General features: G+C 35.0%; 5 protein-coding genes across 15 annotated transcripts; 2 read left to right on the top strand and 3 right to left on the bottom strand.

Annotated features, from left to right (window-relative positions):
* Window positions 1–4,935: 4,935 nt before the first annotated feature.
* LOC127258580 (actin-related protein 2) lies at window positions 4,936–9,486 on the bottom strand. The gene is made up of 15 exons (XM_051285478.1): window positions 9,267–9,486; window positions 8,762–8,872; window positions 8,263–8,397; window positions 8,061–8,132; window positions 7,886–7,964; window positions 7,636–7,685; window positions 7,346–7,449; window positions 7,192–7,260; window positions 7,049–7,112; window positions 6,895–6,963; window positions 6,447–6,530; window positions 6,311–6,369; window positions 6,099–6,165; window positions 5,793–5,876; window positions 4,936–5,418 (listed from the first exon to the last, which is right to left on the bottom strand). The coding sequence occupies exons 1-15, from the start codon at window positions 9,306–9,308 to the stop codon at window positions 5,338–5,340; spliced, it is 1,170 nt and encodes a 389-aa protein (XP_051141435.1). The 5' UTR covers window positions 9,309–9,486; the 3' UTR covers window positions 4,936–5,337.
* Window positions 9,487–9,571: 85 nt separating this feature from the next.
* LOC127258480 (60S ribosomal protein L7a-2-like) lies at window positions 9,572–11,863 on the top strand. The gene is made up of 6 exons (XM_051285329.1): window positions 9,572–9,738; window positions 9,817–10,069; window positions 10,823–10,992; window positions 11,097–11,225; window positions 11,304–11,396; window positions 11,502–11,863. Exons 1-6 carry the CDS (start codon window positions 9,736–9,738, stop codon window positions 11,631–11,633), a joined length of 780 nt encoding a protein of 259 aa, XP_051141286.1. The 5' UTR covers window positions 9,572–9,735; the 3' UTR covers window positions 11,634–11,863.
* Window positions 11,864–24,232: 12,369 nt separating this feature from the next.
* Window positions 24,233–26,496, bottom strand: LOC127258508 (transcription factor TCP20). Of its 2 annotated transcripts, XR_007840316.1 has the most exons (2): window positions 25,020–26,496; window positions 24,233–24,723 (listed from the first exon to the last, which is right to left on the bottom strand). XR_007840316.1 is itself a non-coding variant. In XM_051285370.1 (1 exon), exon 1 carries the CDS (start codon window positions 26,124–26,126, stop codon window positions 25,101–25,103), a length of 1,026 nt encoding a protein of 341 aa, XP_051141327.1. In that variant the 5' UTR covers window positions 26,127–26,495; the 3' UTR covers window positions 24,751–25,100. The 2 variants fall into 2 exon arrangements, 1 of the variants encoding a protein (XP_051141327.1); XM_051285370.1 differs by lacking the exon at window positions 24,233–24,723 and having other exon boundaries at window positions 24,751–26,495.
* An 11,940-nt stretch (window positions 26,497–38,436) lies between these two features.
* Window positions 38,437–51,787, bottom strand: LOC127257963 (ABC transporter I family member 11, chloroplastic). 9 transcript variants are annotated; one of them, XR_007840198.1, is made up of 12 exons: window positions 51,639–51,787; window positions 51,448–51,508; window positions 50,582–50,661; window positions 50,119–50,170; window positions 49,876–50,009; window positions 49,176–49,290; window positions 48,963–49,049; window positions 48,743–48,791; window positions 42,686–42,770; window positions 41,896–42,021; window positions 39,447–39,969; window positions 38,437–38,798 (listed from the first exon to the last, which is right to left on the bottom strand). XR_007840198.1 is itself a non-coding variant. In XM_051284569.1 (11 exons), the coding sequence occupies exons 1-10, from the start codon at window positions 51,731–51,733 to the stop codon at window positions 41,943–41,945; spliced, it is 837 nt and encodes a 278-aa protein (XP_051140526.1). In that variant the 5' UTR covers window positions 51,734–51,787; the 3' UTR covers window positions 38,437–38,798; window positions 41,896–41,942. The 9 variants fall into 9 exon arrangements, 3 of the variants coding, with proteins under 3 accessions (XP_051140526.1, XP_051140527.1, XP_051140525.1); XR_007840197.1 differs by lacking the exons at window positions 38,437–38,798; window positions 39,447–39,969; window positions 41,896–42,021; window positions 42,686–42,770 and adding exons at window positions 42,785–45,647; window positions 45,724–46,869; window positions 47,107–47,260; window positions 47,341–47,679; XM_051284569.1 differs by lacking the exon at window positions 39,447–39,969.
* Window positions 39,233–41,434, top strand: LOC127257962 (protein LAZY 1-like). Of its 2 annotated transcripts, XM_051284567.1 has the most exons (5): window positions 39,233–39,277; window positions 39,363–39,429; window positions 39,771–40,456; window positions 40,964–41,219; window positions 41,326–41,434. In XM_051284567.1, exons 1-5 carry the CDS (start codon window positions 39,272–39,274, stop codon window positions 41,343–41,345), a joined length of 1,035 nt encoding a protein of 344 aa, XP_051140524.1. In that variant the 5' UTR covers window positions 39,233–39,271; the 3' UTR covers window positions 41,346–41,434. The 2 variants fall into 2 exon arrangements, with proteins under 2 accessions (XP_051140524.1, XP_051140523.1); XM_051284566.1 differs by having other exon boundaries at window positions 39,273–39,429.
* Window positions 51,788–72,089: the final 20,302 nt, after the last annotated feature.

Raw genomic sequence — 72,089 nt, 5'->3', positions numbered from 1 at the left:
TATATTTTATTTGTTAATATAATAATATTATTTATTTTTATTTGCATCATATTTTCTATATTTTTTCATTTTATAAAACAATTTTTTTATTTATTTTGTATTATTTTGACATATTTGATATATAAATATTTATAGGATTAAATTTGCTATGGCCGAAAGTGAAGCATCAACGATAGATCTATCCAAAGATCCTAAAAGAAAAGCTAAGTCAAATTATCCGGGTTGGAAATATGCTTTTTGGCCAGACTTGGGAAATAGAGATTTGGTAAAATGTTCCCTTTGCCATAAGCAAGTACGATCGAAAATAGAGCGATTGAAACAACACTTGCTTGGAAATTCTGGAGATATAGAGAAGTGTTCAAAGACTACCGAAGAAATCTGGAATGAGATGCGGGGGTTCCTAAAGAAAAAGACAGTAGGAAAGCAGCCCAGTCGTAGTCGTGTTGAATTAGATGACGACTACAACATTGACGACGATGTTGATGTGAATGTTCAAGGAGCAAGGCAAGGGGTATCGCACGACTCAGTTTCTTATCCTAGCTCGGGTACTTTGAGCAAGAGGAAGCGTTCGCAATCTGTTCTAAATTTTTCATCGATGCCGTCACAAGGTGGAAAAGAAAGCAAGTCGGTTGCCTCAATGCTTAGAAAAACCTCGGAGGAAATCACTGAGGAAAGACATAGCAAAACGAGTAGTGGAAGTCAAGAATATTGGAAGCGTGTACAAGGAGCAAAGAGAAGATCGAAAGATTTCATGGACATATTGCCGATTTTTTTTACGAAAATGGCATACCATTCAATGTGGCAAAGTCTCGAAGTTTCGAGATAATGATTGAGTTAGCAGGGCAAATGGGACCGAGTGTAAAAGGTCCAAGTTATCATGAATTACGAGTTCCTTTTTTGGAGAAGACGGTAAAAAAGACGCAAACATTGAAGGAAAAATATATTATTGCTTGGAAGCAATACGATTGTTCACTTATGGCTGACGGGTGGACAGATAAAAGAGGGCGGCATTTGATTAATTTCCTCGTCAATAGCCCAGAAGGTACATTTTTTTTTCAGTCGATTGATACATCAAGTCAAGTTCAAGTTGCATCACTATTGGCAGATTTACTTCAGGCGAAAATTGAAGAAATTGGAAAAGAATACGTGGTTCAGGTAGTAACGGACAATGGTGCTAATTTCAAGGCAGCGGGTAAAATATTGAAGCAGCATATACCCACTTTATATTGGACTCCTTGTGCAGCTCATTGCCTTGATCTTATGTTGGAAGATATTGAGAAATTGTCTGTTTTCCAGGCAAAGATTGACAATACAAGAAGAGTTACTACCTATATCTATATGCACGTAAGGCTCCTTAATGCGATCCGGGAGAAGATGGACGACAGTGATCTTTTGAGACGCGATCCGGGAGAAGATGGACGACAGTGATCTTTTGAGACCTGGGTCTACCTAGTTTGCTACTTCATTTTTTACTTTGCAAAGCTTATATAAGCATAGGGATGTTTTGAAGAGCTTATTTATGAGCGAAGATTGGACTGCATCGAAATTGGCTAATACAAATGCCGGAAGATTAGTAGCAAACACGGTATTGTCTTCTTCTTTTTGGACTGGTGTGAAGTATTGTATGAAAGCATCGCATCCACTTCTAATATTTTTTGAGGATCGTTGACGAGGATGAGAAGCCAGCGATGCCGGAGCTTGCAGTAGCGATGAATGAAGCTAAAAGGAAAATCAAAGAAGATTTTGAGAAAAAACCAAATTTGTTGAAAGAAGTTATGCATATTATCGATTGTCGGTAGGAGGATCAAATGGAAGTCGAGTTGTATGGAGCTGCATTGTTTCTTAATCCTACAAGTACTTTGATCTCAAGGTAAATGATAATGCATATGCTCGTAAAGCACGAGCTATGTTTAATGATGTTCTTGAAAAAATTGTCACTGATGATAAATTGCAAACAAAGATTTGTGATCAAGTCAATGATTATGATAATATGTGGGGAAGCTTCGGAAAACAATTGGCTATTAAGCAACAAAAGGCAAAAAGTCCTCGTAAGTGCTTAATTTTTATAATTTCTATTTTATTTATTTATTTTTCCATATTTCTTTAAAGTTCGAACTACATATATTTTAATGTTTTACAATTTTAGTTGTTTAGTGAAATGCTTTTGGAAGTTTTCATTTCGAGCTTCAATCACTTGTCTTCCGTATAATTAGTCTTTGTTGTTCGTCCTCCGGGTGTGAATGCAATTGGAGCTCATTTGAATTTGTAAGTATTTAATTACTTATATAAATAATATATTAAACATTATTGCTATCGTAGTCATATACTAATATATTATAATTTATATTTTTTAGATTCACACAAAAAAACGAAATAGATTGGAGCATAAGAGATTGAACAATTTAGTTTTCGTTCAATACAATCGAAAAATTGCGAATAGATTTCAAAAGAGGCGCGAAGAAGGAAAAAACTTCAATCCCTTGGTGTTTGAGGAATTTGAATGGGATAATGAGTGGGTTCTCGACACCAATGATGTAGTTTATTCGGGAGAGGATCTTACATGGAGTCATGTTGATGAAGCTATGGGTGCATCGACCAATCTTGAACGCCGCAATATTCCTAGAAGAGGAAATATCGGAAATACATTGGTTTCATCAATACAATTATACTCTAGACGTCCTAAGAAAGCGTCAACTTCGGCATTGATGAAGCAAGAATTAGACGATGAAGATGTATCATTAGATGATGACATTGATGATGATGATTGGAAGATATTCCTAGTGGTAGTTGTGGACTTGAGCTCTTTGATTGTTGAAATTTGAGATGATAAAATTGGTGGTTTAGAGATTCGTGGATAGTATTATGTTTTGTTTTATGATTGAAAATATATTTTTTATGGTATTATATTTTTTTTTATGATTTAAGGCATACGAAGCTTCGAAGATTAATAGGAAGTTGATAATGTATGATTTTTACAGATTTATGATATTTATAATTATATATATCTATTTTATTTTATACATAGTACGCCGCGTTCGCCATTTTGTCGCCATGGCGATCCCCTAGCGCCGCGCCGCAAAAGCGCGCCGTGACAACCATGCCCATCGCAGCTAAATTTTTTGTGCTTCCACTGCCAGTCGAATGGCGGTTCTCTACCCCTCCACTAGTGTTTGAGGTAATATTGCTTTGAGCCCGCCCACCAAGGTTATTTCGTAGTGTCAAATAGGCTTTTCGCAATTAATATTCTGCCAAAGATCCATTTTTCAATTCCCATTTAATGTTTCTGCTAACACGGATTGCGGATTCGAGATTTAGGGGCTACACCACCTTTAGGGGCCTGCGCTTCCGTCAATGGTTGAGCCTGAGTAGCAAATTGAATGAATAAATTGGCATTCATACTGTTTGCCTTAACATCACCATCCTATGAGACGAATTACCAATGAATACATGTTAAACCTAGTAACCAATGCCTGGGAGAATTAAATGCAAGAGGCAGAAACATGCTTCATCATATGCCAACGGGACCAATGGAGCGTCACATCTTCCATCGTCACTGACGCAAGATTCACCTTAATCTCCTCAGGGACTGTGTAATATGAAGTGTTGTTACTTGTTCAGCCCTAGCAACCCATCCTAAGGGGTCGTGGCCATCAAAGCTAAAGTATTGCACATCCTTAAGCTTAAAATCGGTTGTCGGGGTATTCCAAGTTCCTCCAACATCCTTAACAAACGTTCTGCCCCGTTGATGCCGGCAGCCTTTGTCAACGAACCAGCTGCCTCACCTCCTCCTGCCATAGCTCCCTGAGCTGCTGTCAAGCCTTTGATAGGTGTGGCGGGCAACCCACGTGGAAACAACCTAAGAATCGTATCCCGCATAGTTGCTGAAAGTTTTGTCTTTAGAGTATCCATTTGTCATTCCACCTTCGATTCTAGTCACGGCACCCTGCTTGTTGCGTTTCCACGCCTTCAAAGTTCCTCCAAGGACTCCTTCAGGGCTTCAATACTCTACGTATTGGTTAACCTCATCCTTCTCCGCTGAGATCCGATAGGTCAAACCAATTTGATGGCACGAGAACTTAATAGAACCAAATGATTGAACTTTATTGATAACCAAGGAAAAACTACTCTTTTTGAAATATCTTCAAATAATTCTTAAATACTAGGTCAAAACTACTAAGGGCCTAGACATGACTAACCTAACAATTTATCAAAAATAATTAAATAAGAAAATAAAGAAATTAAGGTAATTTATAACAAACCTTTACCGCTTCAACCTATTGCCAAAATTAACCCAAAGCACATTTGCACCTTCCCTCGTCCTGAATAAACCTTTGGTTGCGCCCATTGTGTATCATATCAGAATGAAAATAGAAGTGGAAGTGGAATGCCAGTAGTATAGGATTGGTTTTACAAATGAAACCAATTTGGAGATTGTGGAGCAGCTGCAAAGTGAATGGGATGCGATGTTATTAGGAAGCCCCAGAAAAATAAAGTAGGCTCTAGCACGGGGAATGCAGTATGTGCTGAAGAGGGGATATACTTGAGAGATACTAGGTGTTGTGCTGTTGGAAGTGAAAACTAAGACAAAAGGAGGAGGTCACAGACTTGGGAGGGAGGAAATTGTGCTGTATAACACTAAATTTGCAGTAGGTGGGAGGAATTGCATGAGCCAACCCTGCCCTGCCTCACTGTCCTCTCCGCTTGCTGTCTGCATTTAACAGTAATGAACAATTCATGTATCAATATATCATATATAATATATACACATATATAACCACTTACCTCTGAGCTCATTTTGAATATCAGGGTTGCTTGGACGTGAGCAGAACACATTAGTTTTTCTGCTACATTAAAGACCAACACCGATTGCATACATAAAAGTACTCTACTGTGAGAAGTGAATATCATAATGTTATTCAATCTCAATTCTCCATATAAAATCAGCAGTGTCTGCTGTAGATTTATATTGGTAGTAGGTTTGTTTAATCTACTGCTCACGCTATTAAATATCTTATCCTATCTATGCATATATAATCTAATCTATATGAAGAGAGTTATTGTAAATGTAAATCCAGCTATCATCAATACATTACCCAATGAAAAACCTTGACAGAGCATTCATTAGAAGACTACTTTAGTTAAGATCACACACTTGACTTGGTTGGGCACTGAGAAGGGCAAGATGACACACATGATAGAAGAAATATGTAAATGAAATCTCTGATTGCCAAAAGAGATACAACACCAACTTGTACTTGAATACATGGATCCCTTGCATTCCTCTATTGTTTCATTTGAAAATTCATCTTCTTCAAACCTAAACATACAGGGGGGGCCTCATGCCTGCCCACACTTGCTTAAACAAGCAATTCCTTCTTCCAGATAGTCTTGTCTGTTGATCCAAAACTCCGGAGCATCCTGCAAAGAAATTGCATGATCTGAATAATTTTCCATTTCTTACAATATAAGATCTGTCGTAATTCAAGGTATTGGAGTGATAAATGGACACGTCCAGTCCGATTATTCAAATCAAGTAGAGTGTTCATTAAGGATATGGCAGCATGATGGATACCGATATAGCACACAATATGAGGCAACATACCATCAAGACCTAGAAACAAATGTGTTTTCATAAATAAAGCAACCAAGAATAGGCATTGATAACCGGAAAACTTAAACTGGTAATGACGCACAGTTCTTTAAGCGCTACTACTGATTTCATATATAAGAAGCAGATTCATTCATACAGAACCAGTGCACATGCTCTAAGCATGAACAGGAAATATAATCACCTTCATAATGCCTGCAAGAACTGCACCTCCAAGATAAACCATATGCTTCCTTCGTGGTGGATCCTCTATCCGCAGTCGTAGTTTCTATGCCAAAACACAAAGAAGAATAGAGTAGTGTTTGTAGAAGCAGAGTTGACAAAATACTGCAAAGATATGGTAATCCACATAGATATTGACTATTGATTAACTCCACTTTCTCCTCTGCCTAGTTGTTACATTTTTTGAGGGACAATGAGGCTGACTGGATCTTAGAAATTTGTGCCATGAATTGAAGCAAAGGTCATGTCATTGATCTGATATACTTACCTTCAATCCATCCTTATTTCCTTTCAAAACAACATCAAGATATCGGTCTGAAATTTCTTTCTCCAAGCTGGGGAAACAAAATAAAGATAAGCTAAAACTTTACTAAGAGAAGCAACAGCAAAAGCTCTTAAAAGAGCAAGCAAATAGAAAAAAAAAAAAAAAAAAATCAAACTGAACAAAGAACAAGCAGGGTAGTGTTTGAGATATCTTACCGACTGGGCAATCCAGGATACATAGTACTCCCTCCACTGAGGACAATATGTTGGTACAGCTGCAATAAGGGATTCTAGTTACATGAAAGGTACAGTACTTCACACATGATCTTGTAGATGATATAATGATTTTTACCGTCATTCTATTGTCAATATCCATCTCCTGAATGCAATGAAATACCATGTCAGCCATCCCATCTCCTTCAATATCTATTAGTTCCTGCATGTAATTATAACATCAGTTTCTTTTCTTTCTAGTCAGAGAAATCATAAAGTGAGATTATTGTTGCAGTATAAATCATTAGTTGGCAAAAAGAGGCAAACAAACAGATACTAGAAGACATACAGACTACAGAGAAGTTTTACGCATTGTAAAGTCTTTGACTTCAAAGGAAAGGGATATTATTGTGAACTAAGCGGAAAAAAAAAAGGTAAAAAGAAAGGATTGAAAAAGATAGAAGCAGCTAAGCAATATAGATGTAAAATGAAATATGCTGTACAAGTGGACAATATCGATTATGAAAATCCATTGAAGAATATAATATGATGCCTGAATTTGTAGCACCATACAGAAAGCTACTTACTGGAGTGAAGAGTGCCTCAGGTGCTTGGAACCGCTCGGTGCCAACTTTTATGACTCTTCCATCTGGAAGCTGATTAATCAAACTATATCAATAATTACATATCGTTGCACTTGATTGAGAAGAAATGATAAGAGCTTTCAAAAATTCAACTTACGGTATAATTTTTAACAAGGATGGTTGTTTCTAATCCCAATTGATATTCCCTTTTGTAGTCATAACTGTAGCATGCTAGAAAATTGTTGTAGCATACCCAAAGTGACAAATGATTGAAAATAAATAAATAAACTCTTATTTCACCTTATGTAACAGAGCTTCTCTTTAATATTCCTTACTGTCTCAAAGTCAGCAGTTTTGTTCATGGCATACCTAGGCATGCCAATTAATTTATAACATTGCATAGTCAGCAAACCAAACATATTGGATCAACTGATACGCGCCCAAGAAAACTTACCCCCTTCTCGTAAGTAAATCAACAAGATATGATGTTATATGACGCCCAGCTACATTCATGCGTTTTGTAAGATGAGGGAATGAGTATCCATCAACTACTGGAACCTGGGATACAAAATTCATGGATCACAATCAGAAAATATCATCTTTTTCCCCCAAAGACATAACTATGTTTTTGTAATGACTATTTATCAAGTAAAGACGCAAGTTTGATAAACCGGGCTAGGAAATAATATAAGCACATTGACATGCCAACAACACAAGAAAGAGATAGCATTATAGAAATCTTACCACATGAGTGACTCCATCACCAGAATCAATGACTAGTCCAGTAAGCAAACCTGAGTTTTCAAGAACATGTTCACATAAAATTATTGCTTGTCCAGAAGTATACTAGGGGTGTGAACATTATTCTTCAAAATGCAGATATTTTCTGCTCAAGTTCCACAGAAAGTGCATCCACTTAATTTCTCTAAACCTCTAGAAGTTTATAAAACTTGAAACTGCATCTGAATCATTAAAAATTCAGCTCAAACACCACCTTGAGCATACAAGGTTAAAACGGCCTGGATTTGGATGAAAACACCAGAGAAATTGTATTTTTCAAACATAACTTCAACCTGAAAATGGGCATAAATACAGAATCAAACAATTAAGTTATCAGTAATGAGCCTGAATGTCAAAAAGTTCAAAGACTAAAGAGAAGCTCATCCCACCATCTTTTCACGGTTTTTAGAAGGATTTAAAGGCGGATCTGTGAGCAAAATTTTACACTCTGCAGGATCTATCTTCAGAAAAGATAAAAAGGTAAAAGAAAAAAAATCTAGGTTAAATATCAAAACTGAGACTGCATACACTAACATTTCTTAGAAATGTGTATAATGATAAAATTTCTTATAAGAAATAGAAGAAATAAACCTTTAATTCACTAAAAAATGCATGATCCCATACATGCCCCATATCATCCCAATTTTGCACGATACCATTGTTGACTGGATAAGATACATCCAATTGATGCTGCCACTTTAAACAAGCATCTCCAACGAGAATATCCTGTAGAAAAACATTATGAGTAGGCAGCCGGAGTCGGAAAGCAAATTTGCTTTTGATCATATATAATTGTTTATAATCATGATTACGTTTGGGGATTGAGATCATGTAATTGGAATTGAAAAAAATCAATTGTGAATTAAGTATATCCGATTCAAATTGCAAGGTTTCAAGACCTCAAGACCAGCCCCAGTGTTTATTCCATGAAGAAACAGTGAAATACTTAAAATCTGAGCTATGCATTCTAATTCGTGTATGCATACACCCACACTGGTAAAATATTTTCTGTAAAACAAGATGAAGCAATCAAATTTTATTGTTCAAGGAACCACAAAAGTTGGTGATGCTCGTAAATAAATAAGCTGACCGAAATTTCTTGTTCCATTAAAGATTCTTCGTAGCGAAGCATTGGCCTACCAACCACACAAGGGAACACTGAAGTGGGGAAGTTCCCACCAGCAAAACCACACTTCACATACTGCATTCATAAAAAAGTTAAAAACTTCACGGTCAGCTAAATGACATGAACAAGCAGGATCATACAAAAAACAGCAAAGTAGTTCACACTAGATTACCACATTCATTATGGACAGATACTCATAATTTTGTTAACTAACCATAAATATATAGTAAACATATAAAATTGCATAATAAAGAAATTGGATCGTGCATTGGCCACCATTAAAATAAAAACTGATGCATTACCGACTCAACTCAAACACACATGATCAATTTTGTTTTTCAAGAAGATCAAGATACAATAGCCGAAATCTAGACACTATCCATCCAACAGAAGTTCAGAAGTTGCAAGCGAATCAAAATGCAACATCGAAATCAGATAATGGAGCGGTGGCAGGAAGCAAATAATTTACGCCGGTTCCGTTATCGCAGACGACGACGTTTCGACTGTCCATAAGGAGATAACAAGCACGCACGATCTCTCATACACCAGCACGCAGAGAAAGATTATCAACTTCGCTTTGAATCAGAGGAACTTCATAAATAAACCAACCCCTCTTCAGTTTTCACCGAAGGAGAGAGACAGCTTCCACCAGCCACTAAAACGACGCCGTCTCGCACCACCTTTTTTTTTTTTTGGGGATCGGATCTCGCACCACCCTTTTGTTCCTCTATTTGGAGTAGTTATTACGACGACTACAACACATGAAAATATTTTTTTGGGCCTAGGCCCAACGATAGAGGGAATAAAGCCCATGCACCTAGGGTTTCGGTCGACTGGAATATATAGCCTTTCATCATCTCTACTGGAGCTGTCTGTGAGGTTCTCGCAGCCGTTCCCCGATTTCACTTCGTTCCCTTACCAACACACATACGCACGCAATGGTAAGTTTCTCGTTGTCCTCACTATTCCATGCATTCGGATTGCGGTCGCTTAATATTTGCATTTCATGTTGTTTTTAGGCTCCAAAGAAGGGCGCAAAGCTACCTGCCGCCGCCAAGAAGAAGGCCCCGGAGAAAGCTGTGAATCCTCTCTTTGAGAAAAGGCCCAAGCAGTTTGGTATCGGAGGCGCTCTTCCGCCGAAGAAGGATCTTCACCGATTTGTGAAATGGCCACAGGTCGTAAGAATTCAGAGGAAAAAGATGATCTTGAAGCAGCGGCTGAAGGTTCCGCCTCAAATTAATCAATTCTCTAAAACCTTGGACAAAAATCTGGGTATGTAGTATATTTTTCTTGCTTTTTTTTAACAATTTATTCTATTTATTTCTTTATTGTGCACTGATTAGTTTCACTAGTTACATTGCAATTTTTATGATTCTGTCAATATAGCTCGGTGATGGCAGTCTCGTGCTTAAGTTCTTTTTTTTTATTTTTAAGGAATTATTCGTTTTCCCACGAAATACAGAGCAATTTACATCATGATCATACTAGCGGAGACGTGAGGCCTACTAGTAACTACAATACCTCTGTATTGAAAAGATTAACACAAAGATACATATCACCCGGAAAAAAAAAAAAAAAAACTATAAATGTAACCTAACCCTGCCTCCCCTCTAGCAAAAACCTCTATGCTAAGAATTAAAAGATGATATGCCCGTGTTTAACTTTACATGCTATTATGTTTGCTTATAATGTTTTGCGGACAAGTATGCTGTTGGGTTTTCTGTAATCTCTCGTTTGCTTACCTGTTATTATGAATGTGTATTTTGGATCTGGATTCTAGAATCTGAAGGTTAAATGATACTTCTGGATTTTTCGTGAGGTTGGACCTTTTATGTGTGACCCAATTTCACTTAAATGTTACTTATTGGTGCTAATCTTTTTGTTATTTGCATCCAGTATGTAATGGCTTGTTTAATTATGGTAGGTACTACTAAATATTTTAGGAACAAAATTTGTACCTTGTAATATTTTGTTGCGAATCTATTCTGTAATCTTTTTTGTAAATATTTCTTTCTCTTCATTCAGCTACAAATCTCTTCAAGATGCTTCTTAAATATCGACCTGAGGATAAAGCACAGAAGAAAGAGCGTCTTCAGAAGAGAGCTCAGGCAGAAGCTGAAGGTAAAACTCCTGAGATCAAGAAACCTATCGTGGTGAAGTATGGCCTCAACCATGTGACCTATCTGATTGAACAGGTTTCAGATTCCACCAATATGCTTTCAGTGTTTCTCTCTCCTTATTTTTTTCCTTTCTTTTCGTTGCTAGTAACTTGTCTTTCTTTATTTATCATCTTTTGCAGAACAAAGCACAATTGGTTGTAATTGCTCATGATGTTGACCCGATTGAGTTGGTCGTGTGGCTTCCTGCCTTGTGCAGGAAGATGGAGATCCCTTACTGCATTGTAAAGGGAAAAGCACGGTTGGGGACTGTAAGTTGCTCTTTCTCTCTGTTTCCCAAATTTGTATTATGTTTAACTATGTGATAATGATGTATTACTTTGTTACAGATTGTCCACAAGAAGACCGCCTCTGCTTTGTGCCTGACATCCGTAAAGAATGAAGACAAGCTCGAGTTCAGTAAGATACTCGAGGCTATCAAGGTGAGGGATGTCATATTGACTACAATCATAAAATCTACTTTTTATATTTCTTGTAATGTATTCTTGGGAGTGGTCATAGCTAACTCACCGTGCTTGTGATTTCAGGCCAATTTTAATGACAAATACGATGAGACAAGGAAGAAGTGGGGCGGCGGTGTAATGGGTTCCAAGTCTCAGGCAAGGACCAAAGCTAAAGAGAGAGTTCTTGCCAAGGAAGCTGCTCAGAGAATGACCTAATATGAGTTGTGGCTATATGTGCTAGTATCTGTGCTCTCTTGATTATTTCCTTGTTTCTACCGTTACCCCAGGTTCAGAGATTTGATGTGAATTTTGGTTACATGACTTGTTTGTTGGGGGTAGGCCCTCAATATGAATTGAGCTATCTCTATATCTATTTATCTTTGAAAGTTATAAATCTTGTTGGCGATGATACTATTTTGTTAGTAATACAAAATATTTTACTTCAATCCATGGGAGTGTTGAGATCTTTGCCTAGTGGTAGCTGTTCAATTCAAGTAAAGTAGAGGAAGGGTATATTATATATAATCTGCGTTGTGTATATCCATCTTGGTTTCTTGACCCCTTCACAGGCAGGCATGCCTTGGCTGGGGGGAGTCCCATATTTGCATGATCCTTACAACAGTAGAAGACCCTCCCTTTACAAGGACGAGAAGGCATGTGTTGTATGTACATCATCTAATCTGTCTCGTCTGTCATCCATTTAATTTAAGTTGTAATCCATTTAATTTAAGTTGTAACGGGAGGAGATCCTCGGCATCACTCTTTCCTGCCTATTTCCAGTATCATCACACACTCATGTATAGATACACAGATACATGAACGTGTATCCCCTCCAGTTGTAACTAACAGTCCAGTCCGTCTCTTCTCGTCAGAAGACACGGCATGTGGTCATTTAAAAATTATAGTGGACAGTTGTTTAATAATATTTGTCTTTTTTGGTGTAAAGTAATATTGTCTTTTTTATATAAACTAATAATGTAATGTAAAAAAAAATAAAATATTTAGTTTGTAATTGGATGGAGGGAGTACTGTTTATATTTTATTCATTCCCGTGACAAATGAAGTTATTTTGTATTTAGGGTGTGTTTGTTTGAAGGATTTTGGTGGATTTCCACTATTCATCCAATTTTTTCCCCCCAAAAACATCAAATCAAACACCTATTTTTCATTTTTTATATTATACTAAAAATCAATTTTACATTCAAAACATCACATCAAACCCTATTCATATCACATCATACAACTATTCAAATTCAAAATTTTTACTATTCAAATCTCAACTCAAAATCCAAACCCCCAAACAAACACACCCTTAGTATATTTTACTATTTTAATACATAACTTCATAATATATAGTATAATATATATAGTATCGAGCAGGATCATTTAAAATCTCTTTATTTTTACGGATAATTGGTCTGCACATCCTATATGTAATGTTTAGTTATAATTCAGTCCCTATTTTAAAATAATTGGTCTGCACTCTCTTCTTCACTTAGTTTAATATTAGTCCCTATTAATCCCTCCTTTAGATTTTCTCCGGTAAAAATTGAATGTACCTCTAGAATATCTTTAAATGCTTTCAAATTTATTTTATATACTTCCAACACATTCTGTTTAAATTTGTCTACGTAGTTCCAAATCTCCGATTTATCAGTTTTCGAACCTCTTGTTACGGCTTATATATTTGTCAAAGTGCGAACTGCTGGTTCAAACCGCCGGTTTACGGTTTCAACCGGCGGTTCGGCCATTATTTTTTTCTTTTTAAATTTGAACCTGCACGCCGGCTGCGATTGTGGATTATGGAATGTTATGGGCGGGCGGCAACAGTGAAGAACAAGCAAGAGGAAAGAAGAAAAAAAAAATGAAATAGAAGAAAATACAAAATAAAAAAAAAAACCGAAAAACGAATCCTTGCAACTGTCGCTACGGTGGAATGTGGAGAGTGGATGTTCAGAGCTAAAATCGTATATTATATACTTGTAATTCAAATTACTATATATAATTAAATTGTTATAAAAATAAAGATAATATTAATATTAATAAAAATAAATAATTATTAATTATATAATAATAATATACATTATTTGTGTATTTATATTTTAGATTTTGTATTTCTTATCATACAATTATATTTGATTTAAACTATCTTATTATCTAATTTTTTTTAATTTTAATTTAAAATTTAATTTGATTTAATTACTTAGTAAATTTATTGTTTTAATTACTTTTATATTGTAAAAATCTTAGCAATTATTATTTATATAATTTTACATAATAAATAAATAATAAATATATCATAATAAAATTAAAATCGAAAATAATATTTTTGAATAAATTTTAAATTTAGAAAAACTTAAAAAGGAAAAAGAAAAATATTAAAAATGAATGTACATAAATCGGCGGTTCAAACCGTAATCGTCAGTTTTTTAAACCGCAATCGAAACCGTCATTCAGAAGGTTTGGTTTCGGTTTGACATTTTGATAAACCGTAACCGACGGTTTGAACTGTTATGGTGTACCTGATATAACCAGGTTGGAGGTACTACATAGCTGCTCTAGAATACTCACCTGCTTAGCCGAGTTAGACCCTATGCTTAGATGCCCTTGACCAAAAGTTGTTGTGTGCGCTGCGGTGTGAATTAATATGTAATAGATCTAAAGATTTTCAATTTGTGATAGCAATCATATGCTCTAACAACCAATATAATTCAATTTAGTCACTTATGACTTTGTTAGACATCTACTAGTTGAGGTTGAACTATAATAGTACATATATCATACAACCTATCTAAGTCTTTTTTTGCTTGGTTAACCATTCATAATAAATATGTGTTGTTTACCTTTTCTGACAATATGGGGTGTCACAGGAAGACTGTGATAATAAACACATCCTTAGTTACCGCTAACAAGTGAATAGTTTGAACAAAAAACGATTGTTCTCCAACCACATGTTATTGGAGTATATATACTCTTTACTGAAGCATATGAGACTATTATTATAAGTAGTTAAGATCCGCCCTAGAGTATGTAGATATTTTATGTATGTACATAAGAATGTGATATGGGTACAAACATCTACATGCGAGGTATAAATAATGGTTTCTTAGGTATTATTTGTGTATTATCAGGTATCTTCAAGTGTAGTTAATTTCAGTCATTTTCATAGAGAGGGCCAATCCGCATACTTTGGTGAAAACACTTCCTCTCTCAGTCTTAGTGAATTAAATGTTGTTGTGTGTGTTACGGTGTGGATTACTACGCAATATATCTAAAAAATAATCAAGTTGTGAGAGTAATGATGCATGAGTAACAACCAACAAACTTAACAACGTCATTTCTTACTTGTTTGGCCAGTAAACATGTGTTCTTTTCTTTACTTACATGTCAGGGAGTCGTGAGAATATAATAATGATGAATTTATCTCTGGTTACTAAGAGTAATTGAATATGTTGAACCAAACACGATCTATTTTTTTAACCATATATAACCAGAGCATATATACGCGTTAGCGGAGCATATGACTTTATATTGTAGGTACATAATTACACTAGGGTATATCTTTAGTGCATATATGCAACAATATCTTCGGGGTACAAACACCGGTAGTCAATGTATAATTGGTGGTTAATTAAATATTATATATATAGCTGCAAGTATTTTAGAATGTAGTTGATATCAATCAATTTTCCAACGTAGAAGACTATTAAAGCACTCCGTAAGACCACTACCTCTATTAGTGGGGTATATGCATGAATGTTAAATTGGTATATGCATAAATATTAAAATGGTATATGCATAGATGTTTTAGGATGTGTATTTGAATAATTTATTTTTTATATATTTACTTTTTAGGTGTGTTGTTATAATTAGAATTGTTGAATAAGAAAAAAAAATGACTGTATTTACTTTTATTGGTTCTTTTAAAATGTTAATTTACCTTTTTAATAAAATTATATTTATATTTATTTTATTTTCACATTTTTAAATAAAAAATAAAAATATTAGTAAAGATTAAAAAAAATATACAAAATTGTGACCTGTATATTTAATATAAATGTTTGATAGGAAAAATTATTTAATTTTATTTTCTTGTAAATTTTATTTTCTATAGAATAAGGATTTGTTTGTTTTTTGAAAAAATTTCAACATATTTTCTACAAAAATTAATATATTTACGCACACTCATGATGGTTACGTCCCAAAACAATTGTCTTATTTTTTTATTTAGTAATCGTAGTCTCCACTTTATAACAAAATTATTTCTATTTTTTCAAACTACCCCTAATTATTACTCTAACCTACATTTTAAAATTCTTCAAAAAGTAAGGGTTTTTAAGTCTTTTATATACTACTTTATACCTCACTTTCAATTAAATACTATTATTCCTTAATTCCCATGTTAACACCCAATAAGACGTCTCTTTTGGGACGGAGGGAGTATTATATTAAATATAATTATGAATTTTGTACAAAAATAATATCAATTTTTTTCATTTTATAGGTGGAATTAAAAGAGTAAGTAAACTAATATTGATAAATGATATATATAATATCATAGTTGTATTTAAAATCTATATATCTAATTTTCTATTGCAATTTTTTTTTTAATATAAATTTGTAACTTATATTGATTGAATGAATATATATACACATATATATATACATATCATGATTTTATTTAAATTCTACGTACTAATTTTAGATTGTATTTCAATAAATTAGTCACATTGTAATTTTTACATTATGTATATTTTATTTTACAATTAGATTCCAATAATATAATAATATTAGTGCAAATTTAAAAATCTCAATGAATATGAATAAATTTGAGGGGAAATAAGAGCGATCAATTGCATGAAGGAGGAAAAATTTCAATATATTGTGGTACATGAACGAGAATAACGGGTATAGAATTTTCTTTGGGATATGAGAAGTATGTAGTTGTTTTTTTTGTTTCATCCCATAATAAAACGTAATTATAATTATTTATTATTATTATTATTATTATTTTAAAATACACATACAAAAGTATACAAAACGTAAATAAAGGTATATCAGTAGAACAATTAAGGTAGAACGAGACATAGTATAAGTAGAGCGGAATATGCTATAAGTATATAAAAAAATATTAAAAGTATTTAAATATATTTTAAGGGTACATCATATTTATACTATACTATTTAATGAAAAAATAAAAAAAATAGGGATTAAATTTAAATTAGGAGTGCAGATCAACTTTTTAATAATAGGGACTGAATATAAATCCTACACTATTGACAGGAAGTGCAGACCAAGTCTCCCTTATTTTTATCTTTTTTTTAATAAATAAATATTTAATTTTATTGTTTACGAAACGGATAATTGGGTTTAAATCCCTTCCAGCATAGTAATTCAGTCTCTATTTTAAATCCCTTACACTGCACTCCCTTCTTTATCGTATTATTTACTCTTTCCCCCCTCTCTCACCTAAATTACTGCAATCTCTCAAAATTCATCGTTTTCTTTGCACGATCAGAGAGGAAAAAAATTGACAACTGCAAAATCGAACTGGCCATTTGCTTGCCCACAATTTGCCGATCTTGAAGACCCACCCATTCTCCAATTGCAGATCTCTCTCTTCCCTTCGAAATTGATGTTGTCATCCAATCGGTTGCGCTATGTATCAGAATCGACACACCTTAGAGTTTTCTAAGGTTAGTAATATATCCGGAATGTGTTATGTTGACGCAGATATCTCAGTCCTATTGTTAACAGAGAAGCACGCTCAAATCTTGAAGAAGAAGAATATCGGTGGAAAAGAGTAAGCTATTAGATTTTGCGATAAAAATCATGTTCTATGTTAGAATACTGTCGGGATTTAAACAACGCAAAATTCGATCTTACAGATTGTAGCTCCCGCAGCGCCTCCAACAAGGTTTTTTCTACTATCTTTCTGTTTTCCTTTGTTTTTTATATAACTCCGTGGAGCTTCCATCGGGCTTTTGATGCAATTGGTTGAAGTCGATTGAAGGTACTCCATCATTTTGGATTGAATAGTTATATGTTGAATCGATGCAGACCAACTATCCCTAAAACAAAGCTCAATTTTATTCGAACTCATTACATGTAATAAAACTTTATTAACATATAATATGTATTTTTATGAATCTTAAATTTGTTCTAAAAGTGTTGGTGGCCACTTGTTTTGGTGCACGTGTTACACTAAATTCATTTTGATTTTGTTCTTTCTCTACGGATCACCATCACCAACGAGAGAAACCAAAATGCAACACAGAATCCACCATTCCTGAGTTCCAATCTCCATTGTTAAAGAAGAATCCAGTTCTACTTCCGGTCTTGCAGGCTTTGCTTATTTACTTTGTAGTTGAACTTCTTTGTTTCGATTAAGTAAGTTGTTATCTTCTGCTATGTGTCTGAAGTGGTTTCGGCTTGGATATTGAACTCTTGCGTTCGATTGTAACAAATGTGATTTGATCGATGTTTGCCAGATGTTTTGTCAATGTGTATTTAACCGTTGTTCTTCGTTTATTTAGCTTCTACTTATTGTTGTCGTGGTGGCGGTGGTTGTTTTAACTTGAAGTATGGAGGAGATGGCGCGCCGCCCACGCTCTTTCCTTCTATTTTTAGCCATAATTTTTAATAATTAGATTTGGAATTAAAGTGCAATATTCGTAACAAAATGCAGTTGTTCGCAGATAAAAGATCTTACTAGCTTGAGTTATTGGCTGAACTGGAGAGTGTTGTTCTGTGTAGTATAGGTCCTCACGCCTATGATTATAACAGTACTGCTTATTTGGAAATATGAACATTCAGAAGATGTACTAGGCATGTTATATGTTTTATACAATGTAAGAGATGTTGTTACTAAAAGACGACACAATTGGTGTAAGTTTTGATTGCACAAATAAATCCATGCATTTATTTTTGTTTTATACATAGACATTTGTTTTTTTCAATTGTTAGTTGATCATCATTGGCCAAGAAAGACCCTATTTTGCTATGAATATATGATTCGTAATTGTAACATTGTAGATAAGTTGTTATTGTAACATATATGATCATCTCGGTAACACTATCATGATGAATTCATGTATGGTTATTGACAACAAGTGAACATTTTGAATCGAAAATGGTCGATTTCCTAAGCACAGGTTACCAGGGCATATGTACACTTTATAGAAGCATATGACACTATTATTATAAGTTTGTAAGATCTGCGTTAAGGTATGTCGGTATTTGATGCAGGTATATAAGTAGGTGCTTTGGGTACAAACACCAACATTCAATGTATAAATGATTGTTGCTTAGGTATTATCTGTGTAGTAGCAGATATCCTTGAGTGTGGTCGATTTCAGTCAATCCCCTGATGTAGAAACCAATTGTCAGATTAGTGATGTTCTCTATTAGCCCCGCTGAAAATTGGTTAAAGCCAGACGCGATTGTTGTAGAGGTGTAATTTTATATTTTTATAGGATGTTCGTCAATCCTTTCATTATAATTATTTTTTATGTACTAGACATGATGTAATATTGTATGTAAATATACAACAATAAGAGTGTTGCATTGATGCTATTTTTTAAATTTGATGTAATGTGGTAGATGAATGAGAATTATGGGCATGTGATGATGATTTTTTATATATGACTCGTTGACGATAGATATTTCTTAAAATGTAACGCAGGTACACAAAATGTGGGTCAATATTTTGTTTATTTTGAAGAATATATAGTTGGTGTCACGAAACACATGAGTCTGTAGTGTATTATCCATTTAAAAATTATAGTAAATTTATGTTAATTAATTTTCTAAATGGCAAAAAGTAAGTAGTATATTGTGTTGCAATCGTTAGATCCATACTAAAAGGGTTATGAATTCTTGTTCTAATCGCAATCTATCGAGCTTACTTTATGTCATTGAGTACATTGAAACAAGCATTCATTTAAAGTATGCAGGTACACAATTACCCATATATGTCATAATGTTATATTTTTTATTTACATGAAAGCAGAGCTCGGGTACATAATTTGATAAGAATTAGTACATTAAAATCAATAGGGGGTACATCGGAGCCATGCTGAAGTACTTACTAGCTCAACCAAGCTATACTTCTTTGAAATATTTTTGGCTAATTGATATTGAGTTTATAAGTGTGCAGTAGTTTGGATTGTTATGTCATGGATCAAAATATTTTAGACAATATGTGTTTGTCTTATTACGCAAAAAACACTTGAAGTCCTAATAGTAGATTACAACTAGCGTTTTCACTTGAATGTTGTTGTGTGTGCTACAATGTAGATTACTATGTGAAAATTCTAAAGATTTTCAATTCGTGACATAAATCATTTATTCTAACAACTAATATAATTTAACTTAGTCATTTATAACTTGTTTAGCCATCTACAAGTGGAGGTTAGAGTATAATTCTACATATATCATCCAATATAATTAAGTCATTTTTTTACTTGTTTAGCCATCTATAGTAAATATGTTGTTTATCTCTTTATATAATTTAGAGTGTTATAGAAATACTATCACAATGAATTCATCCCTGATTACCGATAATAAGTGAATATTTTGAACCGAAAATGGTCGGTTACCTAAGCACAGGTTACCAGGGTATATATACCCGATATTGAAGCATGTGTTACCAACATTATCGGTACGTAAGATCTGTGCTAGAGCATATCGGTATTTGATGCAGGTATGTTAGTATGTGCTCCGGGTACAAACACCGACATTCAAGGTATAAATAATGATTGTTTAGGTATTATCTGTGTAGTAGCAAGTATTTGTGAATGTGCTTGATTGCAGTTGATCCTCTTATGCATCGGCCAATTCACGAACTCGGTGTGAGTACTTCTTCTCCCAGCCCCGATGGAAAATTTTGGGCATAGTACGTTTACATTCGACAACACATGCCCACACTTTTCAATGGCAAGACAATAAAGCATATACAAGTAACAACCAACATAGTTTAACTAAGTCCTTTATTACTTGTTCAGTCATCCACAATAAATATGTATTGTTTATCTTTACATAGAGTTCTGGGATTCACGGGAATACTATAATGATACATTCATCCCTGATTACCGACAATAATTGAATGTTTCAAACAAAGAACGGTCGGTTTTCGAAACACAAGTTACCAGGGCATAGATACTCTCGGTGGAAAGGTTTGGGCATTATACATTTACATTCAACAGCTTATGCTATGTTTTCCAATAGCGTGATTAAAAAGTATGTAACGTAATTCAATGAGTGTAATATAATTACTTTATGCGTCAATAGGATATAACCGGTTGGATCCGCTGGCATATTTTATTGTAGTAAGTGGTATGTAACTCTATTACACAAATACATAATGAAATAGTAGAGGTTTGTAAATATATTCTGCAAGTATATTACTAATGTACTGAAGTAGTTAATGATGCAACTCTGTAAAAACGAATGATAAATATAATATCTTGTTATTTTCACGGTATTTGAATTCTATTATTGGGTAATCATTTGAAATTTTAATAGTTGATTAAAACCCGTTGTTGTTGCCAAGTACAACTATTACCTATATAGCACAACTAAATACCAAATTTCCACATGTCACACAACTACATTGCTATTATGAAGTTATATACGTTAATATTAATGTATTCTGCAAGCATGTTGGTAATGGACTGAGCTATCTGGTGATGCTAACATGTTGGAACAAATGGTAAATATAATATCATGTTGTTTCCATAATGTCAGCTCTGGTGTTGAATAACGTGGGCTCCGGGCTAAAGTTATTAATCAAGCCAAGCAAGCGATGCCACTTCAACCTCATCTTTGGGCAGTCCAGAAAATGACTGAATTGAGTCATTTTGATGGCTCTAATATGTTCATCTAATATGCGTTTCTTCATTTTCTCCACATCGTTATGAAAACATGATACTGCAAATCGGATGATAACCTATTTGTATTCTTTCCCCGGTTTGTAAATAAATACCATCAGTTCACATTACCCGAACAATCAAACAAAAAAACTAAAATATGCAACTCCGGGTAACTAAACAAAATGTACATTTACAAAATTAACAAAAATTACAAATTAAATAAATAAAATAATCCAAAATCGGGGCCAAAATAAAACACCCAACTCGGTGTATCTGGGCAAATATACGAACAACTTCAAATCCGATTAACAAATAAAACTACACCGATCACTTAGGGCTTCTCACCACCAAACCAATGCATACAAACACAGGACCAAGACTTACGCCTCAAATAATCGAACAAACTACGGTATAATATCAAGGTCAACAAATCAAAACTTGAAAAAGGTCCAATCTGGCACTTATTTCTTCGAGCTTGTCTTGGGGGATGAGAGCGATCAGCTGTTTTCTTCACATTTTTGCACCGAATCGATTGGTACTTGATTGCCGGAGGTTCGAGAGCATCGGTTTGCTTAGAGATTGAAGAAAAAAAGGTTAAAATCGTTGTGAGGGGAGTTACGAGAGGTTTCCTACCTTTCTTCCGATTAAATCGTGAATTAATTTTTTTTTTAATTCACAAAAAGAAAATGTACGCAATTTCTAACTAGAAATATATAAAGTTACAATAGGGGTAGAGCGGGAAGTAATATAGGTATATATTACAATATTTGAAGTATTGATCAACCTATTTCGAGTACATATTGCGTACACAACGGTGATTGAGAGAAAAATACATGTTGGGGAGCTATAACAAACCTAATTCATAAAGTATGGACTGCTGACTAACTAATTTCTAATAGGGACTGAATTGCAAGTGTATTTGTCTGATAAAAATTTTAATCCAACTTTCCATTTACGAAATGATATTTATATTGCATATATATTTTAATCTTTTAATTATATATATTATTTCTTATTTTAAAATTACTAACTATATCTTTAAAAATAGAATAAAATAATATCATAACGTCCTGTTATTATCTAATAATATTATCGCCATTCAAAATCTTATCCCTAATCAGAAGTCTAATTAAATGTCATTGGCTTGAAAACCTTATTCCTAATCAAAACATTTTCTCTAATCAAAATATCATTTACAATGGGGGGAAGTAGAATGTAGTAGCTATTATTATTATTACAATTCATTGATGCCAGCCAGCAGTGCAGCATGCGCAATAATGAATTAATAGTTCGTTGGTAGCCTATGATGACGAGACTGGTTTGTGAAGTAGAGACGAGTAACCTGTTTGTTGTACCTGGAAAAGAAAAGAAGAGAAGAGACGTTCCAAAAGGATAATTGTGATTCATTGCATTGCATTGCATGTAGCAGCAGCCTTGTAATCGAAACCAACAAGCTGATGGAGATGATACTTCTTGATAACTGTGGAAGGATGGTGAACAGAACAATTAACTAGGTAGGCGAATTGTGTGTTTTTTCGTCAAATTTATCAATCAAAGGTAGTAGCATTTGGACAAGTTAAAAGCAAGCAGAACAGGAGAGGCAAACTGGAAGCAAAGCACTTGCTTTGCTTTGCCACACAGGACCCATCTGCAGCGAGAATGTATCGTGTATGTATGTATGTATGTATTCACCCACTCAAACTTTGATGACTTACTTGACTTGTTGGAGTTGGGGAAAGATACAGAAATCACTGTCTAACTCAATTAACAAATTTGACATCGACATCAACATCAACATCAATTACTACTTACGAGGTGCAAAAATATCCTCTATCCTCCCATCCCCGTCGTAGGAAGGAAGGAAGGAAGGAAGGAAGGATTTCAATCATTAAATCAAAGTTGGATTCCAAATTGATAAAAAGGGGTGGGTGGGTGGGTGACTGGGCTTAGGGTCGATAATGATGGACCAGCAAATCTGAACACATAAAAAATATCTCTTTGAAATCTATCAATTACTGCTATTAGTACAAGATTTGGAATTTGGTAAGAGGGATGGTTTGTGCGTGTCATTTGGCATTTGGGATCTCTCTGTTCTGTGCTGTTAGAACAAACACACTTGACTTGATTGATGATGATTAAGGAGGGTTGTGTAAATAGGTGCTCTCTATAATTAAGAAAAGACAAGACAGGATCGGAGGACCACATGATGCTTTCTTTAATGGCATTGGAATTTATGACTGTATATGAAGTTAGCTGGTGTCAGTGACTGGAATCTCTCTCTCTCTCTCTCTCTCTATCCTTTTCTTTTCTTTATATCTGTGGTGAGCAAGACAGACAAACAGTGCGACAGTAGCATTAACAATGAACACACACTTGAGTGCGTGCGTGGCCATGTGTTTAATGGCATAAGCAGGAGGGCAGGCAGGCAGGCTCCCATGCCTTGTCCACGTACGACAGTGATATGAACAAACTGATGATATATATATATATATATATACATATTTATTTATAGTATATATTTCATCACCCATCATCACTATTCCGTAACTTGTACAACGCTTCCCCCTTTCATCACCATCCGTTTCACGTTCTCTTTCGAATACGTATGTATGTATGTACCTGACCATCCTATAGCTACATATATATATATATACATAGAGAGATAGAGAGAGAGAGAGCGCTCTGCCTCCGCCCATCAGGTAGATTCTTGATTCATCCACAAGGGCCGCAGCTTACCAATTTGCTGCTGTACAGTGAGCGACCGAACTGAAAGCAGTTGGGGGAAAATAGGGTGGGGGTGGGGGTGGGGGTGGGGGTGGTGGGGTTTATTAAATATGCCCTGCCCTCCCTTTTGGGGAAGGAGAAACACAACTAACTGCAATGACAGTGACCAAAGTACTATATGCACTTACATACATACGCCCACCTACGTACCTGCAGGCATACATACATACATACGGTAGGTAGCTAGATATAGCTAAGTGATGGATCCAAGATGCAATAATAATTTCCATTCTTCGTTCTTCTTCAATACACAGGTATTTAAGCATATTCACATCCAAATGCCAATCACTAGGGCAAAACTCAACCCCAAATCAGATCTGAGGGTAAGGCAAATGATCTTTGCAATGAGATAAAGCTCGCTCTTGTTGCTACTTTAGGATGAACTTTAGCATAATTCAACCACATTGAGTGCTACCAAACTTACAGAGTCGCATACCAGAAAATGACTGGTCCATACCATCATACCTTATCCGAGAATGTATCAAGTCTCGATGAAACAGCACTTCGCCCATGGCATCATAATATCATATGAACTTCAGATGCGAGGTTGAACTGTGCCTTACTGACTGAATACCAGTGAGTATCTATTTCTTTTAACTTTCACTTCTCCAAGTGGAGCTAAGCTTGAGCGATTACAATGAGGACAGAACCTTTGGAAAATAGAAATAATCAACCAATTAAAATCTCAAGTTCAAATCAATTATATTGCCTCCAGCAAACTCACTAGTTCCATTCCACAAACCATACCAAAGATAAAGAAAGCAGCAATCTAAGCCTATATATGTAATTAATTAATTAGTTAATTTACACAATATAGAAATCTAAGCTGCTATCTAGCAAAACTCTTCAAAGAAAAGAATAATTATTGATCCAAAGAGGCAGACAGATGAATCAAGCTCTGGGTAGGTATGGAGGGAAGTCAAAGAGGGAAAATAGAAAATCAAACCTTAGTGAATTCTTGACCATATACACGTAGCAATTATACATACAATACAAGGCCCATCCACTCCAAGAGAAACTGAGCAATCTACTGCCCCGATTCTTCCGAATTCTCCTTAGAGGATAGCTGCTGCTGCTGCTGCTGTTGTTGCTGCTGCTCCTGATTTGGAGGTTGGTGCTGCTGATGATGAACAATTCTAGCCTGCCCGATCTGCTGGTAAATCTGGTTGAGCGCCTGAGGATTCAAAATGCCAATGTTCCCATCATGCGATAGACCTAGCTCCAATCCAGGGAGCTGGAGCTGCTGCCCACCTAAAATGGAGCTGAAACTCATATGCCCCCCTCCCCCTCCCCCTATATTCCCTGCTGTTGCCAAGTCAAACCCAGCTGGGTATCCCATCTTCTGCAAATAATTTGAACTCTCGGTCCCCATTGATGGACCTGACGAGGAGGATGACGACGAGGACGATTGAAATCCAAACCCGCTCACAGGCACAGCAGCAGCAGGGGCAGGGCCGGGGGGCCATAACCCTCCTCCTCCTCCTCCTGTACTGGCACCCACACCCACACCCACATGTTGATGTAGTCTCCCCAAATTACCACCAACCACAGGCCAGGGGGTCCCACCGCTCATGTGCACCCCCAAATCGTCGACTTTATGGTGAAGACCTGATGAAATTGAACTCCCCTGCTGAGAAACAGAGCCGCCTGCGGCAGCTAAAGCCGAAGCAGGTATGGTGCCAGTTCCCGTGGCGGCAATTATAGATGGTTCAGCCTGTTGTAGCAACCACTGAACAGTTTCCCCATCAGATTTGTGCCCTAATTCTCGGGTCAGCTGAAATATTCTTGCAGCGCAGAGAGCAGGCATCCTTATTCTCCTACCTCGTCCTTCAACTTTTGTGTGCCTATCTTTGTTCGAGCTTCGTTTAGGCGCTAAAGACTGTTTCTTTGGCTCTTCTTTATCTGCAATCACAATCTGAAAGTCTTTGATCTCTGCTGGCTTGGTCGCCCCTGCCCCTACGCTGTCGTTTTGGCTTCGGGGCGTTGATGACTGGGTGGGGAGGCTCAAGAAGCTCGGCATCTCCTGCGGCAGCTTCGAGTTCTTGGGATCCATCAGATCAGGAAATAGTTTTTGTTTCAATTTTCTCCGATTTAGAATCCAAAACTAAACTAGCGAAGCATCATCCAGTGATCAAATGATGCGAATAAAGTGTTTTGTGTGTGCAGGCATGCAGGCAATTGATTGATTGAAGAAGGGTGAAGAGAGGAGAGCAGAGGAGAAGACCTGAAGAAGAAGAAGAAGAAAAGAAAAAATAATAATAATAAAAAAATAAAATGAAAAGGGAAAAAGGAAATGCTGCAGTGGTGTACTGCTGTGATTGATTCAAGTTTTTAACTGATTTTAGCAAAAGAAAGGAATGTGAATGATGATAAAAGTTAAATAATATCTTGAAATCCCTAGGCAAAAAATGGGATCTTTGTCAAAATAATAAAAACAAATAAATAAATAAAGCAGAAAAAAGAACAAAAGGTGTCCGGGTTTTAATGAATGTGCCCCTTTACTTTCCTTTTGCACTGTTTCAGGGCTTTGACTTTTGACTTGCTCTTTTGATTTCGACAAAGGAAGGTTTCTGCTTGTGCTGCTTTCACTCAATACACAGTAGCTAGTAAGTAGTACTGAATCACTTCAATACATGTATAATCTTCTAGTACGTCATTAATAAATAATTTCATAGTTAAAGAACAAGGATAACATTAACAACTATCATACTATATATTCATTAATTCAGATTAAGAAGCACCCTGTCTGTTGGTCTGGGTTCCCTCTTATTGGCATAAACTCCATATTCCTGTCATTATTCCAACCAACATCACTTCATTGCATATATATATATATATATGTCAAGAGAGTCATCAAAAAGTAGCTAATTAGTGGAGAGACATCAGATCAGAACAACACCTGGCAGGCAGATCGAGAGAAAGAATGATTGGGATGGATGGTGAGCTAACTAGCCAGCTAGCTAGGTAGCTACCTATTGTTTGCTAATGAGCCCACCGCACCCCACACTCGGGCCATTCTCGTTATCACTATTATATTTTTTTTTGTCCGTTAACATTTTTTTTTTTTTTTTTTTCATTTTGGTTCATTTATAATAAAATATTTATTTTTTTTAAAGTAATTATACTATTTACTTGACATTACAAATATTCTTTCAATTTATAATATATTACACAAATATTATTACTTTTATATCACACAACACTGATAAGATTAGTTTAATCTTTTTACGATAGAGAGGGATGCACGTTTCAGGCATTGACCAACCTTGGGTGGAGAGTTAAAGAGGGAGGCGTTTTAACAATATACTTTTAATATAAAACAACTTGAAATTTAAAATAAAATACATTACAACAAGACCCTCTGCGTCCAATGTTCTTTTTACAAGTCCAAAAATTAAAACAAAAAAGAAAAAACAATAAAAAGTTTTTACCAAAACTTATACAATCACCCTTGTCTTTTCGAACAGAGATTTTACCATTGACTCAAACATTCCAACCTACTATAATATTTAGCATATTAAATGACCCAATTTAGTAACGTCATGCATCAAGAAGCATATTCTAACCACTATTATGGGCAAATTTCAATATCAAAACACCTAGTCACTTTTAACCACCTATCTCAATATCCATCGGTCATCAAAATTCAAGTACCCTATATACTTTTTCACAAATATACTATAACATTATTACTTTCAATAAGCCAAACAAAAGAATCATCATATGACATTCATCTATGCCCATCCGCCAAAATTACAAATCAAATTTTACACAAATTATAGCTGACACAGCATAACACGCACAAGTACCAGTATATATATATATAATTACAAATCAAGTTCCACACAAATTATGCTGGTGCAATGTAGCGTGCACGGACATTAGTATATATATATATAATAGGTGAGCGTGAGACCGGCCGACAGGTCATTGATTTGTTTTAGTACATACTAGTCTAAGTGATGTTGTTATATGCAGTTACTTACTATTGCTAAGATCTGATCTGATATAATTTGTGCTAGCTAGCCAATTAACTTTAAAACATGCATATGCATTGTGAATGTTTACTTATGGGATGAAGGGAGGGAAACTCAACAAACTAATGCTTATAGAAATATATATCATGTGTGGTGTGTTAATCTTTTGTATATATGCATCTAGCATGCTTAAGTGTAATTTATGCATATGTGTATATGGCATGGTTGGACGGACGTACGTGCGTGACTTGTCAATGCCAATGTGCTGCTGGTGTTGTTGCATTCCTTTAATTTCTTACATAAATAAATAGAAATGCAATACAGTGCAGGGTCGGGGTTGGGGTCGGGTCGGGATCGTTAATTAAGAAAAAAATAAGACTTGGTTTGGCCACCCCTTAGTAGAGCTCCATTGAGAAAGACCTTGGAATTGACCAATGAAAAAGGGATCCATAGAAAGGGTTTGAAATTGATGATCCCCCGATGAAAGAATAGAAGGAGGGATTGGTCCACCAGTACCCATTTCCTTGGGGCCTGATAGCTTAGCTCTAAAGTGAATTACATCAACCCTGCTCACGTAGCCCTTCTGTCTCTCAGGAATGCAACATTATCATCGCCAACCATACTACCCCCTTTTACCCGCTCTGCACTGGATGTTCCTTCCTCTATCATCCAACAACAGTATTATTATATTATATACTTTCTTACATTACCGTTAATTTTTTATTTATATTTTACGTCATTATTTCTAACATTAAAAATATTCTTATATTTGTATTATAAAATACTAATAGGAGTATTTTTACTTTCCTCTTAATTTATACTCATTCCGTCCCACATAATTTGTCCACTCTTTCTATTTTCGTTCGTCATACATAATTTATCCTTTATAATTTTTTTTTTATTTTAATTACAATTTAGTCATCTTAATCTACAGTTATTTTTATTAAATTATAATAATTTTTACTAATACACTTTGTGAGAAATAAATTATAAAGATTCAAAAATTGCATTATTATTAATAACGAAAATAGAGGCCTATAAATATGCATAATATACAGACTCGATAGATTTAAATCTAGTGGATAAAACCAAAATATAAAACAACTAAATCTAATTTAAAACTAAATAACTAAAATATCTCATCATTCCCCTCAAACTAAAGTGGTTTGGCAAAACAACTTGAGTTTGCAAAGAGATATCAAAGATAATACAACCACAATTTTGAGTTTTTTCTCCTACAGTAGATATAGCTTAGTAACATGCATTTCTCTGGGTACATTCAACCTGGAATGTACTTCCTCCCGGAGGTCTCCCAATTTTGAAATTTTTCTATAGTATCTAGTCTTTTCCATTTCTGCTTTTGATTTTATTTTTAGTTATGATCATACATGCATCTGTCTGCGATCCATTTGTTGCATTTTTTACTGCATTGAAAGTCCCGTTATTTTCGACTCCATTGAGAGTCCTGTTATTTCTGACTCCATCGAGAGTACCATTATATTTTACTCTATCGAGAGTGCCGTTATTTCCGATTCCATCGAGAGTCCTGTTATTTTCAACTCTATCGAGAGTCTTGTTGTTTCCGACTCCGTCGAGAATCCCGTTGTTCTTTACTCTAATTCAGTTGAGAGCATTGTTTCTGGTTTTGACAGGCTGGAGCGGCGGTGGCAATGACAGACAAGAAAATGTTCTTTTATTTGCGTCTATATTCAACTTTCTTATCAAACTCAAGTTAGTTTTTGTTATACCACTTGAGCTTGAGGGGAGATGTAGAAATATTTTAAATATTCAGTTTTAGATTTAGATTTGGTCTTATTTTATTTAGATTTGAGTCCATCGAGTCCGTATATTTTACCTATTTATAGCCTCTATTTTCGTTATGAATAATAATGCAGTTTTTGAGTCGTTATAATTGATTTCTCATATGGTATTAGAGTGGAGAAACATGGTAGACAATTCGGAGATACATACGCAGATATGACTTCAATCGTAGACAAAATCAGGACTCAAAACATAATTAAAATCATAAACTTAAAAACTAGAAACTATAGTCCAAATTGGAAGATCTCCGTTGACGCCATAAAATCAACATAAAAAAAGAAATCTCAAATTTGGGAGACCTCCGGACATTCCAAGTTGAATGAATGTACCCGAAGAAACATGGATTATTAAGCTCTGATATCATGTGAAAAATAAATTATTAAAACTAAAAAATTGCATTATTATTCATTACGAAAATAGAGGCTTATAAATAAGTATAATATAAAGGCTCCATAGACTTAAATCTAATTGATAAAACCAAAATATAAAACAATTAAATCCAATCTAAAATTAAATAACTAAAACACACTTCTTAATTATTTACTAATTACACTATACATAAAACTCCGTGCCCTCAGTAAAGTAAACGAAGGTAGTATAATAATTGAATCAACTCTGCACTTGCCACGTCATTCCAATTAGTTAATGCTCCACTAAATAAGTACATGCATACATACTTTTAATCGAATATAATTAATTAAATATAATATTTTTGTTTGATTGTAATTTGAAATTTATTTAAAATAAAATATGTAAATATTTGTTAAAATAATATTTTGACGTAATATTTTTTAAAAAAATTAATATCTTTTTAGTGAAAATTTTAAAAAAAATAATATTAATTTTGATTTGAAATACTAAAAAAAAAAAATCCAAATTACTCCCCCCGTCCCATATAATTTGTCAAAATTTTTTATTTTTATCCGTTCCAAATAATTTGTCATTTTTTTTAGAAAATTAATTATACACTTTAATCATATTTTAAATTTTTTAAATCTAAATTAAACTATTTAGTTATCTTAATTTTAATTTATAATTATTTTTTATTAATATATTTTTTAATTACTTACTAATTATATTTTATCTAAATTTTCGTATATATCAATATCATCTAGGACCGATGGAGTATTTTTTTAAATAATCTATTTTAATATAATAATATTTAAATATAAAATAAGTACATATATATATATAAGTACAATATGTTAATAATAAATGAATACTAGTACTAAATATGACAAATAAATAAATTAAATGTAGATTTATTTTTTAAATAAATATATATATACATATATGTTGACAATATTGGGTTTAATAAGTGCAATCCATCCTAATCCAATTGGATTTGTGAGGGCAAAATATAATTCTCATAGTCATTGGCCATGATTGCAAAAAGCCCATTTAGATTTATTTAGGTGGCGGGTGAACTGATATCAGTGGCCTCACTCCCTACTCTACTCTCATCTCATCCAATTTGTTCAATTTCTTACGTTACACATTCTTTATTACTCCTTCGTCCTAAATAATTTGTCCATATTTTCTATTTTCGTCCATTTTACATAACTTATCTTTTTTATTTTTGGAAATATAATTATGTACTTTAATCGCATTTTAAATTTTATAAGTCGCATTTTAAATTTTATAATTTTTTTAATTTTAATTAAACTATTTATTTATCTTAATCTTAATCTATAATCATTTTTACTAAATAATAATTATTTTTACTAATACACTTTTTAATTACTTATTAATTATAATTTACCTAAATTATAATACACCCATATTACATGCGACAGTGGGAGTAGTTGCTTAAATACATAAAAGATAGACAGAAAGCAAACCAGGTAGGGGCAGAGGCGGGATCAAGCCAAGAAACATCTACATACATACAAGCGTACATGCATTCTTTTTAAACTACTGCACTGTAAGTGCAACTCTAGCAACCAGTGGAGGTTAAATAAACAATTAAAAAAAAAAAGAAGAAGAAAAAAGTGCAACTTAAACATTACAGCACTAGACACATTGTGAAATACTTAGATTTTATAACTCATCGTTCCCACGGAGAATATCTAATTTTTTTGGGTTCGCTCTATGTAAGTTATTCTTTTTTATTTTTAAAAAATAATTATATATTTTAATCGTATTTTAAATTTTATTATTTATAAATTTTTTAATTTTAATAAAATTATTTAATTATCTTAATTTTAATTTTAATTTATAATAATTTTTTATTATAAAATATTATTTTTACTAATATATTTTTTAATCATTTACTCCCCCGTCCCGTAAAATTAGTCTACCTTTCCTTTTTTGGCTGTTCCGTGATATTAGGCACATTTCTTAATACAGTAATAATTAGTAAATACTATTACAATTACAAATTTAACTATATTTTATTTAATTATTAATACCCCTAACTTTTATTGTTTGTTTTATTGTAACTTTCAAAGTAGGACTAAAATTTTGAATAATAAAAATGAATAAATATTCAATATGATATAAATAAGTGTTTATGTGATGTCTAAAATTTTTAGTTAATTTTTTAATATAATATAAAAATTATTTGATTTGATATTTTACGATTGAAAATTAGTTAATGATAAGATTTAATTTAGAATTTGATTTTTATATTTCATCAAAACAATTCATTTATCACTATTGTTAAGAATGAAAAATATCAATTTGCTCAAATAATGCATGAAAAAATACTAAACTGTCAAAATTATTGTATATCATAAATTTTTATATGGTATGAAACCGTAACAAATATTTTCAGTACGATAATTGCATATATTTTTAGCATTGTTGGTATAATATATACCGAAAATATCAATACAGTTTGATATTTTAGTATTTGATATATCGGTCTCTATCAATAATTTAGTATATTGATACTAAAATAACTAATTTTCGAATATATTCTTAAAATTGTAAAATTATTTTTAATTTTTATATCTCAGCGTAAAATATTATATTATGATACCATACATGTAATTCGATTAGAAATGACTCGATACTGTATTCAGATAATACCGAACTATATTGTATACCACACCAAATTTTTTAGTTTATTAAAAAAAATATCGATAACATACAAAAAAAAATCGATATACTGAAATTTGGTATGTTAGGTGTTTTTTTAGTACGGTGTGTTATTTCTGTAATTTAGTATTTTTTTCATCTATAAATTCGATATACCAAATTATTGGTACAATATCTCATTACGATAAAATAACATACTAAAAATTTTGATACGATATATAAAATATGTGTTATAAATTTTGGTATGTAATATCGAACTATCCCTATCAACAATCAAATTCAAAAAATTTGATCTTTTGTTTATATTTAAAATTTTAGTATTACCACTGTTATTTTTGCATTTAAATTATTACAATTAATTTTTTTTTATCTAATTGCATAATTTACAATTAATATAATAATATTTTTTTAAGATAAAAAATTCAATAAATAAAACATTAAATTTAAATAAAATAAAATAAAATAAAAAAATATTTCAACTTTTATTTCAATATTTCATCAAATAAAAATAATTAAAATAACATTTTATTACATATATTATATTAACTAATCATAGTAATTAACTATATAAATCAAATTTTCTTAAACTCTGCGCAAAAAAAAATGCTACTAATTTCACGGGACGGAGGGAGTATTAATTATATTTTTTCTAAATTCTCACGTCTGACAAGAGTATTTAGTACTCCCTCCGTCCCAAACACCGTGCTACATATGATTTTAGCACAGTGTTTTAGGTGAGTAGTATTAGGCAGTGTAATTTGAGATAATTTAAAAATTAGATGATATGATAGGAGAGAGAAATACAGTGTAGATAAATATAAGAATAAAATTAATTTTGGATGAAAAAGGATGTAATAATACAAAAATAAATTTATCTATATAAATACAACTAATTTACTGCACTATTGGCATATACATTCTGAAAATTAAAGTACTGGCAGACAACAAAAACAATTTCCCACCAAAATCCACAATTCCTTTCCCTCTAAAAGAAGTGGAAATACTACAATGATATAAAACGTCCCCACATCCAATTCATTTTCATTTCATCCACATTACAAAAAAATGCAGAAAAGTGGACCCAGAAACAAAGATCAGGTATTTTTTATCCTTTTTTTTTTATATTTTATATATTAAATCAATGTAGTCAAACTAAATAGTCCATGGTCGAATTTTTGCAGCATCTTATTCTCAAACGAGCATTCTTCTGATTTCTAAACTAAAAATGACAATTACAGTGTTAAAAACAGAGCAGAGAAATGCGTTTGTCCAATTCCTATTACAGAATTGCAAAAATGGAAAGCCAATGCACGGTAAAATGAAATAAGCTGCCATGTTATTTTCTATATCTAGATTTACTGTAACAAGAATTCGGAAAGCAACTAAAATGCAACAAGAACAAGGGAAAACAATTGCAATCATACCAACCGGCTTTAAAAGAAAGCTTAAAAAACGGGTTGTTCCGAATATGGAACAGATCCAAGCTGTAGCCCTAAATATGAGGGGTACAATACGTCGATTAGCAGCTTCCATTAATTGTTCAAAATCTACCGTCGGGCGATGGATCTCGAAAGGGTTGCTCAGAACCCATACAAGTGCCTTAAAGCCAGATCTTACTGCCCCGAACAAGCTAATAAGGCTTGAGTTTGCATTGAACAATCTAGTTTACGACACTATCCAACAAGAATTGGCTTTTCGATGTATGGATAACACAAACCATATTGACGAAAAGTGGTTTTACTTGACAAGAGAGACTAGGGGTGTGTTTGTTTGGGGGTTTGGATTTTGGATTGGGATTTGAATAGTAAAAATTTTGAATTTGAATAGTTGTATGATGTGATATAAATAGGGTTTGATGTGATGTTTTGAATGTAAAATTGATTTTTAGTATAATATAAAAAATGAAAAATAGGTGTTTGATGTGATGTTTTTGGGGGAAAAAAATTGGATGAATAGTAGAAATTCTCCAAAATCCTTCAAACAAACACACCCTAGGCGTTTTTATTTAATTCCGGGTGAAGCCGAGCCACATAGAGCATGCAAGAACAAGAAGTTCATCACGAAAATCATGTTCATGTGTGTTGTTAGTCGGCCAGTGTTCAGCCCGGACCGAAAGGTTTTATTTGATGGAAAAATTGGAATATTCCTATTCACACGACAAGTTCCAGCTCAGAGAGCCAGCAAGAACCAGCCAGCCGGCACACTAGAAACTAAATCAATTGAATCTATCACAAAGGATGCCATCAAAGAATGTCTAATCAATCAGGTATGCATTTTTTAGTTGTTTTCATTCATAATTATTGCATGCTAACATTTATACATATGAAAATTTTAGATTATCCCAACAATCAAATGGAAGTGGCCTCCCAATGCAAGCAAAACAATATTCATCCAATAAGACAATGCAAAGCCACACATTAAGAACAACGATCTAGATTTTCGTGCTGCTGCAAGCAGCGATGGATTCAATATTGTTCTCATGCACCAGCCCCCTAAATCTCTCGATTTAAATGTTAATGATCTTGGATGGTTTAGGGCAATTCAGAGCATTCAAATTGAATCGGCAAGCACCACAGTTGACCAGTTGGTGGATGCAGTTAGAGGTTCATACGATCAACTATCAGCCGAAACCCTTAACTATGTTTTTCTAAATCTACAGGGGTGCATGCTAGAGATTATGAGGATCAAAGGACACAATGCATATCGAATTCCACATATGAGCAAGAAAGCACTACAGCGACGAGATGTCCTACCTAACAATCTCCAAGTATCTCAATAATTAGTAAAGCAGAGTATTTCATGGCTCACCGAACATGGAGAAGCAGAATATGCAAATCACATTTGGAGTATGTTACGAATTGAAGTTGGTTCTTAAATTAATTGGGCATACTTTTTGTTTAGTGTAAATTTTAGAGCCTACTTTTGTTTAATGTAAGTACTTAGCCTATTTTATTTTTGATGTATTAACTGAGTCAGGCATAAGTTGAACAACCGTATAATTTGTTTAGTATATTCTCATCATCATCCCCTTCATTTATTATTTTTAAAGAATCAACTAGTTTCTTATCTTCCCATAGAAAAGACAGAATTTTGGAAGGCAAAAAAAATGACAACCAAGAGAAAGACCCTACCATTTAACATAGCATATTCATATCACAAACCCCTCAAAAAGATCGATCATATATTAGAAATTATGTGGGCACAACAACAGAGTCAAGCACAAATAAAAAAGAAAAATCAACCACAGATCCTTTAAGCAGGCATAAATTAAAAGCCAAAATTAGAACACACTCACATATCAAAGTAGTTGGGCAAGTAGATGAGTAGCATCTCTTCCAACACCGTGAGTGGCCGTCGGAAAAGCAACCGCGATTCCGTATTGGCGGCGGATGCACCCTCGAACAGCAGCCCTCCATCCTCTAAATCCCACACCTCCGACGTTTCCTCAACCCAAGAATCGAGCTCCAAGTCGTCGGCAATCACGTAGGCATTGGATCCATCCTCAAATAGCAGCCCTCCATCCTCTAAATCCCATACCTCTGGCGTCTCCTCAACCAAAGAATCGAGCTCCAAATCGTCGACAATCACGCTGACTTCTTTGTCAAGCGCGGTGGACAAGACGAACGTGGGGGGTGGGGATGAGACGATGCCCGCTGAAGGATCCATCGCCATCGACTACGCTTGCTAACCCTAATTTCGAAATTCTAGGTATGTTGGTGAAGAAGAAACGAAATGGTTGGTGTGAATGGTTACTGTGATTTAATTTTCAATATTCTGATTTAATTTTATTCACACACACTATTTAATATACATTGTACTGTACCTTTCATTTTTTAGAAGATAAATAATTAAGATATAATTAATGTTAATTAAAAATTAGATATACTTAATTATTTCCAAAAAAAAAAAAAATGTTGCAGTGAGTTTGGGACAAACAAAAAAAGAAATATTCTACGGTGTTTGGGACGGAGAGAGTAAAGTTTTGTAATTGAGATGAGTTTTGAATTGGGATCAATGTTATAGCTCTGTTATTCATTCAGTAGGAAAGTGCTTTTCTTTTCTATGTTTTCTGCCCTATTCAACTGAATTGAATCTCTCTTTAATGTTCTTTCAGCCCTCTACGTAAGCAGTGCTGTTCAGTATGTACTACAGAATCCCAGCAAAGATTCGGGAGTTAGCAGAATGAAGATAATAATATAACAACAATAAGATCAAGAGCAGCAAGGCAAAGTGGGAGCCAGTGGATACTTACCTCCACAAAGAAAATCATTTCTGGAAGAAGAAAGAAGAAGAATGACTCAGTATGCTGCAGGATTCAATCAACTCATGGAAGCTTGTGTTTGCCCTGATTAGTATGTCCACTCCTGGAGCAATTTGGCAATTTGGCCAACAAGCATATAAAGGCCACGTAGCCTGTTTTGTAGCACTCTGCTGCTTTGCCCAGCATCAGATCCCCCAAGGGTGGGGTGGATCCCATCTAAGCTTCATTAATTTGGGGGATCTTTGTTTGTCTCACCAGCTCAACAACTCCAATAACACCACCTTCCCACACGTTCACTGCACAAAAATGCTCAGCAGCAGCACTATCAATATCATATGATTCATCAAACTGCAGCAATCAGATTGCTGCTGTTAGTGGATCCATCACTAGCTAGGTATACCAGAATTGTTCTATAACCATTACAAATTTGCTAATAAGCCAGCTGTTCGATTTTCTCTACCTACGGCTAGGCTACAGAAAGACAGGACGTGCCTAACTAACATTTCTGTAAGATAGGGTTACCCTTAAAGAGGTACCGCCAAGTGCTAAAGTCCAAATGCAGTTGCATAATTTGATAGGATGGGCAATCAAGGGATTTATAATGCATCATCGTCACCTTCACTGATTGCCTTATCGTCGAGTGCTGATACAGTAAAAACAACGATATCTGTGCAATCCACCTTACTTGCATTTGGAGGAATTAACCCATGATGAGAAAACTTAATGGTCAATACAATTGAATAAGCACTGTGTATCTTTTATATGCAAAAGCATAGGATTTTCTAACATTTGCCAAAACGAATTGTTTATGTTGCTATGTTTGCCAAAACGAATTGTTTATGTTGCTACATTACTTTAAAATCACTTAGCTGTGCTTCATGCACACATCTGTATAAATATTGTGAAGTTGATTTGCATTATAAGCATTGCTTTCCAGCTCAGCTTAAGTAACCATGAATTTCTGATGTTTGTGGCCTGCCCCTGTGCCTAGGATAGATATTGTTCCCCAGACAATTAAAAAGCCACTACTATCTATCACATATTCACAAGTAAGATATCTTATTCCATTCTGCAAAAAATAAAAATAATAATAATAAAAAAAAACAGTTAGTTTGAATTGTCATCTAAGTAAAGTGCCGTAGGATATTTCAGAATCCATAAAGACATAGCATTTCCTAGATCGATTGCGTCTACTTTGTTACAATGTCACTGAGCTGGGTGTTTAGATCAGATTGACCACAAAGAATACAAGAACAACAATCTTATAAAAAAATAAAATAAAATAGAGCAGAAAGGATTCTTTTCTAAGCCAAAGAGAAAAGAACACAAACAGGGTCCACTATACATCTGGTCATTTTAAGACACAAAATATAAAACAATTAGATATGAAGATTATAACTAGCTGATCAAGGAATATCATTATGTAGATAATGAACAAGTAAGATTGCCGGGCTAGCGGGCACCATGCACGTGGCATGAAGTCTAACTATCTATGAAAAAACATCTAAAAGCGCTGTATGAATCTAATCAATAGACCTACCAATTGCTAACAGCACATACCTTTTAGCAGCAAGTATTGCCCCATTACAGATCCCATTAAAATCATGAAACATCTCACAAGTCACTGCAGTAGAATAACAAAACACATGATAGTAATCATCAGTTGAGAAGAATAAACACAATAACAAGACAATCACATGAGTCATTACTGGTTAAATGCAAGATATTAGGTACAATACCACCACTCCTAATTCCTAAATATCATATCTGGTCATGACATGTATACAATTATCAACATGTGGGTCTCAAGCCCGCTCAACTGACACAATTTCAACAGAGGTTGTCCAACCATAGTCTTGTACTTTTGTAAATGTTTTTCTCTGTTCAATATCATCACAGGCCCTAATAAGAACCCCTGGGTATAGGAACCCCAGGCTTCCCATTTGTGAACAAAACGACAAATGGGCACCCACTCCTCCCTGCACATTAAACCTTTAACCATCCCCATTAAAGACTGGTTTCCTTATTTAATACCCTCTCAGCATTGAAACATCATTATCTGATAGTCACTTGATCCAGCTTTTACAGGAAATTAGGATGAAGGTCAGTCCAAATTCATCTGGAAATGACAAGCTTTATAATACAGCTTTTTTCTTTTCTTTTTTTAAAAACTTGTTTTCTGTTGCAGTTCCTAAGTTGGATGCATCATAAGTTGATGCATAATAACATAGAGAGAATGAAGAACTCCACAATAGGTATATTTTCATTGAACCTCATGGTTTTTTCTTTGGTCAAATTCAAATGTACATCAGTTATTCTTTCCTCAACGCCCTTCTTCCCACTTTGCAGTCTCTGAGAAGGATAACATTTGTTATTTTTTCATACATGATATAAATACAATGACTTAGAATTGATCTCTTAATACATATATACAAGTTTACAGAAAGTTGAGTTCTAGATAAAATTAGTTTGGATGAAATATCGGTAGCTTGGTATCTCTCTCAAAATATGATACCAATTCAACAGAAAGCTTCTTTTGCTATTGTATATAGATTTTCTGTGCGGATTGCATGAAACACTTCTGCCTGCTTATCAGATAAATCATTGTTTGATGAGCACTGTGTTGAGCCTAGCACATACATCAAATGCCTAAAAGCTTCAAACAGCTTTGAGGTCGATAGTGTGGAATTGCCCTACCAAGAAGAATCATTGGACCTGTTTGACTTTCTTTCAATTGGCACATTTGGTATGGAGCTACCCAGTGCAGACCCCCCAACACCAACACTTGCAATGCCCTATGAAAAGATGAGTAATAATCAGACAGAGATAACAGAAAATGATCTCAAGCTAATAAGCCATGAGCTTGAAAAGTTTCTTGAAGCTGAGGAGGAGATTGCAAATGACATATCTGCAAGGAACAGTCAAGCAGGCTTAACAAATCTCAACAATAAGCCACTTGAGAGAGCAGATTCTGAAGGACAAATCCACATTGCAGATTTTCCTCTTCAAAACTATCTCTTTGCCAATGCAACTGGATTGATTGAGGCAGAAAAAGAGATGAAAAAAGAAAAAGTATCCCTTGAAGAGCTCTTTAGGAGGAATAGCACAGTCACTGATAATCATAAAGAGATTTATGGAGCTGAACAACATCCAAGGAAAAAAAATGCAGCAATTTTTGTGAAAAAGTTGTTGAGGAAGTTTTGCTCCTCATCAAGTAACTCTATGGTCCCTTCTAAGAATGATGCTGCTGCATCCATTTCCATAAAGAAAAAGCTCTCCAAGGTCAGTTTTCTATTACTGACTTAGCTAAGAGCTGCCTACATAAACTAGTCTTACACATTCCTGAAAGCATCAACTTCATTGCAAATAGTAGTGATAATTGTTTCTTAAAATAGTAAATAGAAGAAAACTGCTAACTAAATAAAAGTACAAACCCTAGAATTTTATACTTGTTTGATAAATAACTCTATCATTTGTTATTATTCAAACGATTTCCATTGAAGATGCAGCCCCTATATCCCTTAATGAGAGACATCATGAAATTTAGCCTACTTTCAGGAAAATATTGGGTGCAAACCAAAGGCACATAATTTGCTCTTTAAGAATTAGCTCAGTATTTTAGTTGGAATATTTCAAACCCTACTAGCCCCAAATGAGGCCAAATTTGTCCCACCTACTTTGGAATACCTTGAGGCCTACTTAACCAATAGCATTGGCTGCATAAACATTCTCTGAATGATATTTTTTATGGCATCTCAAGTTGCAGTTTTCTGTCTGTGGAGGATGCAGGCTCTAAAAATGCTACACAAGAAAGTTCACCCTGAAGAAATGACTCAGGAACATACTGCTAAGCTGCAAAAGGGTAACAAGAAAAACAATGGCCACAAGGATTCCTGTCAGACCAGAGAAAATGATGAAAACAATCTGGTTCTTCAGAAAAACAGGATAATAAATCAGAAGCAAACCATGAAGCTATCTCCAAACGGTATCTGCAAAGATGCTTCAACAATCAACGGAGAGCACTGGATTAAAACAGATTCTGATTGTAAGTTGAAGCTCATATGCATGCATCTGAGTTCATCCATTCTAACAATGTATATTTCTCTAACTCTTTGTTTCTTTTGGTAATATTTTGGGGACCTACACTGTAGACTTGGTCTTGGAGTTATAGGGGCAAAAACAATAAAAGTTAAGGTAAGCATCTTCTCCCCTATTTCAGCACCAGTGTGGAGTTTTCTCAAGAATGTATGTTTGTGAGTAAATGGTGATGTGTGAAATGTATAATTCTAGGGAACATAAATAAAACCTCTCCTATTAACCCATCCGGTGAGCTTTAAAGTGAGGTGTGGAGTGGTTATTTGCAATGCAGTATTATATTACTGGTCCCTAAGTGAATTTCAGTATTGGAAAGTCAGATACAATGTAGTGCACTGCCAATCTTGTTCCTGTTAAATGTATTACATGTTTGTGTGCTGTTTATTGTATTGCATGCATCTACAACCTAGCATATCCTTGAGAGTTTCTGAATGCATTTGTTACGTTCGTGGCTGTGCCTCAAATTGGCTCCTCTATTGTTAGAAAATCATCAAGAAGCAAACCTTATATAAATATTACTTTATTTGATGAGGTATATGTACTTAGTACAATTCAAAAACTTTTCTAGTATACATAATTCTACCAGGGAGCAGAATAGATGGCAAATTGAAATTAAATATCTTTACCACAATCTGCAGCGTGATTAGTTGACTAGGTTATTAAAGTTGCAAAATCAAACAGGAAGGTGCTCATCTTTCAATACTCCATCCATTTCCATCCTCCAAGACCGGTCTACAAGGGGAGCCAATTCACTGAAGATGCAAACATAGTTCATGTCAGCATAACTCCAACATAGCATGCACAAATATATCAATACACAGGAAGCATCAATTTTGAGACAAAGGGAGTTTCGACATTTATGTGTATGGTAAACGAACACTTCCTTGGTAAAAATACCTTCCATCTTGGCAATTTGAATTTTAAAGGAGAACAATGATGGCTGCTACTAATTTTTTTATTAACAATGACAACTTAAGAATCACTACAAATGATCAATGAGGCAAACAAAACAGTTCAAAAAACATGAGAAAACAAAATTTCATACACTATCCAAATCCCCTTATTAGGAGTTCCTGCCACCCCCAGGTTAACTGACTAGAGAACACAAAGTGAAAACATAGTTTGATGCATACAAGGTCATAACAACTCAATTTTTTAGATCAAGAGCGACACAATTGAAGGAGAGGAAGCCAACTGTTGCATAGAAAGGTAATGACAATGGTGATGCTCATTGAGTTTCTTGCAAAAAGTAAAAGCCACCAGTTGCAACATCATTTCTGAAAATCAACAGAATAGAGAAGACATGACTCTTCCAAAACATTGATAGATGATGATAGCTATTCTGTTATAAAAAGTGATCTTTCCTGGAGAATGAAAAAACTAAGAAACAATTAACACAGGCAGTTGTGAACTTACTTAAGATCATGGCTCACAACAAGCAATGTTAGTTCTTTCTTCAGGTCTTTCAAAAGCTTAACAACATCTGCACGGGCCTTCCAATCTAAAGAAGTAATTGAAATGAAAATCAGTAAGCCAAATAGAAGTGCAGAAATCATACATTTTAACTGGAAAAATAAAATCCCAACATCGAGTCCGAAGACAAGCTTCCAAAAGGTCCACGGCGTTAAAGTGTAGGCTTCTTTAGGTAATTAATCGTAATGGGCTTAGGAGTTTGGGCCCAATTGCTATTAATCCTAACCTATTCTATAAATACCTATCTCTTGTACTTGTAAATTGAGCCGCCTCAACTAAAGTAATAAGAAAAGCTTCTTGGTTGCCCCCGAGGACGTAGGTTGATAACCCTCATTGACCGAACCATGTAATCCTTTGTGTTCCACTTTCTTGTTTGTGTGCGTGTGTGAGAGTTAATCCTAACACACAGAACTCAGAAGCTTCACCATTCCATGAAATTTAGAGCCAAGAAAGCACTCTATGGCTTCAGGCCCAACATAAATCTTACATCATACTCGGTTTTTCAGCAAATGGTTTTCTCAGTTTGTAACAAAGCATAACCATGAGGCAATTGGCAAATATAATTGCTTAGTTGAAATGGCACTGTGAAAAGTGAATCAATTCATTTTTCATTGATTTGTGGCGATAGATAATGAGGAAGATTGGAACCTACATCTCATTGTGGGGACAACATTTCTGGCGACTACACAAGCCACTATCAACACCACTGGATGTCAAACTAAGTCTAGGATGATGGGGTAACATTGGAATTGAAGGCAAAGATGAGTTCTGTATAGAATTTCCATGCCTGAATACAGTTGGGAACATGATATTGACAAAATTTATGTTAAGAATTCACTTGCAAGAACAGGTGGCTGAACTCACTAAAGGAAAGTGAGTTGAGCAAAATGGGAGGCAGTGGAAAATACTGAAGAAGACAATACAAAAAAAATTTAGCCAGGAGAATTCAAACCAACTAATTTTCCATTCAAAAAGAAATGTTTTCTATAAAATTACCACAAAAATATGAACTAAAAATCTTGCATGAACACTTGATTGATATAGTAATAAGTTAGTGCGATGAAAAAGGCTGCAATTAAAAATTTTCTATGCTTGGCAGGAGGAGTTTAGGCTTAGTAGTTGTTAGGATTTAGGATCAGAGTTTGACAGCTATGGCTTGGGACTGGGCAAGTTACATCATAATTGCAAAGAAATAGAGGAAAAATAAAGTTACATTATTCCAAAAAAAGAAAAAGAAGAGTACATATATATAGCAAATTAGAAAATCTATCATAATTAACTAAATCATAGATATGGATAAGCTATGGATATGGATATAATTTTAATAAATCTAACACTTTCCTCAAGGTGGAGTGTACAAATCATTAGATCCAAGCTTGTTGCGGATAGACTTGGATCGAGGACCTCTCAGAGCTTTCGTAAATATGTTTGCAAGTTGATCATCTGAAGGCACATATTTAGTATCTATATATCCAGATAATACTTTCTCTCTAATGAAGTGACAATCTATTTCGATATGCTTCGTTCGTTCAAAAAATACTGGATTTGATGCAATGTGTAGTGCTGCTTGGTTATCACACCATAACTTCATCTTCGTCACATCACAGAACTTAAGTTCACAAAGTAATTGTTTAATTCAGAGAAGCTCACATGCAGCTAAAGCCATAGCACGATGATCAGCTCAGCACTAGAGCGCGCAACCACATCTTATTTCTTACTTTTCCAAGATATCAAATTGCCTCCAATAAATACGCAATAACCAGAGGTAAAACGCCTATCGATTGGAGACTCCGCCAAATCAACATTTGAATATCCAACGATTTCAGAATGACCATGATTTGTATAAAGTAATCCTTTTTCGAGAAACCCTCTAATATACCGCAAAATAAACATAAATGCCTTCCAATGAGAGTCACATGGAGACTGCATGAATTGACTCACTACACTTACTGCAAATGATATATTTGGTCAGATGATAGTGAGATAATTAAGTTTTCCAACCAGCCTTTTATATCGTCCAACATCATTATCAGTCAATGGCTCCCCCTGTCCTAGAAGCAATTTTGTATTTGGATCCATAGGAGAATCCACAACCTTACATTCATTCATACTTGTTTCTTCTAACATATCAAAAACATACTTTATCTGAAATAGGATAACACCATTCTTCTATTGGGCAATCTCAATCCCTAAGAAGTACCGTAGTGGTCCCAAGTCTTTGGTTTAGAAATGATTGTGTAAATGCTTCTTTAACTTTGTAATACCATCCATATCATCTACAGTGATGACAATATCAACATAAACAAGTAAGTAAACGCATCGCCCTTCTAAATTATATTTACTGTATGATCAGACGAACATTCTGTCATACCAAATTCTTTAATAGCAAGACTGAAACGTCTAAACCACACCCGTGGAGACTGTTTCAAGCCATAGAGTGAATGACGAAGACAACATACAAGATCAAACTCCCCCTGAGCAACAAAATCAGGAGGTTGCTCCATATATACCTTTTCTTTAAGCTCACCATGCAAAAAAGGCATTTTTAAAATCAAGTTGATGAATGAGCCAACCACGCATTGCTGCCATTGAAAGAAAAAGACGAACAAAAGACATTTTGGCAACGGGAGAGAAGGTTTTTGTATAATCCTCTCCATACACTTGAGTAAAGCCCTTTCCAACAAGTCGAGCTTTAAGCGATCAATGCGACCATCAGGACCAACTTTGATTGCATAAACCCAGCGGCAAGCTATAGGTGTCTTTCCTAGCAGTAACAAAACCAACTCCCAAGTATTGTTAGCATGCAAAGCACACATTTTCTCCATCATAGCCTGACACCACTCTGAATGACCCAAAGCCTCACGCCAAAAGCAAGGAGCAATAATAGTCTAAAGCAGTCACAACACTGCACATGGAAAAAGATAAACGGTGATAGCTAAGAAAATTATAAATAGGATTTGGATTACGAGTGGACCGTGTACCTGGATGTGGGACGACAGGTGACTGAGGAGTCGCAACCGAGGAAGGCGATGGAACCAGAGATGAGTCATCAATAGGCGCAGGTGATGGTGGAGTAGGTATGTACTGACGCTGCCATGTATGGCGCCTATAGACTTGAAGTGGAGGCTTAGGAATGGGGACAACGGGAAGAGGAGTCACAGGTATTGAGGATGGCGATGATGACACTGTAAAGTATGGCGATGACTCAAAGAACGTGACATCTGCACTAAGGTAATATTGAAGAGTAAGGAGAATAATATCTATATCCTTTTTGAACTCGAGAGTACCTAAGGAAAACACATTTAATGAATTGAGGACGTAATTTGTCCAATCCAAGGGAATGGTTATGAACAAAGCACGTACAACCAAATTCACGGAGAGGTAAAGGTACAGGGACACATTAGGCTGAAAACATGTTATGTGAATCTTATGTACTAAGATGAGGAAACATGTTGTTAGAATAGAATTAGCCCAAAAAGGAAATGGGACATTATAATGTATGAGGAGAGTTCGAGCTATTTCTATTAGATGATGGTTCTTGCGCTCCGCCATTCCATTTTGTTGGGGTGTAGAAGAACACGATGATTGATGAATAATTCCTTCATATGAGACAAGATCACTAAATGAGTAAGAAAAATACTCTCTACCATTATCACTTCTTAAAAACCTTGATAGATTTATGAAATTGTGTACAAATTTCAACACAAAACTTTTTGAATATAGAGAGTAATTCAAATCGATTTTTCATTAAATAAACCCAAGTACATCGAGAAAAATCATCAATAAACGTTACAAAATATTGAAAACCAAGGGTTGACTAATACGACAAGGCCCCTAAATATCAGAGTGAACCAGTGCAAAGGGCTCAGATGCTCGACTATCGACGAGCTTGGGAAAGGAAGTACGAGACTGCTTCCTAAACTCACATGGTAACGAACATAATGCCAAAAATTAGAAAAAAGACACTTTAATTTAGACAGATTGGGATGACCTAATCGTCGATGGAACAATTCAAGAGACTCAATAAATGATATAGCAATGGTAAAGGTATTGCGAGGGGACTCGTTTAGGCAATATAGCCTATGAGACTCACATCCGGTACTAATCGTCCATCCCGTGCTGCAATCCTGAATAACAAGAGAATCACTAGTTAGTAAGATTAAACAATCTAGATCTCTAATGAGACGACTAATACATATGAGATTAGATGGACTTTGAAGGACATAAAGAACAAAAATGAAGAGGTAAATTAGGTGACGGGCAGGCTCTACCAACAGCTTAAGGGTAAGCTTTATCACCATTAGCAAGAGTCACATGAGTTAGTGAATTTGATGGATGAAAGGTAGAAAATAAAGAGGGATTACCATATACATGATCAGTTGCACCTGAATCTAAGACCAATGGACCAAGAGAAGTCTGAGAGACTACCAATGACGGGAGTATGGATATCAAGTGAGTCGGCAACACTGATGGAGGATGACTGTTGAGATGCTTGATACTGAAGGAATGCAGCATAATCTGCTCCACGTAAGGTAATACGATCAGATGAATTTCCAGGAGAATCAGTAGTAACAGCATTTGTCGAGCGAGGGGGTTGCCTATTTAATTTGAAGCAACGTTCTCGTGTATGGCCCATCTTGTAACAATAACTACATTGTGGACGACGTCCACTACAATCTTGACTTCCTCGCCCACCACGATTTTTATCACGATTACCGGAGCTAGGATTTTGAGACACAAGGCTGAACTATCAGGAGTACTAGTAGATGGGGTAGCCACAATGGTGTTGCTGTTAGAGGAGAGTCGTACTAGTCGAACAAGAACATCGTCCAGCGTGGGTATAGTGGCACCTCCCAGTATCCGGTCTCGAACATGATCAAGTTCAGGCGTAAGGTGAACAAGCGCTAATACGGCAAAGAATTTGTCCCAAACAGCCTCTGGATTTGCAGAACCGGCAGAAATTAGGGAACGAAACTTCTGTCAAATAACTTCCAGTTTACTCACATAAGTGGGAATATCAAGCGTGTTATCTTTAAATAAGACGAGACTGGAGACTATATCATAGTAGCGATGAATATCATTGTTGTAAATGGAAGCAGCCTTATTCCAAACTTCATAACATGTCTCAAATGACTGATACGTAGGAAGTATGGTTGGATCCAAGGAACTCCACAGTAAGGCACATAATTAGGCATCAACTTTTGCTCATTCAGATCGAAGTTTGCCCTAACTTTACCTAAACCCTAGTTGGCTCTGATACCATGTTGAGAAATAGAGGGAAATAAAAGTTATATTTTTAAGCCAGCATAAGTCAACAACGTTAAAAACATTATCCAGTATGCAATTAAATAGGGTTAAAAAGAATGTTAAATAAGTTTTAAATAATTAGTTTAAACACTGATTTAATCATTTGTGCTATTCACATATTTTACCTTGGGGTATAGAAGACCAACATAAAAGTAATTTGAATCAACTATATAGGATCCATGCATTATGGTTGATAGTCGATCGATGGAAACGGTTTACGATTCTAGACTGGTCCTAACTCGTGTGGTAAGTCTGGGTTGGAACTGGGTTAATACTAATTGGATTGGGCTGGTTTTAGATTTTAGATGGACACATCACGGCATTGTCGTGGCGTAGCCATGGCGCCCGCCATGGCGTCGCCATGCCGCCTTATGTAATAAGGAGAGGCGGTGAACCCCGATGCTCCCCAAAAAGCACCGGGACGCCATGGCATCGCCGTGACAACAGTGCCTATGCTAAGCCATTAAATAACAATAAATAGCTCATCTTCCCCATAATTCACCTATTGTATTTTCTCCTTGGAATCGTCTAAAGTAAATTCAAATTACTGAAAGGAGGGTTTCCCCACACTAATATGCTCCAACTGAAAAGTATTGTAATGCATATCTTTTTCAACCTCATTGCCACTAACATGCAGTGTAGTCTACTGATTCCAATTAAACAAACTGAGATGTAGATAAAATAGGATCATACCTAGACCAGCAAGAGGCTCATCCAATATTAACAGGTCAGGAGTCTGCACCTGTGACCAGAGAATAAAACTTACATGGTTTAAAACAGCAAGTGGGTTGTGTTTTCAAGTGGCCAAATGGTCACCCTGCTTTCAAGGATAAGGCAAACATATTTTTCTAACATCTGGACTAACATAAAATGCCATGGTCATGTGTGTGGTGTGAGAGAGAGAGAGTCTTACTAACTGAATTGCTAGGGCAAGCCGGCGTTTATATCCACCACTCAAAGATTGGGGATCTTTATCCAAGGCAATTCCAGTTAGACCAACCTAGTTTTGATATGCATTGGAAAATATTGTTCATGAATTCATTGAAGGAAAGAATGGGGAATGATTATATATCAGAACAATCATAGATGTTCAATATGTTTTTTCACTCTTTTTTAAATTCAATACCGATGTCATAGCTTTGTGGAGCCTCGTAGCAAGAACCTCTCTCAATTGCACGCCACTCTTTTGTCTTGGCCACCCAAATATTATTTCATCAAGAACATTGTCTGCAACAAAGTACCTATACATTTCCAGAGAAGGCACAACCAAAATATACAACAGAAAAATCTAAGGCGGACACATTCATGAAAACAACATAGCAGAAATGGAGGAAAAATAAAACAATAAAAGATAAATGAATGCTCTACATCAATCAAATTACTACAAATTATGTTTTTTATCTTATCGGGACTAATAACTAAATAAGGCATTGAGTAAAATGAATGTTGTAGAAGTTTGAGGTACAGCGTGTACCTTATCCTACTTTTAATTTTTCAATTTAGCTCTATTATATGCATTTTCTTTCATACAAAGAATGGAATTTCCCTCACAGCTTCGCGGAAGAGTGGCAAAAGAATTTTCAAGTATACAAGGAGGGTGCAACTCTCTAAAAAGGAAAAGGAATGAAAGTGCAGGCAATTGCAAACGAGCTAACACCCTGACCCTCCCCATTAAAGGGAGAGCATCAGTAGTCAGGTTTTCAAATGTGAAAGATAATGTTATAATATTCACAAAGCATTCAAAGCTTTTCTACCGAAATGGGAGGATGGCTGAACCCCAACTAATGCTTTCTTTTCTCACACATTTATTGCAGGTGATTTAATACCTTTCTGGAAATTGGAAAACAATACCAACTCTCCTGGGGTGCAAAAGTTCCATAGGCTGGTTTGGATTATCATCATTACTATATCTTTGAATGTAGATAGAGCCAGATGTTGGTTTGCTTAACCCTGCAATCAGCTATTGGTCAAAAGGCAGTGATGTTAGCAGAATATGAACAATCACAGAGAAAACCAATAAATAAACGTGTTCGATTGAGAAAAATAGAGGTTACGAGTTAAGAGTGAACCTGTAAAAGAGTAGTTTTTCCGCATCCACTTTGTCCAAAGATCAGTCCAAGACTATAGGAATGGAAAACATGCATGTTTTAGTCCTTTTACAGTTATCTACTAACTTTTACATATATTGAGCAAGCCAGAATAGCTTAAATTGATGCATTCACCCTGCTAACCATTCAGTTTGAAAACTAGAAGCATTATTGTTATGAATCAAACATATATAATTGATTTTGTGGAGAGGTTGAAACTTAAATCTTTATAAATAATCACCGACAACATTTTATCCTCAACCTACAGATTCACTGTAGAACCATGTAGGCATAACCACTCTAAAGATGGAACACTGTCAGTAGATAAAAAAATTGTGTTGATTGTATGCTAAGTAACCTAACCTCACACTCCCCGATTCTCCTGAACAGAAAGCAAGTAAACCAAATATATAATGAAGGTCCAGAGTCACAAGTGAAGAGGTACCTTTTCTCTGGAAGAGAGAAGCTAATTTCTTTCAAAAGATCAATCTCAGTTCCAGGAGGTCGATAGCTGACATTTTTTATCTGATATGTATATACATAGATTTTAGAGAGAGAACAAAATGACATCTTCCATGATATCCAACAAATAGTCTACTAATATCAGCAGAAGACTGAAAAAATGGAAAACAGACAACTCAAGTATGTATTGAGAATTTAATAGCAGGCATTATCTGTGAATGAACTTGATCAGAAAAGTAGCACAACGTGAACCAGTTGAACCAAAACTTGAACCAGATGCTAGATCACTGGAAGTGGAAGCATAACTCATTCCACAAAGTCAGACAACTCAATTCAATAAAATCAACTCAATCCGTGTTTGTTTCCACGCCAAAGCATTTTCAGCAACTGATATATATATAAAGAAACAGCATGCTATTTCAAGATCAGAAGAACCTATTTGCAGTTACATATGACCACACATCAACTTCCAATTATATTATTCTGAGGACGAGAAACAACATATCATACGGGACTCGGCCCCCTCCTCAAAATGCAGGGATCAAATGCTCTTGAAGGATTCAATAAGGATACTAGCTACTCAAACCACGCAGGATTGGGCAGTATCTTTCATAGGAGTTGGAGCTGCTATAGTTTCTGCATTCCAATTCAGTCCAAACAGTTCAAAAGAAGAGAGGGATTGTACAATTTCCTTAAAAAAAAATTCAACTAGCACACCATTTATCCAAGCCAAGCTTTGACTGAATAAAAGCAATCTAACGGCATCAAGCAATGGAACAGAAAATCAAATGGCACTTGAGACGCGCAGAAAGGAAAACAAACAACAACAATAGGAAACTTCGATCTTACTTCGAAACAGGAATAATCGCATACGATTCCAAACCCCCGAAATGCTCTAGTGTTTAGTAGGCTGTCGGAGAATGAGCAGCAAGCAATCCAATCAAGCAAAAGAGTAGGCAAAATTTCGACACAATCAATCCAAATGCATTTTATATAGAAGTAATTGCAGGTGTGTGTAGAGGGTAGATGAAGAAGTAAACCTGGAGCGGGATGCAGCCAATACGGCCCTTGAAGATCTGCCATTGAATGGCTTCACACCGAACAAGGATGAGGGGGGAACCCGGACGCTGACCATCGAAATTAATAAATCTGTCGGGGAACCCTATTCTATGAGCCGATATTCGCGGGCTGTTTATCTATCTCGTATCTATACATCCAGACTTGCCAATGGTTTCGAACCGGCACAGGCGGCTCGGGGTTTTCAAACCGGCGTTTCCGGTTCAGACCGGAACCGAACAACCAAATCAAACTTATAACGGTTGGATTTCCATTTATTTTTTTTTCACGAATATTAATAAAATTGTGTAGATGCGTCTCCGGTCAAGTACAGCCTAAATTGCAAAATTAGGAAAAATGTTTTTACATAGTTTACACTTTTATTAATATTTCCACTTCTTCTCATTCTTTATGTCAATACTTCTCCCTTCAAAAGACTCGTCCTCAAGTTGCAAAATTAGGGAAGCAGATATTGAAATCCTCAAAGAATTCCCATGTGGCTTTTTCTTCAGGAAAGTGAGCCCATTGAATCGAGAGTTGGGTCACCGATGAGGATCTTCGCTTGACTAGATGACGGGCAAACTTTTTACTAGTTGCGGCATAATTTTTCCATCGTCATCAAAAGAAGGCAAGGAGACAATGACAGTAGACAGAGGGCCGACATGTTTCTTCAGAAGAAAAATATGGAAAATTGGGTGGATGCGAACAGACGTTGGCAACTCCAAGCGATAGGCAACAGGACCAACACGTGCTAAAATCTTGAACGGGCCAACATACTTGGGACTTAACTTCCAGACATCCTTGGAATGAAAGTGAAAGTTAGCGATAAGGCTTGAGCTTGAGGTAAACCCACTATTCTTCTTTAAATACGCATTCACGACGATGAGAATCTACATAATACTTCATACGAGATGGAGCTGCCAATGGAGCTTGTTTAAGTAGGTGTTGGACTTGTTGTCGATTGGAGACCAACTTTTGAACCCCTTCCACATTGGTGTAAGGTATAAGGCTAGAAAATCATAGTGTATGATGGAAACCATATAATGCATGAAGTGGAATCGTACCTAGTGAGGTGTGATAGGAAGTATTGTACTATAATTCTGCCATTGAGAGCTAGTTGAACCACTACTTAGGATTAGCACTACACATACATCAGTTTGTGGATGGTAGACCGTGCTTAATCCCAGCTCAATCCCCAACACCTTAAACAACTATTGCCAAAATTGACTAGTGAATACTTTATCTCTGTCAGAAATAACACTGTGATGTAAGCCATGTAATTTGTAGATTGACTGTAGGAACAATTGAGCAAGACTAGATACTGTAAATGGGTGAGCAATGACAATGAAATGAGCATATTTGGTGAATCTGTCAACAATCACCCGGATGTTGTCTTTGTTGCCTGATTTAGGTAATTGCTCAATAAAATCCATAGAGATATGAGTTCAAGCCTGGTCCGGAATTGGTAGGGGTTGCAACAACCTTGGATTATACACATTCTCATATTTGCTCACTTGGCACATCTAACAAGAAACAACAAAAGTTTGTACATGTTGCCTTATCCCTAGCCACCAAAGAACACTGGACACCATCTGAAATGCGGCATTAATGCCCGAATGACCACCAACACTAGAGTTGTGGAATTGATGTAGGATCTGATTCCTTAGATCTCTTGAACAATAGTCCTTCATGATAGTTGTACAAAGACATATTATAGGGTAAGATAGCCACCTCAACTATTATATTATGGAGGAACATATCAGAGCCATAGCTGTTCACAATTTCCCTTCCACAAATTCCTCATTTGAAGGGTGAAATCTAGAAAATGCATCAACCACTCTGTTTTCAGTCTCTTTTTTATGTTCAATACTGTAATCAAACCCCATGAGTTTGGTCAAATATTTATGCTGCAATGGTGTTGAGATTTTTTGTTCTAACAAGTACCTTAAGCTTCTCTGATATGTTCGAATAATGAATGGGGTGTGAAGCAAATAAGACCTCAATTTCTCTACAACCAATATAATAGCTAAAAATTCCTTCTTATATATTGATAACCCCAAACTTCTAGGGCCTAAACCCTTGGTTAGGAAAGCCAAAGGGTGTTGGCCCTGCATGAGAACAACTCCTAAGCCCTTGTAAGATGCACCAGTCTCAACAATAAAAGGTTTAGTGAAATCAGGTAAGGCCAAAACAGGAGCTGTAGTCAGCATTCTTAAGAATTTGGAAGGCAGCCTCAGCCTCTGGAGACCACACAAACTTTCCTTTTTTTGTAAGATCAGTTAAGGCCTTAGCAATTGTTCCACAATGTTGAATGAATTTCTGTAGTATTCCATGAAGCCTAAGAATCCTCTTAAAGCCTTAACATTAGATGGGGTCGGCTAGTCTAGCATTGCTTGAACCTTAGACTTATCCATTCGCACTTTTCCACTCCCAATTATATGCCCTAAATACTCTACCTCTCTTCTTCCAAAATTGCACTTTGACGTTTTTGCAAATAAAGTATGTTGAGATAGAATATTAAACACTATCCTCAAATGTTTCAAGTATTCTACCATGTTCAAACTATAGATAAGTATATCATCAAAGAAAACTAGGATGAAATCTCTCAAGTGGGACTTAAAAATCTAATTCATGACTGCTTGAAAAGTAGTTGGTGCATTTGTGACGCCAAAAGGCATCACAACAAACTCATATAGCCCGAAGGCATTTACAAATGTTATTTTTGGGATATCCTCTTCATGCATTCTAATTTGATGGTATCCAGGCCTTAGGTCTATCTTTGAGAAGATAGTTGCTCCCCCTAGCTCATCCAATAAATCATATACCAAGGGAATATGATAGCTATCTTTAATTGTAGCTGCATTGAGTTTCCTATAATCAATGCAAAACATCCATGAGCCATCTTTCTTTTTAACTAACAGCATAGGTAAGGAATAGGGGCTGCTACTGGGTCTAATAACCCCTGTATGCAACATCTCATCCACCAATTTTTCAATCTCCCTCATTTGAAGCATATGATACCTATAAGCCTGTTGCTTAATAGGTCCTACATTGGGCTTGGTGGGAATTCTATGGTCCATGCTCTTCTTATGGGATAAACTAGTAGGGACTTCAAATAGATGTTGATACTCTTGAAACAATGTCGCAATTTTAGGATCACAAACAGGTGCCTCCTCTGTTGTTTGTCCAGATATGATGCATAAGAAACCCCTAGTGTTTTCCATTTCCAACTCCCTGCTAAATTGATTCATAGTTAGCATGCTTAATGCAATCCCATGCTGGATTCCTTGAAGTTTAATCATATTTCACTTCTATGCAGGAGTCCAGGAGATCATTAAATATATGATACATACATCGCTCGAAGGTGGCCGGGGCGTTACAGAGCCCGAATGGCATCCTCCTATAAGCGAAAGTACCATATGGACATGTAAACGTGGTATTCTCACAGTCCTCCAGCTTGATGGGAATCTGATGGTAGCTTGAGTAGCCATCCAGGAAACAGTAGTATTCGTATCCTGTGAGCTTCTTCAAGCATTGATCAAGGAACGGAAGTGGGAAATGATCTTTCTTTGTTGCAGCATTCAACCTCCTGTAATCGATGCATACCTTCCATCCAGTGACAGGTCTTGTCATAAAGACCTCCCCCTCGTTGCTTGTGTGTTCGACAAAGCCTCATTTCTTGGGAACCACCTGGGTTGGGCTGACCCACTGGCTGTCACTGATAGGGTAAATAATTCCTGCATCGAATAACTTGATTACCTCTTTCTTCACTACTTCTGGCATATTCTCGTTCAAAACGCCGCTGAGGCTGTCTGCATGGCTTTGCATCAGCGTCCAGCCTAATATGGTGCATGCACACCGCTGGGCTGATTCCTTTGATATTAGTGATCTTCCATGCAAACGCCACTTTTCTCTTTTTGAGAAGTGAGACGAGCTGAGCCTCTTGGTCCGGCAACAGTGAGGCGGAGATTATCAGCGGGTAAGTCTCCTTCCGGCCAAGGTGCATATACTTGAGGTGCTCAGGTAATTTCCTCAACTCGTCTTTTATGCAGGCATCGCTCGCTGGTTCTCTCTTGGCTTCCTCAATGGAATCAGTGGGAGCTGATCTTTCATCGCTTGCCCCACTGGAGTCCTCGACAGCTTCCATCTCGAGCGATCCATTATCTGAAATTCCTTATAGATTTTCAAGTGTGATACAATTCTCAAAAGTTGATAATTCATTTAACTCATTGATAAAATCACAGTTTTCTTCCTGAGGTTGTCGCAATGCTTTGTTCATGAAAAATGTGACTCTATCACCACCAAAGCCCAGTGTTATTTCTCTTTGGGCGACGTTAATAGTTGCTTGAGCGGTGGCTAGGAAAGGTCTCCCTAGTATGATTGGAATTTCGCGATCTTCGCTCATTTCCATTATTATGAAAGCTGTAGGGAAAATAAATTTGTTCACTTGTACAAGTACATCACAGATAATTCCTTTCGAAAGTCTTATTGATTTATCAGCAAGTTAGATTACAGTTCTGCATGCTTCTAACTCATAAAGCCCTAATTTAGAGAAAAATGAAAAGGGCATGAGATTGATGCTTGCTCCTAAATCACATAATGCCCTAATCGGCTCTAAATTTCCTATAGTACAAATAATGATAAAACTCCCAGGATTGCTTAATTTCTTTGGGAGGTCCTCCTTAAATACGGCGCTACACACACTTTCTAGCTGCACCGCTGCCATTTCGTCAGGAAATGCCCGCTTTTGATTGATGATGTCTTTGATGAATTTAGCGTAATGTGGAATCTGTGACAAAACATCAGAAAACCGTATAGTAACTTTAAGACTACGGAAAATATGCACAGACTTATCAAATTCCTTGGAATTTTCCTTCCTCCCAAGTCTGGTAGGAAAGGGAGCCCTAGCCAAGGGCTGAGCGGGACCCTTCTCCTTCGGTTCAGGCACCCGAGCGGCTGGTATCGCTCGTGGCTGGGATGGAGCTTCTTCCTCAACTGAAATCTGTATGATTTCATCCTGCATAGGCAAGTTAGCAACAATAGGGGTAGAAGGAGAATTAGTACCCTTGTTTGGCTGCGGTGGCGATTGCGTCCGTTTTCCACCCCTTGTCTCTATGGCCTTCGCTTGGTTTGGGATAGTCTGGACTGTCCCAGACAACGTTCTTTTCTGCTTCAGCTTCATAGCTTCAGCTATCTGCCCGACCTGGATCTCCAGCATTTTGATCGAGGCAAACATATTTCGTTGGAACTTCTGATTTGCGCGCTCTGTGTTCCTCCAGACTCAGCGGCGCTTGAGCCGTTGTGGGAGGTTGGACAAAAACAGGTGCCTGCTGCAGAAAGTGGGGAGTGTGAAAATACTGTTGTTGATGTGGATAGAATCCCCCTTGGTGATATTGTTGCGCAGCGAACTGTTGCAGCCATTGGAAGTGTTGCTGAGGACGCGGTCCAGCGGGGCCTGTACCATGCCCTTTATGATACTGCTGGAATTGAGGGGCATTTCTGCCAGCCATATAAAAGACCTTTGATGGGTTCTAAGCCTCTTCAGATGAGCACTCAGCAACCTGCGGGCCTTGGTGGTCTGTATAGGCGCATTCCTCAATTTCTGTGGCCTCGTGCATAGCCTGCTTCCCTTTGCTACGCAAGTCCTGCTTCACGAGCTTAGACAGCTCTTTGACTTGGACAACAAACTGTCAATCCGTGCATCATGAGAAACTGAAGGAAGGACCTGGTATAGACCCCCCAATGGCTCCGGCTTGTTGGTCTATGCCCAACTTGTCTGATTGGCCGTCATTCTTTCGATAAGAGCCCTCGCTTCTGAGGCACAGCACCCCATCAGCGAGCTTCCTGCCGCTACATCTAGAGACATCTTCAGTTCAGGCGTGATTCATGAGTAAAAATCAGCAGCTCCATGAAGTCCGGAACCTCATGATGAGGGCAGTTACGGAGCAACTGTTTGTAGCGGCTCCAGGCTCTAGGAAGGGTCTCGTCATTCGCCATCTTGAAACTCAGTATTTCATTTCTCTGACGAATGGTTTTTGACACAGGATGATATTTACTCATGAAGGCCTGCGCTGCTTCCTTGAAAGTGACATGAATGGGATAAAGGCTATCAAACCATTTCCTAGCTTCTCCTGTTAAAGAAAACAGATACAAAATTAACTTTGCCGTGCGATTTGGAGGTGGCAGCGATCCTGTTGAAGTTCTATAGGTGCTCATATGGGCTTTCGTTGAGCAGCCCATGAAATTGACTCTGGCTCGCCAGGCTAACGAGCGCTGGTTTCACCTCGTAATGGCCAGAGCTTCTGGGCACAGAACTTGTAATCAGTGTGTTATCCAGGAGTGACTGATAGTGAACGTCCATGGGGACTTCAGCAAGTGGGCGATCAACAGTCCTGTGTCCCTCTAGCCTCTGGTTAGGCTCAGTAGTAGGTGGTGGGGGAGTGATGACGGTGGGTGTCGCAGCAGCGTTGGCAGCTTGAGCCGCTTGGGAAGCGATGAATGCTCCTTGGGCAGCTTGGGCTTTCTCCACCTTAGTGAGGTGCGCTTGTAGCCCAACCATTCCCTGTTGGATGCTGCCGAGGGCTCTCATGAACTGTTCCTTGGTTGGCGTCAGCATGTGGGGAATGACAGTTGGGACTACAGTGGGGATATAGAACGGCACCTCCTGCGACGATGTTGATGTGACAGAATTCGAGGAAGTCTCAGCGGGAGTCTGGAAAGCTGGGACGAGAGTAGAGGGAGCAATGTTGTTTCCTTGCTTGGGCATGATTCTCTCTCTGGTTAACTCTCTAAACAGACGTCTCTGTGAGAGAGCGGAAAGAGCGGGACTCGTGGAACGCTGAAAACGCTTTGGACCCCTACATAAGGATAGCCACACCAAAATAAAAAGTTAGAACCAGAGTTAGTAGAAAACAGATTACAAAAATTAAAAAGGTAAATTATGGCGCTTCAAAAGATCTTAACATGAATAATTTTCATGAGTTTAAAATCCCCAGCAACGGCGCCAAATTATGATAACCTAATTTGTAATGGTTTATGTATATGCATTCACAGGGAATTTTATATTCGAAAGTTGAGATGTGAATGACTATAGAAAGCGATCAGATATAGTAAAAGGTTGTAGTTGTAGACCCTGAGTAGTTATCACAATTATTTATACTCTTTTACTGGTGAGTTTCCAGGTCGAACACAGGAATTTTAAGTCATGAATTTCAAAATCAAGTATAAATCTTTTGAAAGTGGCGAAAGAATGCAGAAAGGGACCCGCTTTGCAGTGGATCAAAGTTTTAATTCTAAGAAAAGCGGTAAGTAAAGCGATAAAGTGTTGTGGAGGCAAGCGACGTGGAGGTGAGCGGTGGAGTGCGAATGAGGGGCCAACAAATGGGACACGAGCAAGTGTCAAAATGAATGTACTTATATATATAGAGTGAGCGGTAAAGAGTGAATGAGAGATGTTGTGTCTGAACTGTGCATTACTTAATGGCTAGGTTTTCCTAGATGAAATGAGCGAGCGATGTTGGTGTGTTAACGGATGTATATGTATAATAGGGAAGCGGGGAGAGATGAGGATGTAATTATATAAACCAGATTATAGGGAATTCTTATCATTGGTATATGACCTTAAGGGATTTACAACAAGACTTCAATGACACCGAGAATTGGAATATTATAAGAAAGAAACCCTACTGTCACTAGGAATTTCTATGACCTAATAGACCACCGTCTATGCCCCATTAATTATCCCAAATTCTGCCTCATTAGTGGCTTTACCCTTCTGTTACCTCTTTTTAATCAAAATTGAATTCAAACCAGTAGTTAAGCAGGTCGACAAGGCTCCCGCTTACTTAACTAAATTAAACTACCTTGAAAATGCTTGTGGCAAAAGATAAGGCTTAGATAAACAATTATTCTGTGCTCTAAACCAGTGAGACGAAATCCTTTACAATTAGGATTTATATATGCATGAAAAATGTATGAAAGAGTCGGAGATGAAGAATTGGATGATATTCCTTACTTACTAGTAAACTGGAATTTCTAATTCTACAAAACTGTAAACGAAAGCAATAAACTACACAAAGTAAGCAGTAAAGTATTGGCCAAGGGAGAAGGGGAATCCCACTCCCTTGGCCATTCGTGTGGAGAACTCCCTTACAAGGTTGGAGCTCTCAGAGAACAGGAAGACAACTAGAATGCACAGAAAATTAATTGCTAGTATACTTCAGTCCAAGTATATTTACATACATATATCCGGCCCTATTTATATTAGGTAGAAGTAGCAGTTACAAGCAGTTATAAGGTGGTTTTAACCGCTAGGCAGTTAGGCAGTTGATGACGGTTATTCTGTTGATGTAGTTGCTGGCCATAACTCCTAGTGTTCTCGCTCTGCTTGTATGAATTTGTAAGGGCTCAGATCTTCCTCGCTTGCCGGATGACTGGAGGGCATCAGCACAACTAGGCGGACTTGCTTGTGCTGGCTGGTCATGGAATGGCTGTACCACTGCAGTTGGGACACTTAGTCAATATTTGAGTTGGGCTGTTGTTGCTCTGCAGCGGTGGGTGTCTGGGCCGTCGCTTGCGAGCGGGAGAGACTGCCGCTTGTGAGCGGTGGAAGCTACTGCTTGCCTCTCTTGCCTTAGTATTCTGGGGGATGGAATCGTCGCTTGCGGGCAGAGATGGTTGTCACTTGTGGCATCTGCCTTAGCTTTTCTGGCACCAAGACACCGCTTAAAAGGGCAAAAATCGTTAATAATCTCAATAAACCAACTCCGGATCATCCCAAGTGATATAGATCAATAAAGTATGCCATTAACCAGTTATTGTGATGGTTTTTATACAGAAATTCAAGTAACACGTAGTTTTGTCAAGCTAAGAATATGCTTATATTTGGAGTCATCACCCTCCAAATTCATAGCAACAAGGCTGAGTTTATCATAATCAGGAAATGAATTATAAGCAAAATAGTTTTTCTACGTAGGTTCGAATCCTGCCTCTCTAGTGCACAACCTAGGGTTATCTCCATTAAATTTTGGAAAGTCCAATCGTAATTTATTATTATGTAAAGTGGAGTGAGGCTCGTTTAACCTAGTCGTGGGAGTTGAAGACAATATTCCCCTTTCTTCTTTAGGTTTAGCAGCAGAGTCAAGAGCAATATGTGAAACATGAGGATCTAGAGGCTCTTTACCTCTGAATGAAGGTCCAGCTTGTTGTTCCTTCATGAAATTCAAAAGTTGAGTCTTCAACAAGTCTCCTAGACTCTCCAACTTCGCATTTAGCTTAAATTCCAGCCTAGCTTCCATTTGAATCTGACCTTGGAATATAGCCGTTTGGCCGTCTACAACCTCTGCCATTTGCTGTTCCAAAACATCCAGCCTTTGTGTTTGAGATCGCGTCATCAGGAGAGAGTAGTGAAATCTGGCTCTGATACCAAACTGTCACATCTCCAGCAACGGCGTGAACGAGATCACAGAGATTGGAGAAGAAGAAGACAGGTAACTCGGTTACATTTTTCATTATCCCCAATATTAGTTCAATAAAGATATATATACTTGTTAAGTACAACCTAAATTGCAAAATTAGAAAGAAACGCGTTTACATAGTTCACGTTTTTATTAATATTTGCGCTTATTCTCCTTGTTCATGACAATTTTTTAACAAACCGTAACAGTGTATATTTCCTAAACCTGCCTCCAGTAATGGCAGCTTGTTCCAGGAGGAGCTACGGGGATGGCGAAGTCGTGACGATGAAACGTGGTGCCAAAGAAAAAAAAAAGAAGGAAAAGAGTGAAGGAAAAATAATAAAAAAAATTAAAAAGAAAATAAAAGAAAAAGGAAAAGAATGAGAGGATTAGAAAATAAGTAACAATATTCTCTATTTTTATTTATGTTTACAAAATTAAAAAGTATTCCTTCTGTATTCTATTTTATATATTATTTTATATAATTTTGTAAATGGGGTACTTGGATTTAAATACCTCATATGTAAAATACATTTAGATTCAATCCCTTAAGAGCACTACATAGTACCAATTTTAAACCTAAGTTATTTAATTATATACGTCAAAATTATCCCGTTGTACAAAAAAATATTATAGCAATGTGCCTGAAATTTTTATTTATATAGTAAAATTAGTTATAGAAATTTAAACCAAAAATAAAATAAAATCCTAATAAAACCCACCATGCCACGTTGTTGATGGATTTATTTCTTCAAAACACTTCCCCTCCCACTCTACCTTTTGTTGCAGATGCACCCAATGAAATAATCATTGTCGAGCCTCCCCGAAGAAAGCTTCACCATCGCCGGAAGTCTCCCATTACTTTCGAGAGCTCTGATTCCGTTTGAAATGTCACAAAAGACCTAATTATTAAAGAAACGGTTGAAAAAAAAGTAAGTTAAAGTTTATATTCTTATAGTTATGATTTTTTGAGTTTGTGATGTGCTCGAATCTATTTTATGTGTGCTTCGGCTAGATCATTTTACTTTGCTATGTATCGCACCATTAAGTCGATTATGAGTCATTTTGATGTATTTGAAATTGTAAATAATCTTGTTGTCTATAAAAGTGTCTTAATTTGTATTTTTGTAGGTTTATAGTTGTAATAAAAAGATTGAAATATGAGGGGGAGCAGGAAGACAAGGGAAAGATAAAAATAAGAAGGATAAACAAACAGTTAAGGTTAGTAAATATTTCTACGTAACTTTGGTCTTCTTTGTATGTACTTTCGTTATTCTATAAAATTCATTACTTCTGCTCACTAAAGTACGTCTATTCTTTTTGTATATACCTTCGTTCTAATTGAAAATATTCTATAAATAAGATTATATGACTAGGTATACAATATGTGTGCTTCGATTAGCATCTTGTATAATTGTTGCTTGATGATGGTGAAATAGGAGATGAACAAACCATTGTTACTTATCCTCGAAGTGGAAGTTGTACGATGCTCTAATTAATATTGTGGTAGATGATGTATTTCTAAAGATGACATCAAAACGACATGCAATTTTCTTGCAAATTTCAATATACAACATGTTCTAGCATGTGTTATATATATGTATAGTTTTCGAAAATATTAAACACTCTAACAGATTTTCAATTGTAGGGCTACTGTATGGAACAATGGATTGGTATACATAACATCTGAAGCTGTGATGAACACGTTATTAGATGGTGCTATTCGTGGTGAGATTGACGATGCTATTAATGGTGTCAAGGCTTATAGGGCAAAATTTGTTGCAAAGATTTTATCAGGGGTCCCTAGAGGGGCCGTCTAGTACGATTTGTATGTGATTTGTTATGAATAAATTGGAAAATAGCCCGAATTTGTAACATGTGGTTCTTAAATTGGGTACTTAGTCGTTAATGTTATATTTTGCCAAATACTTTGTTGATCACTATGGATTCTAATTTAACATAAGATAATTTAAAAGGTTGCCTATATATACCTTTATTTTGGTAATATATACGCTTGTATACTTGATATGTAATCCAAAATTTCTAATATATACCCTTGTTCATAACTTCTACACTGAGATCACATGAGAAGATGTACTGGAAGAAAATGCGTACTCATATAAGTAATTAATATACTTCGGTTTACAAAATTTCATGGTTGGATTTTGAAAAACCTCTAAGTGGAAGCCACATACCCGCAATGATGATATGTGTTCCTTAATTTCACTAATTTACATACTTTAGAATTAATTGAATGTACTCGTATTGAGGGATATACTTTATAAGTAACTTTATACAAACTTAACGTATATTGAGAAGATGTGTACTCACCAAATTATTCTGAAAGCACCGATGGATACGTTATATGTATACATCAATGACTATGGTTTACATGTACATATAAATTACTTATATATTTCAGACATTGTGGAAAGGTCAAATATGTCTCATGTGTAATATTTATTTCTTATACCTTCTAACATATTTATTCTTGTTAGGATATTTTTTCTACTCTAAAAAATACTTGTACGGAAAATTACAATATAGAGAACATTATACGCCATTAAATATGAACTAACTTCAAAATATCTGTTACTACAGTTCACCACATGAAATATTATGCATATCTTATCCTAAGTGATATTCTCACCCCCCATTCAATATATGAATTAGTGATCTCATAGATCGTTTTAGAAGTATCTGTTGATGCACCCTAATTTCCAATAAAATGGGTATGATATAATCAACTCGTTGCTAGTTGATCCAACACCAATCAACGATAAATTCTAGATAGATACTTACATACTTATATTTACAGTAATTATACCTATATACGAATATAAATACTTCCATACACAAAGATGTACCATATCACTTGAATATGTATACCTCTAGTATTAATGAATATACTTTCTCAATGTCACAACATACTCATATTTTCACAATAATAACTCCATCGAAAAAATAAAATACCGGCATAAATAAATAAAATTTATGTAATTTCAGATAAATAATGAGGGTACACAATAGGTCATGTTATATTATAATAAGTACTTATGGAACATAAAAAAACCGAAGTATTACGTAGAATTACATAAGAAAATATCATATGCAATGTACTATCGTTGTTAATATCTATTACTCCTGGTCATATTTTATATAATTACAATAACTTGTAATGTACTTTCATTGTGAATTCACATACCTTTATTTTCTACTTTAGAAGAATTAGTTTTAAATTATATGTACCCCGACATAATAATTATGTACATCCAGTAATATACAAGGGAATATGATATAATTTCCAAATCATTCAATGCTGGTCTCGTACACAAATTTATGTTCAATGTACAAATTTTCAAAAATGAAAGAAAATTCCATCCGTGAGACAAAAAATAAAAAATACATACGATAGAGCCTCGTTGCAACTTTGTCAGTTGTGTACTAAACGACCACAATATGAAATAGTTTTTTTTAAAACTATTTCACCTGCTATGATTCAAGTTGTCTTTTCTTTGGCCGGTTTGGTTGGACAAAAGGCAATGACCTTGTTGAGCGCACTTAACTATTCTACAATTCGACTATTTTGTTATTTATTATCCCCCAAACGAGTCCCTTGGAATAGAGAATTCGCTCAACATTGGGCCTGTGAGTGGACAATAAAGTTTTGGACAAATGACATGGCCTCCACAACAGACGTTATATGTTGCTCAAAATTCTTCCGTAAAGGGTATAACCTGCTTTGGTGAAAATAAAAGTATTATTTTTTATTGTACATCGAATATCTTTGTATTATCTATACGAAATATAATTATCTTGTTGTACATAACATAATAAATGACACATATATTCTATACATACTTGAGTGCAAAAATTGTCCATTAGGTGTCAAACACAATATGTGTGGTGGACTCCGGAAAATACGAGAGAGATGGACTTTAGAAATTCCAACTGTCTATAAAAAAAAAATTTCTTTTCAATTCTCTACTGTCAACATGAAGAACAGACCTTAATCTACAGCAAAACTATTTTTAATTTTTTTTTTTCATTTTTGGCATACACCATTGCATAACAATACAATTTTAACATTATCTAATATACAAGTACATGAAATACATATCAAGGTTTATAGATGAATAGTCATAGTATATAACAACAAAATCGAGTATTTTTAAACAAATAGAGTATACAATATCAGAGAACAAAGGGTATAATATTACTAAACATAAGTATACTAAACCAGAAAAAGTATTTCGAAAAATGCATACACATACTAAGCAGAAAATCGCAACAGCCCCTTCTCCCATATTCCCCACAGTTTTTTTTTTTTTTTTCCATATATACCATCCTAACAAAATGTCATAATGAAACCCAAATAACAAATACTATAATCATAATCTCAAACAAGACAATAATTATCAAAATAATAGTGAAATATTTACCGGAATCGATCGCAAGCTCTAACAATACCACTCTAATTAACCAACAAAATTATCATAGCAACAGAATTTGGAATAAAAAATTCTCTTTACCAGTGTCTTCCTCGCGTGAAAAAAAACCTAAAATTTTGAATTTGAATTTGGAATCAAAACTTTCTCTTACTAGTGTTTTCCCTATCATAGATTCTTTGATCACACACAAATGAATTTGTAGGCTCGACAAAACTTCACACAAAAATAACCTCACAAAGATAAAGAAATATCATAGTTGATAAAAAAATATATATTTTGGAAGGGATGAGAGCAATATTTAAATTTAGAATGAGGTAGGGAGCTAATGATAATATTTTTTAAAAAGTAAGAATTATAGTGTGAAATATGTATGTTGACTGAATTTAAAGATGAAAACAGGATAGAGATTTATATACAATTTTTAAATTTACAAATAATATTTAATATATAACTATTTTTATATATTTAGTTTAAATAGTTAACTTAAATAATTTATAATATTGAATAAATAAATATTATAATAATTTAAATTTAATATAAATAATTTATAATTATTTTATCATAATTAATTAACTATAAATATCGCTAAACATTAATAAATCAACAAATTATTTTATAAATATTTTTTTAAAAATAATAAAAAAATAAAATAGAAGGGAATAAAATATTGTTAAAAAAATTAAATTAAAATATAATAAAAATTTTTTAAAAAAAGGGAAAAACACAACCTCGCATCAGGAATGGTGGAAGTTTATGGGTGTGTTTGTTTCGAGAGATTGTTAGAAAGTAATTATTTTTACTAGAGTATAGGAAATGGTATAGAGAATATGAAAATAGTAAATTAATATCATGTATTAATTTTTTTTTTTTTTTGAAAAACATCTGAAAAGAAAATTAAAGAACAATTATATTTTCAGGGTCAATTAGAGGAAAATTCTGGTCATCTAGCTTCCTCCGAATTTGAAGAAATACATTTCTTGTTGGAGATGGTCTAACAAAAATAAATAATTTTTAGCGGCAGCTCTAGCACGCAGAACTAGAGTTAAATTTAAAAATATTAGCTTTTGTATTCCCTTTATTCCACGATAATAATATCATTTTTCCTTTTGTTTTTCTCAAAACAAAAGTTTTATTTTTTAAATTAGTAATTATATTTTTTTATTTAACATAATGAATACGCTTATAATTTATAATATATTATACAAATATTATTATTTATATATTACACAATATTAATAGGGTATTTTAGTTTAATTTTTTCCTGTTGTAAAATAATATAATACTAATATTAAATCTAAGTATAAAACACAAATGATACACTTTTTATAGAATGAATGAAGTAATAAATCAATTTTAATTTAAAATATTATATATTATTATAATTTCATAAAAAATAATAATATGAAAATTAATAAAAAAATAAAAAATAGAAATTAGTATAAATATAAAAATTTATATATTGCCTTCGTCCCTATGCAATTGGCAACACGAGTTAGCAGTGGTAGATATATTATTTTATTATTTTTTATGTGAGTGATGTGTTGATATTTTTAAATTTAAAATTAATATATGATTAATGAAAGGGTAAATTGATTTTTTTTTTTTCGCAAGTAGATTTTTTTTTATTTTTTATTTTTATTTTTATCATTTTAGTTCCATAACGAAAAGTTGTTTTAAAATAGTTTCGGAAGTAAAAATTTATTGCACATTTAGTCCTCGATGCCTATGCGGCAGCCGCGTAACATTCCAGTGGACACATATTAGCCTAGTCAGTACTATGTGACAAATACGTGTCCGCTACATGGATAATTATTATGCTTATTTTATTTATTTTATAATATAAAAAAATTAAAAAATTAAAAATATAAAAAATGAAAATAAAATTTAAAATATAAAAAATAAAAATTATCCACATATTAGCCTGGTCAAGACAACGTGTCATTTAATAATCTATATATTATATTTTTTTAATTATATTTTTTATATTTTATTTATTAATTTTATCATAAAAAAAATTATTCACGTATCAATTACGTGGCGCTGACTTGGAGGACACATGGATAATTTTTATTTTTTATTTTAAAATTTTAATTTTAAATTTTAAATTTAATTTTTTATATTTTAAAATAAAATAAAATAAAATTATCCGCATGCGTCCGCCATGTGGCGCTGACCTGGCCGACATATGTCTGTTGGCATGCCACGCAGGTGCCACATAGGCATCGAAGACTAAATGTGAAATTTTTCCACTTATGCAACTATTTTTAATGCAACTTCCAGGGACTAAAATGATAAAAGGGTCTAGTTATGGAACTAAAAAATCAGTTAATTAAATTAAAATACATACTTAAAAGTATTATAAATATTATTATCTTAATAAAAATATATACAATATAAATATTATTTTATAGATATTAAAATTTTATATAATACTTAAATAAAAACATTTTTATGTATTTATTTATGATTAATATAAACTAATTTTATAAAACAAAATAGAGAATTTTAAAGTTAGATAAAAATATTTGTTTATTGAAAAAATATAGAAATAAAATTTATGAATGGGTTTACGAGTAAGATGTTAAAATTTTAATTAAATTGATTAAAGAAATATATAAATAAAATAGTTTTGAGTGATCGTAAAATATTTAGGGTGTGTTCTTTTTATCAAAGATACCCTAACACATTTTCAAAAAATATAAATATATTACATATATTTATTATTTTTATATACCTACCAAATTTTCTATATTAAAAAAAAAAAAAAGTTTTCTAAAACAAAACAAACAAGCAAACTAAAGACTAAAATAAAAAATATGTCAATATAAATAGAGAGAGTACATTCTATACATAAATTAATTTTGTATACATATTTAAAAAATAAAAATATAAGTTAAATAAATTAAATTTCATTATAAATTAAGTAATTATTTCATAAATTTGAATAATTATTTATATTTTTTTAAAGTATTAATATTTGTTTGAAAATCAAACTTAGTCATTAAATTTAAATAATAAAAAATTGAAATTAATAGATTTAGAAAAAAAGTTAAGATAAACCGGCAATTCAAATCGAAACCGGCAATTTTTCAACTGAAATGGTTAAGTTTTGAAGTGTAATCGAAACATTCAATCTGGAATTGAATCCATGATCGGAATGTTCAATTTCGGTTGAATTTTTTTGTAAATTAAAATCGTTAATTTCAAACCATAACCAACGGTTCAAAGTGTTTGGACAAGTCTGTATATACGTGTGTGTATATATATACTAGTAGTTGAAAGCGCGCTATGCCGCGCAAGTTGGACGCCACCGTACGAAAAATTGGATAATTCTACTAATATAAAGATTGTGATGTAAGTGATAGATAAATAGGAGGAGTTGTTTGTTTATAGTAGTGAATGAGAGATGGTGAGAGGATGGCGTTAGTGAGGTAGGAGGGAGAATGCGTAGACTGATATTAAACATTAATGTTTACTTTTTTTTGTCAGTTGGGAGGGCGTGGGTGCACCGCTGAGGGTTATTATCAGATTCTTGTAACTTATGTCGGGTTCTTGTAACTTCTATGAGGTACCCTTAATTATGTTTGTTTTTAAGGTAAAATCAGGATGGGTAATTTTTTGGAATATTTCCTAAGGTGCGCATGAGCGGGGACAAAATGCACGTTAGAATGACTCGTGTTGATTTGTGGAGCCAGTTCAATCATGACACACCCGGTTGGTGTGGCTTGCGGTCCGAAGTGTTACAGTTGGTATCAAAGCCGACTTGCAACAGTTCATAGTCATTGACCGGACTATTGAGGAGTCTAGCAGTTGACAGATCCTTGGGGTGCAACATAAACGTTGCATTTTTAAGTTGGGCACCAGAGTTGAATAGAGACAAGTCGGGAATGATGTAATACCCCAAGGTTGAATATGATATTAAATGGATTGAATAGACTACTTATGTCAATAAGGTGTACATTCCTTTCAGGAACCACTTGAAAGAACTCTAGAGCTAAGTATGCTTACTCTAGAGTAAAATCACAAAAATCATGCTAGAAGAACTCGTATTGACTTGTGGGGTCAATATAATCCCGATACGCCCGACCAGCGTGGCTTGTGGGCCGAGATGTTACAAAAAGGTGCCCCCGTTATGACCTAGTGTTGTTGGACTGTTGAAACTGACTCTTCTGGGCTTTAGATTATGGTGCTTGGCGAACGAAAAGTAATAGAGAGATAAGTAAACCTTGGTAGTCGGGGTTGTATTGCATTGACTAAGCTAGTCTAGGTCCATTGTTTCTTGTACTGATAGTCATATATCGAGAAATATAGCGGCCTTGAAATGGCTCGACTGAGTGGCCTGCACCATATTTGTTTGCAGGCCTTGTGTGGCTAGGTTTTTCCCATATCTTAATATTTTATACCAATTCTCCATTATTTCCATATTTTGTGAAACATTATGTTGCCGCCTCCCAGGCGCAACACAAATAGACGTGTCTTTCTGGGGTTGCGCATTTCATGTGTCCGACCCTTGCCAAGTAATGATGGCAAATGTTGTTTAAGGATCATGAACCTTCATCGTTCTAATGTAGAAAACCCTTCTTGCTCCCCATTATTAAAAAATTGTTTGCTCATTTTCAAATTTGAGGTTCTCTTCCCCAACAATATACATATGCTCTTCGATTTGATGAATTATACTTCAATTCATTTAGCTTCATACGGAACACTCGCGCAACAAGTTTATGAGGTTTAGACTGCTATAATTAGATTACAAATAAGATTGAATTTCAGGACAATTAGGATTGCAAATCATTGTAATAAAAAAATTAGGCTTTTCAAAGGTTTGCACAAGTGCCATAGCATCCATGTACCTTTGTTGCATGTCACAAGGGCTACATATGAACGAAGAAGAAAGTACGATCAGCTTTCCAACCATGGACAAATCATTACAGCCTTGACTATTATAAGCATCTAGAATTCTTTAAAAAAATGTTGACGGTATTTATTTTGGGACTATTCTAACCGATAGAAATCAATTCATTGGATTTCGATTTTAATGTATTGGTCCACAATATATTGTTGTAAAGATGACTACTATTTAACAACACATTTCCACTATAATGGTGCAGTTGCACTCAATAACAATAATATCCTTTAATGTATTGATTCTTATCTATACGCCTTTTTTTTACCTTTGCAAATACGGAAGAAAAAGTTAAAGCCGACATTGTATTGCAACATGATGGAAAGACTTGAAGAAAGAGTACAAGATGTCAATAAAAAGAGAAAATGCATACGGTGGCTTACTGATTAGGAGCAAAATTGTAATATGATAAAAATATGGCTTTCGGAAATATTTGAAATTTTTTATGGATTGAAATTGTATTGGATCTTGGCTTTTGGAAAATGATCTGATATAGAATTAATGGAAATGATGTTGTTGTAGACCCTAAAATGTTACATCATAAATGATTTTATACTCTTCATAGTGATAAATTTCCAAGTCGAACACAAGGATTTTAAGTTATGAAATTAAACCAAAGAAAAGACTTACTGAGTCTGGATGATTCCGAAAAGAAGTAATTTGGCTCACTGGCAAGTGATCGGAAAGTTGTAAAAGGCAAAAAAGTAAATAAAGCAATAAAGGATGAGCGGGCAGCGGTCATGAATGGGGTGACGGCTTGCGAACGGTGAGTGTTGTGAATGCACTGGTGACCGGGGCGGTATAGATGGTAGGTGAGAGGTATATATATAGTGATAGTTGGCTTGCGAGTGGCGATTGATAGTGATAATGGATATATGAGCAGTAGTAAATCAACGGAGAGAATGTACACAGATGATTGTTTGTGATCTATACATTACTTAATGGATAGATTCTTATTGATGAAATAAGCGGATGATGAAAGTGAATCAGCGGAACATATATGTATATTATGAAATGATAGAAAAAATGCATGTGATTACACTTATTCATTTATATTAGATTTTTGACTAACTGGTACTTGACCTTAAGAGATTTACAACAAAACTTCAATGACATCCAAATTCAGAATATTATAAGCAACAAAAGCTACTGTCACTAGACCTTCCCGAGACCTGATAGACAAACGCCTATATCCAATTAATCATTCTAAAATCTTTTTCATTAGTGGCTTTACCCTTCTAATATATCTCTTTAATCAAAATTGAATTTAGAATAGTAATTAAGTAGGTCGACAAGTTTCCCGCATACTTAACAACCATGAACTACATAAAATTTGTTAAGGAATACGATGCAAAATTAGGCTTTGATAATCAATTCTTCTGAATAAATTTTCATAGCATGTCAAGATTTCAAACTTAAATAATCAAATATAAATATAAAACTGGGGGTGAAATTGCACATGGAGAATTAATGATATTCAATTAACAATTAAAAAAAATAGTGAACCTATATTACAAAAATAGTAAATGAAAGCAGTAACAGAGCAATAAACCTGCCTATGAAAGTAGCTAAACTGGGCGGTCATGGGAGGAGAGAATCTCCACTCCCTTGACCTCCTCTAATTAA

This window comes from Andrographis paniculata, unplaced genomic scaffold (assembly GCF_009805555.1).
Source record: "Andrographis paniculata isolate CXL003 unplaced genomic scaffold, ASM980555v1 Contig59END, whole genome shotgun sequence".
Lineage (NCBI taxonomy): Eukaryota > Viridiplantae > Streptophyta > Magnoliopsida > Lamiales > Acanthaceae > Andrographis > Andrographis paniculata.
Note: the sequence above shows the minus strand (reverse complement) of the source record. Positions and strands in the feature narration are given on the sequence as shown.

Bases quoted from the DNA above. Each gene is read 5' to 3' on its own strand.
- LOC127258580 (XM_051285478.1), bottom strand. From the start codon at position 9,308: ATGGACAGTCGAAACGTCGTCGTCTGCGATAACGGAACCGGC. The intron at 7,686-7,885 runs GTGGTGTTTGAG...TTGAAAACTCAG, and splicing joins TTTAACCTTGTATGCTCAAG to GTTTGCTTACTGGACTAGTC. The intron at 7,261-7,345 runs GTAAGTTTTCTT...TGGCATGCCTAG, and splicing joins GATTTACTTACGAGAAGGGG to GTATGCCATGAACAAAACTG.
- LOC127258480 (XM_051285329.1), top strand. The intron at 11,226-11,303 runs GTAAGTTGCTCT...ACTTTGTTACAG, and splicing joins GAAAAGCACGGTTGGGGACT to ATTGTCCACAAGAAGACCGC. The intron at 11,397-11,501 runs GTGAGGGATGTC...TTGTGATTTCAG, and splicing joins AGATACTCGAGGCTATCAAG to GCCAATTTTAATGACAAATA.
- LOC127258508 (XM_051285370.1), bottom strand. From the start codon at position 26,126: ATGGATCCCAAGAACTCGAAGCTGCCGCAGGAGATGCCGAGCTTCTTG.
- LOC127257962 (XM_051284566.1), top strand. From the start codon at position 39,300: ATGACAAGCTTTATAATACAGCTTTTTTCTTTTCTTTTTTTAAAAACT. The intron at 39,430-39,770 runs GTATATTTTCAT...CCTGCTTATCAG, and splicing joins AATGAAGAACTCCACAATAG to ATAAATCATTGTTTGATGAG. The intron at 40,457-40,963 runs GTCAGTTTTCTA...TGGAGGATGCAG, and splicing joins TAAAGAAAAAGCTCTCCAAG to GCTCTAAAAATGCTACACAA.
- LOC127257963 (XM_051284568.1), bottom strand. From the start codon at position 51,733: ATGGTCAGCGTCCGGGTTCCCCCCTCATCCTTGTTCGGTGTGAAGCCA. The intron at 51,509-51,638 runs GTTTACTTCTTC...ATTCTCCGACAG, and splicing joins TTGGCTGCATCCCGCTCCAG to CCTACTAAACACTAGAGCAT. The intron at 49,291-49,875 runs GTATTAAATCAC...GGAAATGTATAG, and splicing joins GTTTTCCAATTTCCAGAAAG to GTACTTTGTTGCAGACAATG.